Source organism: Dama dama, chromosome 21 (genome assembly GCF_033118175.1).
Source record: "Dama dama isolate Ldn47 chromosome 21, ASM3311817v1, whole genome shotgun sequence".
NCBI classification, from domain to species: domain Eukaryota; kingdom Metazoa; phylum Chordata; class Mammalia; order Artiodactyla; family Cervidae; genus Dama; species Dama dama.
Window position 1 is genome coordinate 66,980,676 of NC_083701.1, and position 72,089 is coordinate 67,052,764.

General features: G+C 41.9%; 1 protein-coding gene across 4 annotated transcripts; it reads right to left on the reverse strand.

The window, feature by feature from the left end:
• Positions 1–31,592: 31,592 nt before the first annotated feature.
• Positions 31,593–52,476, reverse strand: PLEKHF2 (pleckstrin homology and FYVE domain containing 2). 4 transcript variants are annotated; one of them, XM_061123732.1, is made up of 3 exons: positions 52,244–52,476; positions 51,453–51,502; positions 31,593–34,165 (listed from the first exon to the last, which is right to left on the reverse strand). In XM_061123732.1, the coding sequence occupies exon 3, from the start codon at positions 34,149–34,151 to the stop codon at positions 33,402–33,404; it is 750 nt and encodes a 249-aa protein (XP_060979715.1). In that variant the 5' UTR covers positions 34,152–34,165; positions 51,453–51,502; positions 52,244–52,476; the 3' UTR covers positions 31,593–33,401. The 4 variants fall into 4 exon arrangements, with proteins under 4 accessions (XP_060979715.1, XP_060979714.1, XP_060979713.1 ...); XM_061123731.1 differs by having other exon boundaries at positions 51,427–51,502; XM_061123730.1 differs by lacking the exon at positions 51,453–51,502 and having other exon boundaries at positions 52,244–52,475.
• Positions 52,477–72,089: the final 19,613 nt, after the last annotated feature.

The following is a 72,089-nucleotide window of genomic DNA, read 5'->3' on the forward strand; positions in this document are numbered from 1 at the left end:
CTCCAGAGACTCAGTGGTCACCCTCACACCAACAGCTCGTGTTTGAGCAGCCTGTGACCTTTTTTTAGGCCATTTCATGATACAAGTCCACAGTTTTGATTAACCAAAATCACTGCAGATGGTGACCGCAGCCATGAAATTACAAGATGTTTACTCCTTGGAAGGAAAGTTATGACCAACCTAGATAGCATATTTAAAAGCAGAGACGTTACTTTGCCAACAAAGGTCCTTCTAGTCAAGGCTATGGTTTTTCCAGTGGTCATGTATGGATGTGAGAGTTGGACTGTGAAGAAAGCTGAGTGCCGGGAGCCAACACACGAGACCCTACCCATAACAAGGCCGTAAGGGAGAAAACCTGACGGGCGAGGCGAATCAGGTTTTCAGGGGTTTGCGAAAAGGCCAGCTCACGAGATCCCACCCATGACAAGGTCACGAGGAGAAAGCCTGACAGGCAAGGCAGATCAGGTTTTCAGGGATTTCGAAAAGCTGCCCCCGGCGCTCACCTTAAAGATGATATCTGTCTTTCTGATGCCTGCCTCAATGGACTACTCCCTAATTTCTGTGACACAGGCAGAAGGCCTTCCCCGATCTCTTCCCAAATAAGAATCAGTTTAGAACTTTAATCAATAAGTTTCCCAGGTGGTGGTATTTTATGAGATTATTCAGGGTGAAAGGAGTGTTTTAATTTAAACTCCTTTGCTGGTAGTTTGTTAGCCAAATGCATTTATGCCCTTGGTACTAATATGCATGATTGCTTATAATATCCTAATCATAAAATAGCATAAAGAACCTGATTATATAAAAGCCCTAATAGACATAGAGCCTTTTTAAGGGGTAAAGGAGTCCTATTAGAAAACATAAGAAAAATTATTCTATAGGTGGTTATTGGGTTGAGATTTGCTTGCTGTGTTTTGCTTGCTGTGTTTTTGCTTTTAATGTGCTAAGGTTGTGTTATAGAAACCATTATTAATATAGTTAAAGATCTAGAGAAATAAGGACTTAGTCCTAGTGTGGTAACAATGAGATAGTTGTTAATTGTCAGCCAGGAGTGCTAGGCAGAAGCTGCCTCACCAAAGTCGCAGAGTCAGTATGGGGTAAACTCCTTAGACAAATGCAACTGACAACTTTTGCAGAAGGATTAATTTTTGTATTAACAAGAATATAATTCTACTCTGTACTATTTCCCTATGAGACTGTTACCTTTCAGTTAAGGTCACCATAAAAACGAAAAATAGGTTTACATTCACCTGACCTGCATAAAATGTCCATAGCCTCAAGGCCAGAAGACCATGTGCTAAGAATTACTATAGAATTAGAAAGCAAAAAACATCCTGCTTTTCCTAAAAAACAAAATGATGTAATACTAATCCTGTGTAATCATGAATAAGCATCTTGTACCTTGAAAACATTCTGAGAAAGGATATAAAACCTGTTGTCAAAAAGTAAAACACAGACTTGGCCCTATCAAGACTAGTCTCACGTGTCTTCTCTCTCTCTCTCGCCGATGCCGTTCATCCTAAGGGTATCCCCTGGATCCTGCCGAGGCTGGACCCTGGCAGCTGAGCACCGAAAATTTTATGCTTTTGAACTGTGGTGTTGGAGAAGACTCTTGAGAGTCCCTTGGCCTGCAAGGAGATCCAACCAGTCCATCCTAAAGGAGATCAGTCCTGGGTGTTCATTGGAAGGACTGATGCTGAAGCTGAAACTCCAATACTTTGACCACCTCATGCAAAGAGCTGACTCATTGGAAAAGACCCTGATGCTGGGAGGGGTTGGGGGCAGGAGGAGAAGGGGACAACAGAGGATGAGATGGCTGGATGGCATCAACGACTCAATGGACATGAGTTTGAGTAAACTCCGGGAGTTGGTGATGGACAGGGAGGCCTGGTGTGCTGCGATTCATGGGGTCGCAAAGAGTCGGACACGACTGAGCGACTGAACTGAACTGAACTGAACCCCTCAGTCTTTATGTATCTCCCCTACCAACCCAGCAAGCCTTTGTTGACTGAATCCCTTGGTGGGAATTCTTGAGAGCCTCCCAGGAGTCTGGGAGGTAGTCAGGGTTACAAATCTAGGCTTCCAGATGGTAGGAAGGGAACTGACATTTGTTAGGGATAGGGTGCTAGATTTAGCAAATAAAAGCATAGGGTTCCCAATTAAATTTGAACTTCAGCTAAACAGCAAGTAAGTTTTTCAGTAAAAGTGTGTCTTATGGGTATTTGGGATACACCTACCCTAAACAAATTCTTGTGTATATCTCAAATTCAGATTTATCCAGCATCCTGTGTTTTGTTGAATAACCCTAGCTAGAGGCCTGGTATACACCAGATGTTGTCTCTACCTTCTCTCATTTGACCTTCATACAGTCCTGGGAAGGAGTGATTAGTAAGGTATATTGACCTCACTGTACAGATAACAAAAAGGATACTTAGGGAGATAACCCGATTTGCTTAATATACCTCAGTCCAGAAAAAGTGGGTGAAGACTAGAGCCTTGAGTCTCTGACCTGCCAGGGCAAGGCTGTTTCCTCTGCCTTACAGTTTAGGAGGCCTGGGGTTGCAGAGCGGAGAAGGGCTTGGGGGATTCCACAGCGTTATGGTCAGAGATGATGGATCCTAGGAGGAGACTTGGTTCTTAGAGCAGAGCCCAGGCACCCGGACCAAGTCCACCAGGGGTCCTGGGGGCAACACCATGCAGGTGGGCAGGGATGTGCCCCACAGCACAGTTCACAATTAGTGCCTTTGCATCCAAGTCTTTTAGGATCATGTGTGGAATGCCTGCATGCTACATGAATAGCAACCCAGTAATAACAATAGTGAAGTCACTCAGTGTATCCGATTCTTTGTAACCTCATGGACTGCAGCATGCCAGGCTCCTCCATCCATGGGATTTTCCAGGCAAGAGTACTGGAGTGGGTTGCCATTTCCTTCTCCAGGGGATCTTCCCAACCCAGGGATTGAACCCGGGTCTCCCACATTGCAGGCAGATGCTTTACCATCTGAGCCGCCAGGGAAGCCTAATAATAACAAGATAGACAACAGTAACTGTAGCAATATGCACCAGGGGCTTCCCTGGAGGCTCAGATGGTAAAGAATCTACCTATAGTGCAGGAGACCTGGGTTTGATCCCTGGGTCAGGAAGATCCCCTGGAGAAGGCAATGGCAACCCACTCCAGCATTCCCGCCTGGAAAATTCCAAGGACAGAGGAGCCCAGCAGGCTACAGTCCATGGGGTCACAAAGAGTCGGACAGGACTGAGAGACTAACACTTTCAATATGTATCAGGCATTGTGATAACTCTTTATATCCGTTACTCCTTTTAATCCTCCCACCACCAAAGAAACAATAATTGTGTTACTATTACTGACAACCACCAACTGTTGCGTGTTACTGCATGCCGGGTCATACAGGGACTTTGTGTTATCACCCCATTTAACACAAATGACAACCCTATAGTTATCCGCATGTCAGATGAGGATCAGAGAAGTTAAGGGCCAAGATCACACACATAGCTGTCAGAATTCAAACCCAAATCTACCTTCTGAAGCCCGTGTACTTTCTCCGCCCCTCTTACCAAGAGAGCTTGTCCGTGTGGAAGGTCCCCAGACAACGCAACGGTAGTAGCAGCCAGCTCTTCCACACTCCTCCTCCACCCAGACAAAGGAATCCATATCAAAACACAGCCTCACTTCCCCTCAGGGTCAATCTGTCCTGGAATGAAAGCTTCAAAACAAAGTCTGGGCCCTATAATGCCTCTGGCTGATCAATTAGCCTTGGGATTGCCTCTGTGATCCCCACAGTTTTTGGGCTCTTCCGTCCATAAGCCAGCCTTAGAGAGTGCCTATTGTGGTCTGGTTTGTACCTTTCTGTTGAGGTCAATTTCACCTCCATGCCCTTTGACCTAATTCAATTAGTGAACTAAACATTATGACTGAGAGACCCATCAGGTTCCTGAGAAAAGAAGCCAAAGGTCAGTCTTCCCAAATTAATTTATGGCTTCATTAATCTCATTTGAAAATCAAACAGGACTTTTTGGTGAAACCTCACAAACCTGGAAAAATAAACGGCCAGGGAAAACCAAGGCTTCCCTGGTGGTTCAGATGGTAAAGAATCCGCCTGCAATGAGGGAGACCTGGGTTTAATCCCTGGGTTGGGAAGATCCCCTGGAGGTGGGAACGGCTACCCACCCTAGTATTCTTGCCTAGGGAATCCCACTGACAGAGAAGCCTGGCAGGCTACAGTCCATGGGGTCCCAAAGAGTCGGACATGACTGCGTGATTTTCACTTTCTTCTCTTAGGGAAAACCAAAAAATTTAAAAGGGGAAAACAGTAATAACTGGGGACTGGTTCATCTTCATTTAGCATTTCTTATTAAAATAGCAAGTATATGCAAGGTATAGGCAAACATTAACAGGGAAGAATTAAGAATCCAGAAACAAACTTTATACAAAGAACCTGACAAGGACACACCTCAAATATAAGGCTAATGGATAGATTATTTTAAAAAGATTCTGAGAAACAATACAATGGGGAAAAGACAGTCTTTTCAACAGATAGTGTTGGAATAACCAGACATCCACATGAAAAAGAAAAAATCTAGACTAAGATCTTACATTCTTCACAATTCAAATAAAAAATGCAAAACTATAAAATTCCTAGAAGATAACAGGAGAAAATCTAGGTGACCTTGGGCACGGCAATGATTTTTTTAGGCACAACACCAAAGGCACAGCTCATGAAATATCTGATGATAAGTTGGACTTCACAAAAATTAAAAATCACACTGTAAAAACGACACTGTCAAGACAGTGAAAAGACAAGCCACAGCCTGGAACAAAATGCTGCAAAAGACATATTTAATGAAGGACTGGGAATCTAAAATACACAAAGAACTCTTAAACCTCAACAATGAGAAAATGAGCAACTTGATTTAAAAATGGGCTAAAGCAAAAAAAAAAAAAAGGGCTAAAGCTCTGAACAGACACTTTATCAAAGAAGACAGAAGATACACAAATGGCAAGTAAGTATATTAAAAGATGCTCAACAACAACAGAAGGATGGGGGGACTTCCCTTGTGGTCCAGGGGCTAAGACTCCATATTCCCAATGCAGGGGGCCCAGATTTGATCCCTGGTCAGGGAACTAGATCTCAGCACAGCCAAATATATATATATATACACATATATGAAAGATGCTCAACACCATATGTCATTAGGGAAATGCAAATGAAAACAGCAATGAGATACCACTATACACCTATCAGAATGACTGAAAACCTTAGAGCACTGACAGCACCAAAGGCTCATGAGGATGTAGGGCAATGAGAACGCTCCTCCCTTTTGATGGGACTACAAATTATTACAGTCCTTTTGGAAGGCAGTTTGATGGTTTCTTACAAAACTAGACATACTCTCACCTTAAGATCCAGCAGTTTCGCTGCTTGGTATTTACCCAGATGAGATAAAAACTTATGTCGCTACAAAAACCTGCACATGGATATTATAGCAGCTTTTTTATAATTGCCAAAACTTGGAAGCAACCAAGATTTTTCTTCAGGAGAATGGATAAATAAACTGGTATATAATGGTCAATACAATGAAATATTATTCAACACTAAAAAAAAAAACCAAGCTACCAAGACCTGACAAAAATATAGAGGAAAGTTAAATGCACATTACTAAGTGAAAGAAGCCAATATGAAAAGGCTAAAAATGGGATGATCCCAACCTCAGTATAGGATTCCAGCCATATGATGACATCTTGGAAAAGGCAAAGCTATGGAGACAATAAAAAGATCAGTGGTTACCAGGGGTTGGGGATGGGGAGGGATGAATAGGTGGAGCACAGAGGATTTTCAGGGCAGTGAAACCACTCTGCAGGATACTATAAAGTTGGACTCATGTCATTATACATTTGTCAAAACCCGTAGAATGTACAACACCAAAAATGAACCCTAATATAAACTATGGACTTTGGATTATAATGTTGTGTCAATGTAGGTTCACCGATTGAAACAAATGTACAACTCTGGTGGGGGATTTTGACAGTGAAGGAGGCTGGGCGTAGGGGGGTGAGAGGGGAAATAAGGGAACTCTGTATTTTCTGCTCAATTTTGCTGTAAATCCAAAACTGCTCTAAAATATAAAGTCAGTTTTGTTTTTTTTTTTTTTAATTTAAGGTTATGGGGAAATGGAAACTTGGAAAAATATTTAGAACATCATGTCATTTCACACTCAAAAAACTTTTAAGTTAAAATGTAAAAAAACTGACACCAAATATAAGAAAATATCGTTACTTCATCTTATACCTGGATAGGGAAAGACTACATAAGCATAACATCAATGAAATAAATTATAAAGAAAATGATCAATTAATTTAACTACTAAGAAGGCTGAGTGCTGAAGAATTGATATTTTTGAACTCTGGTGTCGGAGAAGACTCTTGAGAGTCCCTTGAACTATAAGGAGACCAAGCCAGTCAATCCTAAAGGAAATCAATCCTGAATATTCATTGGAAGGACTGATGCTGAGGCTGAAATTCCAATACTTTGGCCACCTGATACAAAGAACTGACTCACTGGAAAAGACCCTGATGCTGGGAAAGATTGAAGGCAGGAGGAGAAGCGAATGACAGAGGACAAGATGGTTGGATGGCATCACTGACTCAATGGACATGAGTTTGAAGCAAGCTGTGGGAGATGGTGGACAGGGAAGCCTGGTGTGCTGCAGTCCATGGGATTGGAAAGAGTCAGACACAACTGAGCAACTGAACAGCAACAATTAAACAACTTAAAAGTGAAAGAAAGTGAAAGTGTTAGTTGCTCAGTTGTGTCCGACTCTCTGCGACCCCATGGACTGTAGCCTATCAGGCTCCTCTGTCCACGGAATTCTCCAGACAAGAATACTGGAATGGGTTGCCATTGCCTTCTCCAGGGGATCTTCCTGTCTCAGGCATCAAATCCAGGTCTCTTGCATTCCCGACAGATTCTTTAATGTCTGAGCCACCAGGGAAATCCAAACAACTTAAAACTCAAAAATCTTACTATTAACTCAAATTTTTTTAATACTACTATGACAAAATGTTTCTATATCTTTAATAGTTAAAAGTTAAGCAGCAAGACTTCAACAGAAAAATGCATATGATATGACTAAAGAATTTACAGAAGTATCTTCTTTAGTGACTATTAAATCTGTTAAAAAATGAAATTCAAATAAAAATAGCAATGGAACATCATTTACTCCCATTAATTTAGAAAATATTATCCAGAGTAATAATACTCAATATTGATAAGGGTGTGATGAACAAAGCCATTTCTGAGAAATGATTTAACAATATGTATCTACGGCTTTAAAAATGTTCATACCTTTGATCTAGTAATTTCACTCCAAGAAAATAATCTGAAATATGAACAAACACTGTGCACAAAAAAGTTCATCACAGTGCTATTTATAATACTGAAAATTTAGAAAAATGTAAATGCCTAATAGAGGAACCGTTATTATTTTACAATGATTAAAAATATTTGTGAATAGTTTTCCCCAAAGGAAAACAGCTTTATTCATCTGTTATTTTGATGATAAAAACAGTTTGCTTTCATCATAATTCCCAACATTAAAAACGATGAGCAAAAAAATGACAACTATCCCAAATTCTATCATCAACAGGCAATCACTAATAGTCTAACAAATTATCTTACAGACATCTTTCTGGGCATATAATTTTGCAAAATGGAATCACGATATCCATTTTTTTCAAATTGTTTATTCCACTGAGTCTCTAATGGACATTTTTACATAATAATAAATACAGACATATTTTTGGGCCATTAATCTGAATGGCCATATTGTATTCCAGAATGCAACTAATTTCCTACTGGTGGACATTTCCTACATTTTTTGTTATTACAAAAATGTAGGAAATATCACAAGGAGCACACTCATGCAATCACCTTTACACGTATGTCCAATTATCTCCTTAGACACAATCAGAAACCAGCCTCGAAGAATATGCCTGTCCTAATAATAACACATACTGTCAAGCTCCCCTCCAGAAAGTCTAAACCAACTACACCTCCAGCAAGAGTTTCAAAAGCCCATTGCCCCAAAACCTGCTACTGTCCCTCTTTGCAGTTGCCACCAGTGACCACAAACAAGGACTATCTTTATTGCTTTAATTGGTATTCTTTTAATTACGAGTGAGAAAATATATTTATTTCTCATTTGCTTTTAATCTTTTGTGAACTGCTGTTTATGTCCTTTGCTCATTTTTAAAGGCCTTGCCTTGTTAATATTAATTTGTAAATGTCCTTTGTATCTTAGAGATATTAACTTATTGTCATAATTGTTGCAAACATATTTCCTTCATTTGTCATTTGTATTTCAACTTTATTATTCTTAATCTTCAAACTGTTTTATTTAATTGTATGTACCTGAATCTATAAAATGTTCCTCTATCATTTCCCTTTGGTATCTTACCTTCTGCATTTCAGGACAGTAAAGATAGTTACCCATATTTTAGTATTTTATGATTGATTTTTAATCTTTGAATTTTTAGTATTTACAATTTATTTTGGTATAAAAATTGAAGTAGAGATCAAGCTTCATGGTGTTTCTGCTAGGTAGCCATCAGGGGTTTGAAATGCCACCTTTATCACATACAGATAAACACTGTCCAAGTTTGTTAGGGCTGCCATAACAAGCGGCAGACTGAAGGGCGTAAACAACAGAAATTTCTTTTCTTTTTTTTTAAACACCAAAAACATCTTGTATTGGGTGTAGCTGATCAACAATGCTGTAGTTTCAGGTGGACAATGCAGGGACGCAGCCATACATATACCTGTGTGCGTTCTCCCCCAAACCCCCATCCCATTCAGGCTAGCACATAACAAGAAATTCATTTTCTTATAGTTCTAAAGCTAGAAGTCTGAGACCCAAGTGTCAGCAGCGCTGATTTCTTCTGAGTCCTCTCTCCTTGTCTTTAGACAGCAGTCTTCCTGCGTTTTCACTCGGTCTCCCCTCTGTGCACAAGGTCTGTGTCCCAATCTGCTCTTCTTACACTGACACCAATCATATTGGATTAAGGTCAACCTAACAGCCTAATATTAACTCAATGACCTCTTTAAAGACCCTCCAATATCTCAAGTCCATCACATCCTGAGATACTGGGGGTTAGGACTTTTACTTGTGAATGTTGGGGGGACATAATTCAGCCCACAGCACACGCACACTCACTCCGGTCTGCACCATCTTGTTTCATTGAGCTGTCTGCTGCCGCACTGATATTACACACACTTAGTTGCTATAGCTTTGTAATACCTTCTAACCCACTCCAGTTTTCTTGCCTGGAGAATCCCCATGGACAGAATATCCTGGCGGGCTACATTCCACGGCTTCACAGAGTCAGACATGGCTGAGCGACTAAGTCCAGCACAGCACAGCACCTATTAATACTAAGTGGGCAAGTACCTCCTTGTGACTTGCCTTTTTCAGAACTGTCCTGGCTATTTTCATATTGCTCCCCTGCCCCTATCAGTTTCGGAATTCATTTGGAAGCACTTGGGATTTTTTATAGAGATTACATAGGATTTATAGATTGGCTTGAGAATGTGTGTCTTTCCATGCATCCCAACCTTATTTCTCTCAGGAGAGTTTCATACAGATTTTATTCTATTTTGTTTGGGGTTTTGGTTACATGTATTCCTAGATATTTCATTTTCTTGATACTTTTGTAAGTAGAATATCTTTTCCATTACATTTTCTAATTGGTTGATGCTGAAATATAAGAAACCATTAATTATACATATATTTAACTTGTACTTGTAAACTACAGGGAATGCTATTACTTCCAAAAGCTTTTTAATGATTCTCTTGGTAAACAATCATATCATCTTCAAATGAAGACAATTTTGCCTTCTTCTCTCCAATAGACTTGTTTCATTGTCTTGCTCACTATATTGACGTGCACTTTTAAACAAGGAGAAAAGGGTGCCATTTATTTTTCTTTAACTCTAAGAGAACTGTGTCCAATCAAGGGTATTACTATTAATTTCAGATTTTTAAAAATCATGTGAATTTTCATATGACTTTTCAGTATCAAAATGATCAGATAAAGTGCTCATGCAAGACTGATTAACAGATTTCCTAATATTCTTTATCTCTGCATTCCTGAAATGAAATTCACTTGCTCATGCTACATTTCTTCAAGCAGACTGATGGATCTTATAAGCAATATTTTATTATATTTTCCACCAATGTTTATAAATAAGACTGAAATGCAAAATATGTGTGTTCCCCGTGTGCTATCATTTCTATCTAGTACAATTAAAATTTGTGCTATGATTTTTGTTTGGGAAAATGCATATTCATTGTTTGCCTATATGTACAGGGCAGAAAAAAAAGGACATCATAATGGTAACACTGGTTACCTTAAGGGGAAATTATGAAGTTTTTTTCCTTTAATTTTCTATAACAATTGAGCATCATATTTATAACAAGATGTTTTAAATATATGCCACTAAAAAAGAGTGGGTGAAAGTGTATTAGCAGTTATCTCTGGAAGGGGGAATGAAACATGATTTTTATCTTCTCTGTCCTGCTATGAATCTGTCTATCCATCAGTATTTCCCCTTTCTGTACATGCCCTGACCCTGCTGATTAAAAAATACAAATATACACATTTACATTATTACTTTCTTTTTTTAAGAAACTACGATGAACTTAGGACTTCTCAAATTATAGTAAACCAGTGCAAATAGACGTAAACTCTCCTCAGGATAAAATGAATAGGAAATTGTACGGCTATTAAGTAGGGTCTAATCAGAGAAGGCTCTCAGCTGTGACTATCTTATTTTGGTAACTGCAGTCAGGTATGAGCTACGTCTCTGCTTATATGAAAGCAGATGATCTGTCTGGGATCTCAGCAAAACGAGGAAGTTTTGCTCCTTTAGGAAGTTAGCATCTTAGCTTGAGTGGTACAAGAGGGACTTTGAACAGCCTACAGCCTCACAAACCACATCTTCAGTCAAGGCACCAAAGCGCGGATATTGGCATCTCTCTTCCAAATAAGCCTAAGCACTCCACCCACTTTGACTAGTGTTCTTAAACTGTCTTTTAAAAAATGCTGGGGACGTCCCTGGTGGTCCAGCGATTAAGACTGCATTTTCCAACGCAGGGGGTATGGGTCTGATCCCTGGAGAGGAAGCTAAGATTTCCACATGCTCACAGCCAAAAAAAAAAAAACACCCACAAAACATAAATAATACTGTTACAAATTAAATAAAGACTTTTAAAAACATGGTCCACATAAAACACCAATGGAATTTATGAGGGAAGATGCCTCCCTCCGCCCATCCTGTGGCCGCCTCGGACCGTTGCGCCTTCCCAGCCGAGGTCCCGATGCTGCAGGACAGACAGGGCGGCACAGACAAGCAGACAGAACCCCGTCGGCGCTCTGAGTCACGAAGTGGGGGGCAGTGGTTACATAGCAAGAGATAACTAGATGCTTATTCTAGGTTTACTGGAAAACAAGCTATCTTGCAACTGCTCAGGATAAAGGATTCCCCACAGCACTGCGGAACTTCCACAGGAACCATGAGAGCCAGATAAGCCGCGAGGCCACACGCATCCTGCTGAGCAGCCGCACCCCGGGAAGCAGGGATTCAGCTCTGACTCCTTACGTAAGAGCCCAACAATGGGTCCCCGTTAATCATCGGGCTTCTCAGAGATTAGTGGTGAAGGGACAAATCTGGTGAAGGTTTTCAAAAAGTAAAATAAAAGATTTACATCATCCTGCCAAAAATAAAAGATCAGAGTTGTGAGTCTTGGAAAAGTTTCATATTGCCTTCATGCAGTGATCAGGTTATCCCTCGACTGAAGGTAAGAGCAGGGCCTGGACCTGTGAGGGCTCTGGCTTCTGAGGACCCTTCACCAGCCCACCAATGGCTACACTGACTGTTAAAGGAGAAAAATTAATCATTCAATCAACAGCGGAATTCAGTTTCCAAACAATTATCTTGTACGTATGCCCATCTCCAGCTTTCCAAGTGCTTTTGCAAACCTTCCTTCATTTGATCCAAAGAACTGCTTACAACAGAGATGGCAGATACCATCATTCCTAATAAAAACAGCTTCCATTTTATGCGCGACTACTGTGTGCCCAGTACTGGCCTAAGAGCTTCAAAAACCTTGTATCATTTATCCTCACAACAACTCTCTGAGGTTAGAACAATTGGTCTGTGCTTTGTTTTGTGGGTTTGCTTTTTGCTTTGGGGGTTTTATTTATTTATTTATTTATTTTTGGCTGAGCTGGGTCTTCGTTGCCGCCCACGGGCTTTTCCTAGTTGCGGAGGTCAGGGGCTTCTCGGCGTGGCGGCTTCTCGCTGCAGCGCACAGACTCCAGGCGTGCAGTCTCAGTGGTCGTGGAGCAGGGGTTCAGTTGCCCTGCGGTGTGTGGAATCTTCCTAGATTCCTAGGGTTCCAACCCATGTCCCCTGCATTGGCAAGCCAGATTCTTAACCACAGGACCACCAGGGAAGTCCCAGGAACAGCTGTTATCCCCAGTTTACAGCTAAGAGAACAAAGGACTTGAAGAAGTAAAGAAAATGCAAATTCAGTTAAACACGTACATCCCCAATTTCTAAAGGAAGGAATTGAGGCCTTAGCAAAGTTGAGTGACTCTGCAAGTTCACAAGGTTCGTAACCATACAAACTGAGTCTTAACCGCAGGTCCACCTGATTCCAAAGACCACGATCTTAATCTTTTGGCTGTCCGCCCTCCCGGGATCACCGGTAAGTTACCATGGGGACAGGAAGGCTCCGGTCAGCAGTCAGTCAACGTGGCAGAAGGAGCCTCACCATTCCTGTGTAGACACCATGCCGCTTCCCAGTTAGAACCTTCACTGCTGATTCTGAGACTTTTGGGGAGAGTTTTTACATTTTTTCCTGTGAAAAGTTTCCCTTGGGAAAAAGATGCTCTCGCCTTCCTCCACCGAAACAGTCTGATTCTAAGGGACCCGATGCTGCTTCCTCTGTGAGGCTGCCTGACTTCGTGAGTGGACTTAAGAACATGCTCCCCAGAGGCCAAACCAGCAGTGCAAAGTGCCAGGGGTGCTGGCATGTGGCTGAGAGAACCCATGGGAGCAACCCAGGCCATGCTGTGGCCGGTAAGCCCCTAAACAAGGCTGCCCCGGGGGGAGCCGTGCCCTGGCCTCACCCCCCAAACGAGGAGGCTTTGCTTGCCATCCTTCCAGCTGGCTGGTGGGGGCCGGCTGCCTGAGTCACACGGAAGGGGCTCAGTGGCCTGGGCTTACCACGTTCCCCCCTCCCCACACAGATGTGTCCAGAAACGCCTCCACCTACAGCTTGCAAGGAACCCTGGGCCACCTGTTCTGGAAGGCCTCCCAAAGCCGGAGTCAGCATTTATTTCTTCCTCAGGCTCAAGCAGATGACGGAGGTCAGTGGTGCCAACATGGAACACGCTAAGTTGGAATGAAAGACAGCAAGCAGCTCAGCGGGGACAGATCTCGTGATTATGGCAACTCAAGGATAAAACGAGCCCCACCCCCAGCGGCCCGCCGCTCCCGCTCCGGCTGTGACCCCCGAGCAAAGGGAGGTGGGCCGGAGCCCCTGGAAGAGCGTGTGCACCCTTGCTTGGCCAGGCTTTGGGACCAGGGACCTGAGATGAGACTTCACCACTCTGTTGTGGCAGGTGGATCTGTATCTGAAGGATTTTGATTGTCCCTTTTTCTCCCCAGGGAGGAACTGAGGTTAGACGGACCTTAGAGGGGCCACCTGGGCACCCAGAGCAGAAAGACACGACAGAAAGACAGCCCCAAGTCTTTCTGGTATTTCATCTCCTCCTCTGAGGGCTAAGTCAGTATATTTGTTTCAGCAACAGGCCTAAAGTTACGTTTGGGTAAATAAAGTAGGACTAAGCTACTGCAGGGGGAAAAAAATATCTCAAGCTTTTCTAGAACAAAAAAGAAGTTTGAATTTGCTTCTGGCAGTAAACCTACAGAAGAGAAACTCTCCACACTGAGTCCTCCCACCCAAGTGTGACGGTGGGGCCATGGACGGTTAAGATCCCAAAACAGATCCATTCAACCTTGGCTATGTTAACTTAACCAGGGGAGCTGTTAATAAATTCTGATATCCAAGCTCACCGGACTACTAAACCTCAATCTCAGGAGTAAGGCCTCAGCTTTGGTTATTTTTACAGAAGCCTCTCTTCCCCATCCCCACCCCTTGTGTGCAGCCAGGGTTAAGAACTGCTGGCCTGAAGGCTAAGAAGAGAGAGGCCTCAGCAACCCAGAGTGCCTGCAGCAGCCACTATGATGTTCAGACACAAAATACGACAGCAGCATCCCCAGGCTACAGACCCCAACTTATGAAATCATGCCCAGGGGTATGGTTAGTTTCATGTTGCTTTCCTCTCCATCCACCCCTGTAGGCTACTCCAAGAGTGCACAAGCAGCGCTGGCAGATGTCTGTTGCTTTTGGAAACAAACATCTGCATGTCTCTTTATGGGCAGTGTTACTGTCCATCAAGGTCCTTAGCTCCTGGCTGAGGAAATGGCATGCATGCATGCTCAGTCACTCAGTTGACTCTGATTCTTTGTAATCCCATGGACTGTAGCCCACCAGGCTCCTTTGTCCATGGGATTCTCCAGGCAAGAATACTGGAGTGGGTTGCCATGCCCTCCTCCAGGGGATCTTCCCTATCCAGGGATCGAACCTACGTCTCTTGCGTCTGCTACACTGGCAAGTGGGTTCCTTACCACTGCGCCACCGGGGAAGCCCCAAGTGAGGGGCAGATGACCCAAACTAAGACGATCCAGCCCTCTCTCCCCAAAATCTGACTCTTGGGTGGGGTAACAAAGGAGTAGAAAATGGTTGGAGCTGAGTTGTGCTGATATCGGCCTGGGAATAACTAAGAGTCCTGGTGCTGTCTTGCTGCTTAAGACCCAGACCTTTGTTTCTTCAAGTCTGTGAGCTGCCCCCAGAATCTAACAAATGCCTTTTTGCTTTAATTAGCCAGAACTGGCTTCTGTTGCTCACAATCAAAGAACTCTGATTGACAACTTCATCGATCAGAGCAGGTGAGGCTATGCTCTGATAAAGCTCCACGCCATCCCAGTCCACGGGGGCCCTGCTGGGTCATCCCCTCCCTGGTGCCCAGGCTGATGGGGAGCCATCCCTGGAATACTGCCAGTCACGGTGGCAGAGTTTCCCTCAGAGGATCTCACACTGTCTATTAGACACTGGCCTTGGGTGACGTATGCCAGGGCTCACGGCTCATTGGCCAGAACCAACCAGACTTCCCAGGGCTCCACCCAACAACTAAGACCACAGTGCAAACAGCACTAACGGTCTTTAGCTCCATTAATCCAACAGCTCAAATATACTGAAGACAATCTGCCAAATTATTGTTTTGGTATGTTTTTCAGGGCTAACTTGGAGAAAAAGAAAAAAGTGCAAGTGAAGTAGTTCGGTCGTGTCCGACTCTTTGCGACCTCAGGGACTGTAGCCCACTAGGCTCCTCCATCCATGGGATTTTCCAGGCAAGTGTACTGGAGTGGGTTGCCATTTCCTTCTCCAGGGGATATTCCCAACCCTGGGATCGAACCCCAGTATCCCTCATTGTAGGCAGACGCTTTACGGTCTGAGTCACCAGGGAAGCACAATTCAAAACAATGTTTCCATGAGAAAGTAGGTGCCATGTTCTAAATAGTTGACTTGTAAAAGAAGATGGATTCTTGCCTGGGAAATCCCATGGGCAGAAGAGCCTGGCAGACTACGGTCTATGGAGTCCCAAAAGAGTCAAACTCGCCTTAGCCACTAAACAACAACAACAAAAGGTGGAACACAATCTGCTGACAAGTTTGGCTTCCTGCTTCTCAGGTTGCTCAGTGCTAAAGCGGGAGACTTGGGTTCCATCCCTGGGTCAGGAAGATACCCTGGAAAAGGAAACGGCAACCCACTCTGGTATTCTTGCCTGGGAAATCCTGTGGACAGAGGAGCCTGGCAGGCAACAGTCCATGGGGTCGCAAAGAGTCGAACAGGACTCAGCGACTAGGCACAGCACAGCACAGCATTAAACAGCAGTGGCTACAATACTTAGATAATTATTTAAGAAACAAGACCCCAGACTTAATGATAGGCCGACTGGATTACGCAACCACAGCCATGACAAACAGGGCCGGCTAGCGCATTTGTGGGGCCCACTTGCGGGTCCCCTTGTTCAAAGAGCAAGAAAAAGTGTCATTAAATGTACTAAAATATAAAGCTTTTTCCTTTCTTCCCTGGATGTTTTATTTGCTAGTTCATGTTCTCAGAAAAGATAAGGTAAAATTTTAAAGTATCAGCATGAATTTTACTGTTTATAGTGTGCAAAGCCAGTTTTAAATGCAAACACAGGCTACTTGGACAAAACTCCTATTTCAGAGTTGGTGCTGGCATAGGTCTTTAGTTCTTGACAGAACCGTGTTAATGCTACAGGTCACTGACTCAACTCACCTTAATTTTCCTTCTTTAATACAGAGCAGAGTGCCAGCCCCGCCACCCTCATCTGACTGACAAGTAAGGAGCAGAGGAGTGGCGGGCTCTGTCTCCATTTCCTTCCACGGCGTCGTTGTCAGAGCAAGCAGTCGGCTCACCAGGAGAGGAACAGGACTGAGAGAGCATAACCAGCGTGTTCCTCGCTCTCTTCCTGCTTTCCAAGCAAGTTCTGGTGCAGACGGCTTCTCAGGCTGCAGGAGCCTCTGCGGACCCCGGCAGAGATGCGACGCGCTCAGCCCGCTGCGGCTCGCATCTCCCCGAGCGCGCACGCGTGGCACGCCAAGCCCCGTGGTCCACAGGCGCCCAGGACCCTGCGGAAACGAGCGACGGGCACCCGCAGTGCACGCTCCGTGCTCCTTTCATTTACAAAGCAGACGTTCAAAAAAAAAATTATTGGCGATTTTGAGAACGGTGACGGCAGAGCGTTAAAGCAGAGGCCCCTTCTGAGCACAGATCCCTGCGATGGCGCAGAGCAGGCCCAGGGATCCTGCCTGTGACACCACTGCCTTCAGCCTTCGCTCTACCAGGAAACCAGCGGGGCCAGTGTTCAGCGATTCTGAGCCAGTGTCCTAAGAGCTATGAAGAGGGCTTGAACGGTAGGGCCTGCCACTCTTCCTTTCAGGCCACAGATGTTTACCGAATAGCTATTATGTGCCAGGCACTGTTTTAGGTGATGGAGATAAGACAGTAAACATAAAAGAAAAGCCCTGACCTCAAGAAGCTGACTTCCGGCGGGAGAGACAAAAAACAAAATGTGTAAACAAAATCAAATAGTGTGTTGGATGGTAGCTAAGGGCTAAGAGGGTGTGGATACTTAACATTTTACAGCCGTTTACCGCGGTAGTGAAGGACAGAGAAAATATTACAGGAGAAAGCTGATGGGGGATTGGCAGGTGCTGGCAGTCAGAGACAGGAAAGGTTTTCTGAAGAGGGGCTGGGTTCTGCTCATGCAGATCCCCACCCCCAACCCCCCACCCGCTCCACCCAGCCTTGGGCAGGGCATCTCCACAGGGAGCTTCCTGACACTTGCAGCCAAGCTGGTCTAGTCTGTGCAAGTGTGAAATGAGGTTCATTAAAAGATTGTTACCCTGAATGCAACAGTTGGACAGAGGATGAGCTCTTACAGCTTCAAGAAAGTTCAGAAGCCCACATTTAAATCAGCTTTTCAGTCAAAGCTTTCACATTTATGGTTAAATGAACCGGTTGATTAGGCACCATGCTGCTGCTGCTAAGTCACTTCAGTCGTGTCCGACTCTCTGTGACCCCATAGACAGCAGCCCACCAGGCTCCGCCATCCCTGGGATTCTCCAGGCAAGAACACTGGAGTGGGTTGCCATTTCCTTCTCCGATGCATGAAAGTGAAAAGTGAAAGGGAAGTCGCTCAGTCCTGTCCGACTCTTAGCAACCCCATGGACTGCAGCCTACCAGGCTCCTCCATCCATGGGATTTTCCAGGCAAGAGTACTGGAGTGGGGTGCCATTGCCTTCTCCGGATTAGGCGCCATAACTTAGGCGAAAAGTGGAGGGGATTCCCCACCCCCTTCCTGTAAATCAGATGTCCAATTTGCCTAAGTGAAAGCGGAGTATATTCGCCCAGGGTTTTACTCTGCCAGGTGAACCCAGACCAACACCAGGCCTTCCAGAACACTGTACTTGTCAGCCTATCTTTTTTAACATCTCCAGAAATCATTCAGTTTCCTCTCCAAGAGAATTGCTTCCTAACTTCTGATCACTTTTAAAATGAATTTGTAATGCATTTCTTGACAACTATAATATTTGACAATAGACATTAAGAGGGCTTCACTGATAGCTCAGTTGGTAGAGTCTGCAATGTAGGAGACCCCGGTTCGATTCCTGGGTTAGGAAGATCCACTGGAGAAGGGATAGGCTGCCCACTCCAGTATTCTGGCCTGGAGAATTCCATGGACAGTCCATGGGGGTCACAAAGAGTCGGACACAACTGAGTGACTTTCACTTCAGACATTAAGATGGAAAGGTTTAGGAAAAAATGAAGATATTCTCTTTATCCCTCGCTTGTATGATGTTTGTCTCCCTCTCTTAGTAAATCAACAGACAAAGATAATCAGGAGGCTCTCGGGACCTTGTTCTTGAGTCATTTTCACATCCCAGGTTCAAATTCCACTTCTATTAATTTTTAAGATGTCCATTGGTTTGGGGAGAAGAAATTATATTATCACTTCTATAACTAAAACATGGTGACCTTGCAAGAAAAAGTCAGCCTCAAATATGCTAACCGTCTAGACACAGGGCCACGTGTCCCCTTTTTAATTTGGGCAGAGTTTATTGTGAAAGTTAATGTCTAGCCAGATCTTCCTGCCTGGTTTTCCAAGCATGTCCACACAGGCTGGCAAGGGGAGCGGAGTGGGTAGCCTGTTGAGGGAACAGTACCTAGAGGCCAGGATGCTCCCAGCCCGGCCTGATTTGCTTTGTACTCTCAGGCAGGATGAAGAGGGCTGGTGGGGATGCCCTTACCCATTTACCACTCCCACGCAGAACTCAGTCTGAATGGCCTCTGGTGTTATTATACGTTGGCAGATTCTGCCCACGTCCCCTCGGCGTTACACACTGGCATCTCTGAAGCTGGCTTTGTCTCCCACCCATTGTTGGGTTTGGGCTGCGTTTCTGCATTTCAAGGCCCTTAAAGAACCTCACGAAGTAGAAGAGAAAAGAAAGGGGGCAGTCAGACAGGATACACTGGTTGTACTATTCTTACCATCCATCCAATTCCAAGAAGCTCCTGCATCTTGAATAGATAATAAAAGATTGGTGTGCAGCTGGGCCCCATTGACCCACTATCCTTCCCTTACATGCGGGATAATGGAGGCTTTAGGATGCATCACAGAACACAGAAATGACTACCTTAAGAAACAATCTATACTTACAAGTATCCTAATTAAAAAAATAAAAGGCTAATGTGAGTCCATCAGCTGTAACAAAGATGCCACGTTGGAGCTGGATGTTGAAGGTGGAAGAGAATGTGTATGGCGGGGAGAAGGGGGCATATAGGAACTCACTGTACTTTCTCTCAAATGTTTCTCTGAACCTAAAACACTCCAAAACATAAAATCCACTAAAGACTAAAAGCCATGAAAAGATCTATTTATTTAAAATAGTTTTCTTAGCCAAACCTTATTCACATATACTGTGGGAATGAAACAAAGTGAAATTTAAATGAACGATAAAAATATTCTATAACATGCAGATATTTGCATGTTATTTAAAATACAAGTAGTAAATTAAAACACTGATCATCTCGTGCTTAACTGTTCATTAAACATCTGCTGAACAATGAACTTCTTAAAAACAACTCTGTCCGAAAAGTGCTATTATTATCTGTTCTTCACACAAGAGGAAACAGGCTGAAGCAGGTTAAGAAAATTGTGTCCAGTCACACAGCCAATAAATCAGCAGCTGGGAAATTAGCATCCACTGAAGAGAGGAAAAAATAAAGGAGAGGGCATTCACCCAATATTCTTTTGCCTAAAAAGACACAAATTAAGCACATTAAAAAAATTTAATTGAAAAAAAAAGAACCTTATCCTTATGTCTAAAAGATAAGCTATAATTAATAAGTTTGGAGGAGCGGAGAGATAAGGCAAAAAAGAGAGATATAGAAAATGGATACCGTTTTCAGGGGTTGTTGTTCAGTTGCTCAGTAGTGTCTGACTCTTTGCAACCCCATGGACTGCAGCACGCCAGGCTTCCCTGTCCATCACCAACTCCTGGAACTTGCTCAAATTCATGTTGATCAAGTCAGTGATGACATCCAACCATTTCATCCTCTGTTGTCCCCTTCTCCTCCTGCCTTCAATCTTTCCCAGCCTCAGGGTCTTTTCTAATTCAGGGGAGAGAGAGTTAAAAGAATTCTGCTGGGGTGGAGGGGGGCGGTGGTGCGGAGGGTGGCGGGGGGAGGGAAGCTAAGTTTGGAGACAAAAAGTGAAGAGGGGAAAGGGAGAACGTGAGAGAAGAGAGGAAGAAATATATTAAAGAGTGGGACAATTTATGTGACTGTCATATTGGAATGTATTGGTTTCAACAAAATGATAGTCTATGGTGGCATCACATGGGCAAATATGCTTTTAAACGAGTCAGAGTCAATTGTATGATTCAGTAAGAGGCCTTTAAACAGTTTTCCATCTTTGCTGAGTGTAGATGCTACCGCCTCTCTAGGACCTGAGGCAGCTGTGCCTTATTCCTCAGGCTCAGACCCCCGGGGCCTCTCGTGGGGGAACATCTCAGGATTCACTGTCTGAAATACGTGTTTGGGGTACACCATGGCCCCCTGAGTGCAACCCAGTGGCTTCCTCTAGGGCTTAAAGGAACAAACAGCCAATGCTGGGGGAAACTCAAGCCTGTTTGTCTTGACTGAGAGCCTATGAGCCAGTCTCTTCCTAAAGGATTTTCAGAAGACTTAACTTTGCTGGACGTTTGCCTCATGTGCTAGTGATAGGAAATAACCCCATGCACAGACACACCCAAGGGGCCGCTCTCTACACCCCGCCCACCTGCACCCAAACCCCAGAACCATCCAGATGGGGGAGGTGAGCTGTTAGGTGAGGCCACTCCCCAGAATCAACAATGAGTCCTCCTCCTGCACTCTGTCCTCTTCATTAAAACACTCACTGAATGAATGACGCATCTTCAGGTCAGCGTTTTTTAACCCAAACTTACACTGGTGCCTGAACGATTGATCCTGACTGGCAAACGGCTACCACGAAACTAGGCAGCTGAGTTCTCCTCGGGCCTCAGGCTCACTGCTCTAGGCGACCTTGGGCAAGTCCCCACCGGGGCCCGGATTCCTCAAACTTGACAGAGTAAGTCAGATGACCTGACCCTTCCAGCCACAAACTTCCATTATCCTGCTCACCTGCCACCTCACAGCAGGGGCAAAACTGGAGTTTAAAAGAATCAGTCTTGAATTCTGACCAACACATGAGCCCACCCAAGACTGACCAGTTCACACTTACACGTTGGAACACACATTTCCATGAGCCTTTATCTCACATACCATATGCAAGCTAAGGAAGTCGTATCTCACAAACAGAGAACGAGATAAACAGTCTTTATCACTGCATGGGACTCCCAGGGAACATCCAAGGACAAGCTGATGATAAGGAGGTAGAATAATCCGTCCTTTACCTCCAATATGACTGAACTGCTCAATTTCTATAGACTCTCTGTTATTATTTTAAAAAGGGCAAAAAAAAATTTTAAGTGATGAGTTCATATTTAATTGTTGAGCACTCACAAAGAAACCCAGGGGATATTGAGAATGTTTAAACATCCAAATGGTGGACCACTCTGAAACTGTCACATCTAATAACCATCTTGTAATGCATCAATCTCTGTCACACTTCAGAGCCTCAAATCTTACCTTGCGTGCTAAGTCCTACCTTGGGTCCATACTTTCTTCCTTTTCTCTTGTCTGCCCTTGTGTTTCTGAATTACTTATTCCCAGGGTTTTTAATTAAAGAAGCCCAGTTATGAATAAATTTATTAATTAATAATATCAGTGTCTCCTTTGAGGACTGTCAGGTGGTGAAGCCACAGCAACACCAATGATGTGCATATATTCAGTGTCTAAGTGAGTTCAGGGTCTTAGATTCAATTGTTAATACAAGAGATTTATCACAGTTGATCAGTTCAGTCAGTTCAGTCACTCAGTCGTGTCCAACTCTTTGCGACCCCATGGACTGCAGCACGCTAGGCCTCCCTGTCCATCACCAACTCCCAGAGTTTACTCAAACTCATGTCCATTGAGTCGGTGATGCCATCCAGCCATCTCATCCTCTGTCGTCCCCTTCTCCGCCTGCCCCCGATCCCTCCCAGCATCAGGGTCTTTTCCAATGAGTCAGCTCTTCACATCAGGTGGCCAAAGTATCGGAGTTTCAGCTTCAACATCAGTCCTACCAATGAACACCCAGGACTGATCTCCTTTAGGATGGACTGGTTGGATCTCCTTGCAGTCCAAGGGGCTTTCAAGAGTCTTCTCCAACACCACAGTTCAAAAGCATCAATTCTTCTGTGCTCAGCTTTCTTTACAGTCCAACTCTCACATCCATACATGACTACTGGATCTCTTAGACACACAGTAACCTCCAAAGAGCTCTGAGTTTCCTTGTCCTTGATCACCTCCTACGCCTGCTCCCTTCTCTCCATAACCTTTCTCCACGAGCCCTCTGGAACTTCATTCCATGATAAAGTCTCTCTTGCCCACAACCAGGTCACAGTGGGTCTCCCCTTCACCTCTTCAGGCTAAACCAGTCGCAGCTCATCACTGCAAGGCCACCACTCCTCCCCTGTCACCTTCCCAAGGAGATGCCATTCATCCAGACTGGACCCAAGAGCGGGAGGAAAACCACACTGTTGGCTCCCAGTGACAGCTTACCCATTCCTGCTGATGCGAAATGAGCCTCTATACTGTCCTCTGTCAGTGTCAGATGCCAACCCCATCATTCTTCGTCCTCATTCAAGGAGCCTTTGGCACCTTGCTCCATCTTCCTGTCCACCCCTAGTCCTGCCATTGTCCTGAGTAGCTTCAATCTTAGTTCTTTTCACTCCAGCCGTCATCATCACATCTGAATTTTCTGTCAGTGAGACCTTCTGTATCGTGACTCCTCTGCTTTCTCCTTCTCTATCAACGCCCGCCTGGTTTTACTTCCTCCCTGTCAAATCCCTCCCTTTCTGGGTTTCCCTAGCAAACCCAGACTCCACGACACATCACATCAGTCACTGTCTTACAGATATCCTCACTCTCCTCTCTTGGCTTCAGGAACACTCTTGATTTCCCACCCTTAAATCCCCTTTTCAATATGTCTTTTTCCTTTCCCTTAAGTGTCAGTGTTCTTGAATGCCTATTGGATTCTTCCCACTCTCCCCTGTTAATTTCATGTACACTGCTTGTCTGTTTCTGGCAATTAATTTTTTTGTCTAAGATTCCAAGTCATTTGCTTTGCAGTTTCTTTTCACAAGGAGACTACACAAAATTGGCCTGTATGCAGATCAAGAAGCAAGTTAGAACCAGACATGGAACAACAGACTGGTTCCAAATTAGGAAGGGAGTACATCAAGGCTGTATATTGTCACCCTGCTTATTTAACTTATATGCAGAACACAGCATGAGAAATGTCCGGCTGGATGAAACACAAGCTGGAATCAAGATTTCTGGGAGAAATATCAATAACCTCAGATATGCAGATGACACCATCTTTATGACAGAAAGTGAAGAGGAACTAAGAAGCCTCTTGAGGAAGGGGAAAGAGGAGAGTGAAAAAGCTGGCTTAAAATTCAACATTCAAAAAATGAAGATCATGGCACCTGGTCTCATCACTTCTTGGCAAATAGATGGGAAAATAGTGACAGACTTTATTTTCTTGGGCTCCAAAATCACTGCTGATGGTCACATGAAATTAAGACACCTGATCCTTGAAAGAAAAGCTATGACAAACCTAGAAAGCGAATTAAAAAGCAGAGACATTACTTTGCTGACAAAGGTCTGTCTAGTCAAAGCAATGGCTTTTCCAGTAATCCAGAGATTATTCCATGCTTGTGCCAAACATTTTAAAATATTATACAGTTTCTTTTATTGAAATATATTATATCCAGATTTTGTTTATGAAGTTTACTTGTAAGGAAATCCTATTGAGTCAGTTCTCAACTTTCTTTTTTGCCATTAGAAACAAGAGTAATACCAAGTTTTAAAAATCCTATTTTTCAAACTCAGATCATCACAATATTTTGTGAAAAATTGATAAGATCTTGAATTTTTCTTCAGCCACACAGCCTTCAATGGAATGCTGACTAAAACTCTAATACCTGGAAAAAGATGGTATTTTTTACCATACATCCCTATACGTGCATGCTCAGTAACTCATTCATGTCCGACTCTTTGGGACCCCATGGACTGTAACCCACCAGACCCCTTTGTCCATGGAATTCTCCAGCAAGAATACTAGAGTGGGTTGCCATTTCCTACTCCAGGGGATCTTCCCAACCCAGGGGTCAAAACCCAAATCTCTTCCATCTCCTGCATTGGCAGGCAGATTATTTACCACTGCACCACCTGGTAATCCCCAATACATCCCTATAATATGCTGTATTTTGAAGTTACCAATAGATCACAGTCTTGGCCTCTGCAGATCTAAATTCAGCCATAGACTTCAATAAAGAGACAGCTCTTGGCCTCTCATTTCATAGGAAAATACAGCAATATGTCCTCTAAATTTAAATACATATTCAAATTGTTCCCAAAGAAAAGTTACTAGGAAAGTTTTTCCTGCTGAGAGGCAGTGGAAGTCCATCGGAAGTCTGCCTGAAGCTTAGTATTTATCCTTAGACTAGTTTGAGAAAGGATTTGAGTAACCTAAGCGATTAGCAAAGAGGTCATAATGAGTAGGGGCTTCCCAGGTGGCTCAGTGGTAAAGAATCTGCCTGCAATGCAGGAGTCTTAGAAGACTCAGGTTCGATCCCCTGGAGAAGGAAATGGCAACACACTCCAGTATTCTTGCCTGGAAAATTCCATGGACAGAGGAGCCTGGTGGGCTACAGTATGGGGTGGCAACAAATCGGGCCATGACTTAGCGACTAAACAACAGCAGCAAAGATGAGTAGAAAAGTTCTTCACCTTTTCCAGAGCAGATTCTACTTCCAAAGCTCACTTGCAAAAGGAAAAACTTATGTGACTTTCTTTTGCAGAAATGTGGAAACCAAGAAAGGCTCTTGCTCAGCAAAGGCAGGGCACAGACGGTGAAGGGGCACAGACTCCTTTCCCAGGGCAGCCCCACATGGGCTCGTCCTGGCGCTGGAGCACAAGCCGGGCCACCCCCCACCCCGCCGGCCGGCACACCCTCAGAGCCGGCCGGATGGGCTGGAGCAGGCGGCCTGGGGTTCCCAGGCACACTCAGGATACACTTACCTTTCTCCCAGAAGAGGATGCTCCAGGGGAGACATACCACACTCAGTTGAACAGGCAGTTGTGTTGAGCGCTTACTATTATCAGGCACGATGTGAGACACTGGGGATAAAAGGCTGAGCAAGGCCGCCTTCTGCCCCAGCCAGTCCCAAACGAGCCCAAGAAACAGGCAATTGAGTCACAATTGAGCTGGGTTTCCTCCAAACCTCCAGAGCCAGGAAGCAAATCCCAATCTTTCCTTCCAAAGCTCGCTGTTCTAAGAACTGGCAAAGGCTTGGAAAGAGCTGCATTCTTTAGATACATAACGTCCTAATTAGTGGCTATCCTCCAAGGCCAAACAAAGCAGCCTGGGAGCAGACTTCAAAGCCACTCATCTGATGACAGACTAGGACACAGAATGACTTGAAATGAGAATAAGTCCTGGCTGAGCTACATTTTGCTAGCATTCCAATTATCACCGCTGCTGGCATGCCCAATTTATTCTCTCAGAAGAGCTTTCTTCTCTTTGTCATCCCACAGCGAGATAAACCATTCTTCCGTAGACCCCAAAGTGAAATATTAACAAAATCAATAATTAAAAGATGCGTGGAAATTTGACCCTGAAAAATATCATTCTGCTTGAATTCAGGAAGAGAGCTTTTAAAAGCTAGAAACCTATGAAACTGAGTCATTATATCCCAAAATATGCTTTACTATACCAAGTTAAAAGTAAACTGGTCTTAAAAAAATCCAGGTATTCTAAAAATATAATCTCTTTTAAACTCATTGTCCTTGCCCCGGCAGTTTGCTCTGCTTTTCTATTTCTTGATGACGTATTATTCTGTATAATTATTTTCATTTAATTAGCGACATTACCTTTATACATGTGACTCATGTAATTTTCTGAAATTATATCATGGTTTACCATCCTGGCCCACATATAAATACAGAATTGTGTATAATAGTAGCCACTTATTTTTTATATCAAAGAAATACATTTTCAAATAATTTCTTGAGAACTGTGTGCTTCAAACCCATTCCTCTGGTTCCTTTCACTAAAGCTCTCTTAAAATCCAGTATATTCCATTCATAGATTCCTCATTGAAATTGAGGTCTTAGGTCTCCTCCCTCAAGCATGTTCTAGATTCAGGGTCACAGAACTGTTAAAACAAGTTGATTTATGATTTATTTATAAGTTAAACTAAAGCCCTGAACATTTGTTGTTCAGTCAGTCCTGTCTGACTCCTTGCAACCCCATAGACTGCAGCACACCGGGCTTCCCCGCCCTTCACCGTCTATCGGAGCTTGCTCAAACTCATGTCCACTGAGTCGGTGATGCCATCCAACCATCTCATCCTCTGTCGTCCCCTTCTCCCGCCTTCAATCTTTTCCAGCATCAGGGTCTTTTTTAATTTTAATGAGTCAGCTCTTCGCATCAGGTGGCCAAAGTATTGGAACTTCAGCTTCAACCCTGAACATAACTTTACAGTTTTCCAGTCTTCATTAAATAAAAACGGGAAACCACGTGGGTTATCTTGGGCAACATACAAATGTCAGCTGACTTGGTTTAAAGCCAGAGTTTGTAAATCCCCCGGGGTCTTAGCAAGATGGCAGGAGGACAAGCCAAGGGCTGGACTGCTTCTTGGCTCCACACCTCCCTTCAGGCAGAGCAGCAGTTCTTATCTGTACATGCCATCGGGTGAGTTTGTTTCAGATATCCCCCTGCTCGCTTGCTTGCTTTCTTTCACCACCAACCTGCCTTTCTTCTTTTTCTAGGAGGTGTATCATGTGCATAGGTCCTTCCCTTCTCCTTCTGAGCATTTGGTCCTAAGCCACTGGGTGGACCACAGGAAGGGAAGGGTCTGTACAGAGGAGCCTGGTGGGGGTTGAGGGTCAGAGCCAGAGAGGAGAGTGCGTTGGGGAGGGTGGTGATGGGGTGAGGAGGATAGGCGGCCTGGTGCAGTGAGTCAAGGCCCAGAGCGGGCAAGATGTCCACATGCAGGGAGTTGGGAGCCTGGCATGGGTGGTTCAGTTGGAGCTGGAGTTCCTAACCCAAGCACAGTGAGGAGGAAGGGCGTTCACACAGGGGTGAGGCTTTGGGCCTGGTGTCAAAGCAGGATGAGGAGGGCGTTCAGTCGGTAGTGGGAGCGGCCCAGGGAGGAAGTCGGAGACCACGCGGAGTAAAGTGTCTTCGTGTGTGGATGGCTCAGAATGAGATGGCTAGGCAGGGTGAGGAGGGCATCCTCACAGGTCCCCTGAAAAAAAGCAGGTCACCAAAGACCACATAAAGTATGACTTGATTTGTGAAATGTCCACGTAAGGCAAATCTATACACAGAAAAGTAGATTAGTGGTTGTCTGGGGCTGGGGAGATTGGGGAGTAAAAGGGGAGTGATCACTAATGTGTGCAGGGCAACTTTGAAGTGATAAAAATGTTCTGGAAACGGTGGTGATGGTTTTAAGATTATAACAAAAACCAATGAACTGTGAAACTTCAGCTTAATTTTTTAATTGTATGCTTTAAATGGACGAACTCTATGCTAAGTGAATTATATCTCAATAAAGCTAAAATTAAAGCACATTATTTCCTCAAAACATTAAGCTGACTGGAGTGAAATCTGATTAAAGCGATACTGACTACAGTACTCCTTTTTTGACAAACTATTAGCTAATACCATCAAAGCTTTACAGCAATCATTTCAACTAATGTGAATAATCAAATATAACAATGGTTTGGATGGCAAAGACAACACAGTATTAGCAATGTCCTCAACTAACTTCCACTACCTTTTCTATTACTATTCAATTAAAAGGATAACATTATCAAGCCAAGCAATTCTGTTGCCAATTTGTTTTTGCCAAACACTACATTTACAGTGGATGCAAAGAGCAATACTGTTGGTTAAAAGGCTTAAAAATTCTACTTTCAAAAAAAAAAAAAAAAAATTCTACTTTCTAGGGTTGAAATTTGGTATATTTAGTATATTGTTGCAAAAAAATTTTCTCTTACTTCAGATGCCAAAGTAATTAAGAAATTTTGTATTTTTAAGAGAATGCCATTAAAAATAACCATTATAGAAATGACCCTTAAGTTTAAAATATAACAGATACTTAATATTGTTGTTCAGTCACTAAGTCATGTCAGACTCTTTGCAGCCTCGTGGACTGCAGCACACCAGGGTTCTCTGTCCTTCACATTTTTTGGAGTTTGCTCAAACTCATGCCCATTGAGTCGGTGATGCCATCCAACCATCTCATCCTCTGTCGCCCCTTCTCCTGCCTTCAATCTTTCCCAGCATGAGGGTCTTTTCCAATGAGCTGGTTCTTTGCATCAGGTGGCCAAAGTACTGGAGTTTCAGCTTCAACATCAGTCCTTCCAATGAATAGTCAGGGTTGATTTCCTTTAGGATTGACTGGTTTGATCTCCTCGCAGTCCAAGGGACTACCAAGAGTCTTCTCCAGTATCACAGTTCAAAAGCATCAATTCTTGGGCACTCAGCCTTCTTTATGGTCCAACTCATATCCATACATGACTACTGGAAAAACCATAGATTTGACTATATGCACCTTTGTTAGTAAAGTGATGTTACTGCTTTTTAATATGCTGCTTAGGTTTGTCATAGTTTTTCTTCCAAGGAGCAAGTATCTTTTAATTTCATGACTGCAGTCACCATCTGCAGTGATTTTGGAGCCCCAGAAAATAAAATCTGTCACTGTTTCCATTGATTCCCCATCTATTGCCAGGAAGTGATGGGACCGGATGCCGTGATCTTCATTTTTTGAATGCGAGTTTCAAGTCAGACTTTTCACTCTCCTTTTTCATCCTAATCAAGAAGCTCTTTAGTTCCTCTTCACTTTCTGCTATTAAGAGTGGTGACATCTGCTTATCTGAGGTTATTTCTCCTGACAATCTTGATTCTACCTTGAGCTTCATCCAGCCCAGCATTTCACATGATGTACTCTGCATATAAGTTAAATAAGCAGAGTGACAATATAGTCTTGACATACTCCTTTCCCAATTTTGAACCAGTCCATTGCTCATGTCCAGTTCTAATTGTTGCTTCTTGACCTGCATACAGATTTCTCAGGAGGCAGGCAAGGTGGTCTGGTATTCCCATCTCTTTAAGAATTTTCCACAATTGGTTGTGACCCACACAGTCAAAGGCTTCCAGCGTAGTCAATGAAGCAGAAGTAGACATTTTTCTGGAATTCCCTTGCTTTTCCTATGATCCAAAGGATGTTGGCAATTTGATCCCTGGTTCTACTGCCTTTTCTAAATCCAGCTTGTACATCTGGAAGTTCTAGTTTCCCGTACTGCTTAAGCCTAGCTTGAAGGATTTTGAGCATTACCTGGCTAGCATGTGAAATGAGTACAATTGTTTGGCACTGCCCTTCCTTGGACCGGAATGAAAACAACTTTTCCAGTCCAGTGGCCACTGCTGAGTTTTTCAAATTTGCTGGCATGTTGCGTGTAGCACTTTAACAGTGTCACCTGTTAGGATGTGAAATAGCTCAGTTGGAATTCCATCACCTCCACTAGCTTTGTTCGTATAATGCTTCTTAAGGCCCACTTGATTTCATACTCCAGGATGTTTGGCTCTAGGTGAGTGACCACACCTTCGTGGTTACCCAGGTCATTAAGACCTTTTTTGTGTAGTTTTGTGCTCTCTAGGCACCTCTTCTTAATCTCTTCTGCTTCTATTAGATCCTTGCTGGTTTTGTCTTTCATTGTGCCCATCTTTGCATGAAATGTTCCCTTGATATCTCCAGTTCTCTTGAAGAGATATCTAGTCTTTCCCATTCTATTATTTTTCCTCTATTTCTTTGCATTGTTCACTTAAGACCTTCTTATCTCTCCTTGCTATTTTCTGGAATTCTGCATTCAGTTGGGTGTTACCTTTCTCATCTCTCCTTTCCTCAGCCTTTTTTTTTTTTTTTTTTTTTGGGAAATGGTTTTGGCCACTGCCTCCTGTACAATGTTACGAACTTTCATCCAGAGTGCTTCAGGCACTCTACCAGATCTAATCCCTTGAATCTATTCATCACCTCCACTGTATAATCATAAAGGATTTGATTTAGCTCATATCTCAGTGGTATTCATTTAACATTTAATAAATGTTGAATGAATCTAAAGTAATTTAACTTTTAAATAAAAACTTTAAAGTCACTATCAATAAACACAATTTCATGTATTTTCATCCTAGTCTTTACTATTCAATTTTATTTATCTTCAACAATGTACAGCAATCAAGTGGATTTGTAGATAACTAATACTTTACTGTATAATGCAGAAACATATATTTGAGAACAAATTAGCATATCCAAGAGAAAGAAGATTACAGCCCACTACTGGAATCTTTCAGGAATCATAATGGTATAGTTAAAACTACCCATTTAAGAATTTCAGCATAAAAGACATATATAAACATTTGACTTTGTACAAAACTGGCCATTTTACGTACTTGACCCAAAGGTATGAACTCCTGTATTAAGGTGTATTCAATTTAACATTTATCTTTGGCATCTATGGGATTTTGTTTCCTTTATGCCAGTAGTTATCAATTTCATTAATGTACTGGGGATCCAGTACAGTCCAAGTAACTTTCATTAGAGTACAGGATGAGAAATTGGGACCAAAATGATTCCAGGTTTATAAGTAAAATTTTTAAGTTCCAAAAAAAAAAAAAAAATCACAGAAAAAAACCTGGAAGAAAACAGTCTGGATTCTATTGGCAGGTAAATTCCATGAAAAGGAGGCAATTTCTGCTCACTGCTTTACTCCTAGTGCCTAGAATAATGCCTGATACACAGAACAGCAGTCCCCAAGCTTTTCGGCACCAGGGATGGAGTGGGGTTGTGGAAGACAATTTTTCCACAGATCAGGGTACAGGGTGGGTGTGGGGACATGGTTTCTGTATGATTCAAAAGTATTACACCGACTGTGCACTTTATTTCTATTGTTATTACATCATCTGCACCTTAGATCATCAGGTATTAGATCCCGGAGGTTGGAGACCCCTGACATAGAAGACACTCACAGCTCTTGAAATGAGGTAAAACATGCATAACATCTCCATTAACCTTAGCAAGGGATAAAAAAACTTCAAGTTACAACATGCACAGAACAGAAGATAAAGTTGTAAAATACTTTTTATTGTAAAAACAGAATCAATAGAGGTTGACAACATAAATGTTATCTCAGAACATTTCCCCTTGGTTCTTGGATTTCCTAGGTTCCTATGTACCACCAAGTCTCCATTAGCACATGTCAGGTTTTATGGTTCTTTTCAGATATGTTTATTGATTATGTGTAAATATTGCTTAGAAACAAAAGTCCATATGATATTAAAACAAACACAATACCTGCTGTGCCTTCCTTTCACATTTCCTACAGGGAGACCTATCTCAGGTGCTTTCACAATTTAAAAGTTAAGTTAGTGCCTTAACCAAACCAAAGAATCCTCTGTCACAAATTATTAAATCAAACCTCTCATGACATTTCCCATACATCCAGATTTAAAGATTTTAAAACAAAATGAATTTAGAATTTAAAACAAACTTCAGGATGATTTTTCATATTTGAAAGACTATTTGCAGCATACAAATGGAGAGAGTAGTGCAAAACACATCAAGTTTTATATGATAAATATACTTTCAACCTAATGGCTGCCTCAAAAGCAAAGAGTGAAAAATTATCCCTTCTCAAAAGCAATCTAGATGGACTCAATAAAGTTCACAATTTAGAAAGATCAACTGCTACTCTATTTCCATAGATTGCAAAATGATTTCAGAAACATATTAAAACATACCATTGTTTTACAAAAATAGAAATATTATTTGGGACTTTACAAAATTTTATAAAATATAACACTATATTTGTAAATTCGAGATAGTTTCACACTGAAATAGAAAATACTTCCACAGATATGAAGTCTATCAAACTTAACTGGTCTGTACTGACCATCCTCCTACATTATTTCTTCCAAATCTTTAACTATTATCTGTGCTCTAGCGTGAGATTTTTTTAAAGAGATTGTTTATATTTCAAGAAATTGTATAAGATTTTTCATTTTTGAAATAATGTTAAAGCAGATGAATTTATACCTAAAAATGTGTCAGTGGAAATAATGCAATGACCATTTGCCCTTGGTAAATTTCAAACCAAACTCCTAAGAATGGCAATTATAATTTGGTACCTATAGAAAGTAAAAATATAATAACAATAGTATTTTATGAAAAAATATTCATACAGAATGAAGGACCTCAAAATTTAGTTACTTGTAGGTGTCAAATGAGAAGCATTTCCTAATTACACCCATCTATAACATTCATTTTATCACCTCAGAAAGCACCAGTGTACTTTTAAAACAAAACTAAAAAGTGAGAAGGTAGGGGCTTATTTCATGCAACAGTGCTATTATGATAAGGCACCACCTGGTATATGAAAAAGTCAAAGTATTTCCAAAACATGTATTTCTGTTACTGGTATCTTAACCTTTAGATAGGATGGTTAGAAAAAAGCTAATAACATAATTCACTAACCACATCTTACTCCTTTCTCCATCATTCTTTGCTTTTAGTTTTTCCATATAACACAACATATAATAAACAACAATGCAGCACATGATATGTTAAACATCTCTTCCCAACCATCCAAGAAAGTAGTCTAGAATTAAAACAAGAAACCAAACATTTGTCTGATATATTTGCAATAGCCTATCCCTGTAGAACAGGGAGCTGGGGGAGGTAAGGAGAGGTTGCGGGGGGAGGGGGATGATAACAGGACCTATTTTCTATAGAGTATACTGAGGCACATAGGTTGAAAATTTCTCACGCAAATTCATGGCAAGAGCAAAATGGAGAGAAAGCTCATAATTTTACATTCCCCCAGAGCTGATTTCTCAGACAGTCACACCCGATTAAATATTTCAAAATATGCCCTTAGTCACTGCTATCATCATCATCATCATCATCAGATACGTCATTTAAAGGCGGCTTCAGTGACTGACTGTAAGAGTCTGATCTAGCAGGCTGGCACGTGGCCATGTCCCCAGTAGAAAGCAGGTCATAGCAGAAGTCACAAATCCGCACAGGCTTAGAGGACTGGCTGGGAAGAAGAAATCTCTTTTCAGAGCAGGGCCCACAGACAACAAAACCACATTTGCGGCAATGGTGACGACGATTAACAGGTGTGAATTTTGCTTTCTGACAACGCATACATACAGTTGCCTCAGAGTCAGGAACCCAGACGGCAGCATGTTCATTACTGGGTGTCTTCCCACTTTTGGAGAGTAAATCAGTGACACATTTATTTATATGATTCATCCATTCTGACTTCTCAGTGGCAGTGGCAGCATAAACTGCAAATGATTTCGTTGGTGTCTTGATCAGCCATCCATTCCTCAAGTCTCCCTCATCTTTGATGGAATCAATTGTGACATTTTCCAGGGGAATAATATGTTGTTTGTTATATTTTTTCTTTTGGATGACAATATTGCCATATACAAGAATATCATTAAATAAGAAAAACTGCCTTGCTTTGGGCTTTTTCCTGCACAACTTAGTCAATACGCCTTCGCCAATAAGAACACGTCCAGGTATAGTTAAGGGTTGGCCAGCTGCTCCAAAACAGTTTTCTACTATATTTATACGTCTAGTATTTGCTTCACTATTTGCCAAGCGATCCACCATCTTTTGCTAATAGCCTTAAAAGAGAGAGAGAGAGAAACTAAATTAGCACATACAAATTATAAATTCATGTAAGTTTTTTAAAATGATACCATCTAAATTTAATCTAACAAATCATACTTTTACCCCAAAGCAAAGTTCTCCAATTGTTTCTAAAATAATCACTAAGCACACCAAAAGAGCTAACATCTCTCGATTTTTATAATCATCAAAAACACTATTCACCACCTCAACATACGTACCAAACTAGTTAAGGTATTTATGAAAGAATAAACTTCCTACAGACATAAAACAACAATTAGGAAATTAATATAAGTCATAAAATTTAATCTCAGAGGTATTAAATAAGAGGGTCAAATATTATATTAATATAAACTAAGAAAAATGACTAATTTTTCCAGTAAGCTCTTACCACTGAGCTATAGCTTAAGTTCTCTCACCTGATTACCAGAATGGTTTCCCAACACATCTCACTGCCTGCGGTCTTGCCCCTTAAATCAATCTTCAGGCAATAATTTCACAAAAGCAAATCTGATCATGCCATTACTCAAAATTACTCCCCTTAACCTATAAAATGCAGAATCTTTAGGATGGCATAAAGCCCTTCATTATCTGGTTCTTGCTTATCTTCCCAGACTCATCCTAAGTCACTCTTTACCTCAAATCCTATGTTCTAAGAAAACCCTATCACTGGCAGTCACTTCAACTACACAGATCATCTCTCATGCTGCTGCATCCTTTACTATTCACTTCCCTGGTAGCTCAGACGGTAAAGCATCTGCCTACAATGCAGGAGACCTGGGTTTGATCCCTGGGTCGGGAAGATCCCCTGGAGAAGGAAATGGCAACCCACTCCAGTATTCTTGCCTGGAAAATCCCATGGATGGAGGATCCTGGTAGGCTACAGTCCGTGGGGTCGCAAAGAGTCGGACACAACTGAGCGACTTCACTTCACTTCACCCCCAGCTAACTCTTCAGTTCAGTTCAGTCACTGAGTCATGTCCGACTCTGCGACCCTATGAATCACAGCACGCCAGGCCTCCCTGTCCATCACTAACTCCCGGAGTTTACTCAAATTCATGCCCATCGAGTCGGTGATGCCATCCAGCCATCTCATCCTCTGTCATCCCCTTATCCTCCTGCCCCCAATCCCTCCCAGCATCAGGGTCTTTTCCAGCGAGTCAACTCTTTGCATGAGATGGTCAAAGTATTGGAGTTTCAGCTTCAGCATCAGTCCTTCCAATGAACACCCAGAACTGATCTCCTTTAGGATGGACTGGTTGGATCTCCTTCAAGTCCAAGGGACTTTCAAGAGTCTTCTCCAACACCACAGTCCAAAAGCATCAATTCTTCGGCACTCAGCTTTCTTCACAGCGTATCCTTCAAAACTCAGTTTAGGTTATCATGCCTACTCCAGGAAGCCTTCCTTAAACTCAGTTAGACTAAACACCTTCCTCTGTGCTCTTCATATTCTCTGTATCTTCTGGACTTACTCTTGTGGAAGGACTGAAATTTGTCTTCTCCATAGGCTGCAATGGAAACTAAAAGGCACAAACCATCTGATATCTACCTTTGAAACTCACGTCTTCTGGCACAGCAAAAGTGCTTAAAAATGTTGACAAGAACATCTTAGCAATATGCAAAACCCACATTAATCTAATTTTAAATGAGCATAGATTTAAGCACTAGATCTAATTTTCCCCCCAATTTTGGGTCCTTATAAAGCCTTCTTGCCTTCCACAAGGGTGGACTCTGCCCTGAAAGTTATTCCCAAGAATTAATGACAATGCATGGCTCCAAACTGTGATGGCCTCTCTTTCTAATTAGGGCAAATCTGCCAGCCAGTTAAAAGTCTACTGTCCTACACACAAGTGCATCACAGAAGAGGAAATAAAAAACAGTAAACATACAAAGAGGCTCAATTCCATTTATAATTAAATAAGCAAATAAAACATTAGGATATTTTTTCATTCAGCAGATTAACGAAATTTTTTAAATTTCTTAGGAAGTAATACTATTAAGGATATAGAGAAACAGTTACCCTCATACACTACAGAAAATATGTGTACCTGTAGATCCAGGTGCTTAAAAGAAAACTGACTTAAGTGCATAAAGATATGTACAGCGATTTTCAATACAGCACTGTAACAGGAAAAAAAAAAGGAAAAGCTCCAAATGTTTAAAAAAAGGAATTGGCTGAACAAATATGCTAAATATCTGTTAAGAATGTGACAGATCTAAATACAGTGATATGGGAAAATGTTCAAGATATTCAGGTGGGGAAAGTTGAACATAATGATCTCATTTTTGTTTCAAATATATACCAAATTTCATCAAATCTAAGATCCTGTTGATTTTTAATATAACAGTCTCATTTTATGTGCTATTGAGAATGAAAAATGTTGCCAATTAAATCATGGTACACTTTTGATTATAAGACATCCCAATTTTAAAGACACAAAATATAGTAAAACCTGTTCATGTTTACAGTCAATGAAATATGATATAAGTGCATAATCACAGACACTAGTTAAATGTATAAAATTAGAAAACTATATATTATAATATCCACAATGGTTATTTAGCTCTGGCAAGTACAATTATGGATAATTTTTCATATTTACATTATAGTCAAACACTCAACGTGTTTGTTAGGCACTGACTTAGGTACAGGAAAAAAAAAATCTAAATAACACAGGCAAGGTCCCCACTCTTCAAAGCTTACCTCCTAGTTGGGGAGGAGGTAAACAGGAAAAGAAAAAACAAAAATCAAGAAAATCTGTGCAGTGGTTTTCACACTTATTTTACTATTTTAACTGTCTCAAACTCCTGTGAAATAACTAGAGAAGTTTTTCTCTCCCAAAGAAGCATCTAGTAATATTAGCTGAAATGTGAGCTGAAGGAGAATCTAAGGCATGAAGAGATTCAGGGAAACAGTCTGGAATAACTACTCACTGGGAGCTCAAGCAAGAGCTGAGCACTGCACATGCATTACTATACTTCCTACCCAGATCAACTTTATGATACAAGATGCACTATTAGCTCCATTTTACAGATGAGCAAACGGACATAAAGGAGTTAAGTACCATGCTCATAGCTGTCACAGAACTGGGGCTCAAAGCTGATTCCTCCGTGCTGTAGCCAATATATTACGGCACACTAACTATTCCTTAAGGCTCCACTGACTCTACAAGAACTAAGAAAGCTACTGCTAGCCTCTGGACTCTCACAGTAAACCCTAAATATACTGAGGATAGAAGAATACTAATTTGAGAAAGGAGAGGTCATCATTATTTATTTGGCCAGTCTTCTGATTTTGCAATGTATGAAGCCTGAATCTCTGTTCATAAATCTTTCTCCCTGTTTAAGAATTATGCAACAAAAGTACAGTTTAGGGCATTAACTGTTACTTGGCTAGAACAAATAGCTTTCAAAGTTTGACAGTGACACTGATATGAAATGTATTTCATATTGCAGTGTTACAAACATATATAATTCAACTATGTATCGTGTATTCTGCTGCTGCTGCTAAGTCGCTTCAGTCCTGTCTGACTCTGTGCAACCCCATAGACGGCAGCCCACCAGGCTCCCCTGTCCCTGGGATTCTCCAGGCAATATGGAGTGGGTTGCTATTTCCTTCTCCAATGCGTGAAAGTGAAGTTGCTCAGTCATGTCTGACTCTGCGACCCCATGGACTGCAGCCCCCCAGACTCCTCCGTCCATGGGATTTTCCAGGCAAGAGTACTGGAATGGGTTGCCATTGCCTTCTCCAAATGTATTCTAGCACCTTCATTTATTTTAATGACAGCTGTAGCCCATTTGATTGACTTCGGTAATGGACTGTGACCTATTAATACATTTGAAAAACAATGAGCACAAAGAACTTAAGACCTTTGGCCTCCCTTCCCTTATCCCTGTCAGTCCTGAAATATTTTCTGACAAGAAAAGGGGAAGCACTGAGCTTGAAAACCCAAGAATATACATACAAAGAAGAGAAGGTTGGCTGGGCGCCACAGGGAGGGACTAAGGATGGGAGACTAGCAAACGGGAAATCAAAATACTACCTTTCGCTGGATAACTGCTAGATACCCCAAGGCAGGTTCTCAATAAACTGGATTTATAAGGCACTAGCCTTTGGCCTAGGCCGAAATAGGACCTCTACCTTCTCCCAGAGTCCAAATTCAAGTCTACCACCTGAGGTGCCCCAAATAGTAAGAACTCTCAAAGAGTTTTGTGAGAGTATCAGAATACAAGGATACTGAAGCTAGCCAAAGAGAGAGCCCCTTGCATGTCTGCAGGAAAAGAAGACAACTATTAATATAAAATGTGGCCCAACTGAACTTTTGTCTACTTTTCTTAGGCAGGAATACCAGTGAATATAGTAAGAGCTGGGAAGAATAAATCTTCTGGCACAGAAGACTTCTTTAGGATAGATTCCAAGAAGTAAAATTACTGGGTCAAAAGGCACCAATGTTCAAAGCACAGGCTACCTTTTACAGAATTTCCATTCTGAAAGGCAATACCAATTTACCAAGTTGCACGATGACCCAACCCATCTTGTCTCACACAGAACATTTTCCTTTAAAAATTTCAGCAGGGTAGATATTTTTAAATGTAGATTTTTTTTATTCATTTCTCTTACTTCTATTTATTATGTTTATCCATTCAAAAACTGTTTACTGAATATTTTCTAAATGCCAGATATTATCCTTTTCCTCTCAGAGCTCACAGTCTAGTGGAGAAGAAAGACAGTAAGTAAGTAAATGAACAGGTGATTCTAAAAGGTCAAATGCAATGAAGGAAATCAGCAATGTGCCAAGATATAGGGAAAAAACTCATTTATTGAATAATTCAAAGACTTCACTGAGGTGGTGCTACACACTGGGTCTTAAAGGATGAGGAGTCAGCTTTACAAAGGAACTAATACTATGAACAAAGGTCCTACAACAGGAAAGAAGAGTACTTTCAATTTAATTGAATGTTTTATTTTATAGCAACCTAGTGAGACTGGCCATTTTCTAATATGTTTACTAATCTGTATTCCTATGTTCATATATTTAGATTATTAACCTGTATATTATACATAAAGGCTATTAACCCATTTATCTCAGTGCTTTTCCTAGTATATTATTCTGCAATTTTGTTTATGGTGTTTGACATAGAGGGAGTTTTTCTTAAGTAGTTATACTTACATATATTTTCCTTTGTGACTTTCCCATGACTCCTAAACTTTTCTTATCCAGATATCAGATGTTCCTATTTAGTATTCTGTTTTATGACATGAATTTTACATTTAATGCTTTTATACACCTGAAATTTATTCTGGCATAGGTAAGAAACCCTTTTTTCTTTAAAATATTCACATTCTAAAGATGCTAACTGCTCCAGAATCACCAAATACTGTGTGACCTCCGGTTTCCACACTTATAAATGAAAATAATAATAGTTGCATCAGGAGAGGATTAAAGGAGATAATGCATAAATAATGTTCAAAGCAAGTAGTCAACATGTGGTAGCTATTATTTATTGCTATTAATAATCCAATCTACTGATTTATGATATTCTATCATATTAAATTTTTATACAGTATTATAACACTACTTCTGGGCTGTCTGGTCTAATCCTTTACTCTGTTTTTAATTCTTTTGTCAGTAACATGCACCTGGTAAAACTAGCCTAGAGTATTTCCCATTACTTGACATTTTACATGTTTTAGCTAATCTCCTCTGATTATTCGTCCAGATGACATCTACTCAGAACAGTGGTTCCCAACTTAGCTGCCTGAAACCACAGGGGAGCTCTAACCTATAGAATACTAGAAAGAATAGTCATCTCAATGTACCATCTGGGTCCAAAATAGTCTTTTTATTTATTTTTAATATATTGTCATTTTACAACTAACTTACAGCAATACAAATAAAGGGATAGTAAAAAAAATTACTTTAAGAACAATCTTTATAAAAATTTAAACACAGCAAATTTCTTATTACATGTTTCTGTTATTGAATGCATACAGAAGCAAAACAATCTGTATGTTTGCAAAGGATAAAAGATGTATCCTTTAAATGCAACTAACTGCTCATAAGTTATCAAGCATGAATCTACAACATTTCCATTTGCTTTTAGGAGTATTGTTTACTAATTAATTCTGAGTCTGAGAAATCATCAAGAAAATCATCAGTTGAAGACTTGCAGTCTGAGATTTCACTAATAATGCTTTATCATCATTATTAAGTCTAAGTGTAGCCTTTTCTTTCCACTTATCTTCTGACTTGTCTAATCACTCTGAAATGTATGGTTTTGTCCTTTTATTGTCATTATGTGGAAAATATAAAATGAAAAAATCTATATTCGCAAATATGTTAAATGAAAGCTTAAAATAAACAGAAAAGACCAAGAAGGATATCTCCAAACTGCTCTTGTATCTTTTTGAAAAATGATGCAATACTTTGGTTAATGTAATAAAAAAACTGAAAAATGGTGCAATGGTGGTGATATATTTTATCACTGTATCATCCTTCTAGGCAATTACTTCTATGTTCTTTTTTTTTGGGGGGGGGGGTGTTAATAATTCCTAATAGTAAAATGCTTCATGTTATAGGGAAAATAAGATCACTAAAATCCTGTACTGTATCTTAGATTTATACATGTCTAATAAGCCTATATGGTAATCACAAGCTATGTTATTTAGTAAGTAAAATTTCCTTTTTGTTTTGGAAATCTCTAAGAAATAATAAAACATATAAATATCAATCATTACAAATAATTAGAACTGATTAAAACAGAAATTCAAAAACCAAAATTGAAACCAATAGACTGATGATAAATATAAAAGGTTAAGAATCATGGTTATCTAGATCTCTCCCCAAGATGTTCTGATTTTATTAGTCTGAGGTATGTGGGGTATGGCCTACACTGATATCCTTTAAAATTCCCCAGGTAATTCTACTGTGCAGCTAAGGTTTAGAGCCATGTTAAATTACAATAAATAAATGAAAAAAAAAAAAATAAACAGACCAAATCCACTGAAATTTTGATGAATTCATATTACAGTCATAAATTAACTTGTCATAGTCAGACGTTAATTTATAATTTAAAATGTTCCTAACAGGTTGATACTATCTCTTCCCAAGATTTTAAATCTTGAGTTAATGGGCCCAGAAATTCTGTAGGTTTCCTATCACAGGATTATTATGTTACTTACATAGATTCCCAGGGACTTCATACTTTTGTTGCTATTTTGAATCTAATCTCTTTTCCACACTGTATTTTCTAATTCATTATAAGAAAAGTACTAATATTTCTGTTAGTTTCTTCCCACATCCAGCCACTTCGGGGAACTCTCCATTCTAACCCCTCCAGTACCCTGGCCTGAGAATCCCATGGACGGAGGAGCCGGGCGGGCTGCAGTCCGGGTCGCACAGAGGACGCGACTGAGCACAGCACAGCACACGCTCTAACAGTTCTCCACGTGACCTCCTCTGTCTTCTCTTCCAGCAAATGGTGTCTGGCAGCCTTAATTCCTAGTTTAAAACAGGAAAAGCATACCGAAAACAAAACAAAGAAATCCTCTTAACCTTTATACAGTCAGCTTTATAAACCAATTTTTAAAAATTAAGCCATCCAAAGTTTCAAAAAAAGTTTTCTTGTAGACAAGAACCATATTTGAATTGTCCAAGTTCCACTCTAGTCTTTTGCTAACCTTGTTTCTAAAGTTAATACGTTCCTCAGTGGAGTGTCTACCACCTGTTAAAAATGAAATACTAGATGAGGCAAAAACTCTCTTAAAAAGAATACTGGTTACAACTGAAAAGCGAGTCCAACTGTCACAGAATACTATGGCCCAGTTCTTCTTACAGAAAACCAATACCTCTTATCTCATCCTTGTGGGTGAGTTTAAAACAAAAAATCATCTAATTAATTTCTTACTTGAATCCAAGACATCTGGTATCAGTGAGAATGAGTATTCATTCAACTGTGCACTGTACCAGAAAAAACAATAAACTATGAACCAAAAGACCTGGATTCTAATCTCAGCTCAGGCACTAAATAAGAAATTTCATACAAACTACCTAACCGCTCTATACCCACCCACACCAGCCACCACCTTGAATAAAATAATCTGCAAAGCCCTTTCTGTCTTTAAAATAATGAACTCTGCTAACAGATAACACTTCTGGTTTACTGCAAGGCTTCGTTGTTTCTGTTTTTTGTTTTTAGTCGCTACGTCATGCCCAACTCTTTTGCGACCCTATGAACTGTAGCCCACCAGGCTCTCTGTCCAAAGGATTTCCCAAGCAAGAATACTGGAGTGGGTTGCCATTTCCTTCCCCAGGAGATCTTCCCAACCCAGGGATTGAACCCACAACTCCTGCACTGGCAGGCAGATTCTTTACCACTGAGCCACCAGGGAAGCCCACTACAAGCCTTACTTGCCTACAAATTATTTTCAATCAAATTTTTGACTGTGTCTTAACATCAATCAACATTTTTAAATCTGTGTTACTGCTGAATTCAGACTACAGCAAATGTAGAAGGAAAAGAAGACACAAACAGGAAAGCAGGGAGCAAAAAGATATTTTCAAAAAGCAGCAACTATCAGAGGTAGATCCTCCTTGGGCAAATGTCTAAGTGTTACAGCAGACTATCCCTCTCCTAATACACCTAAGTCTAATGAACAATTATTCTAAACACCTAAGAAAAGGGCAAAAGGTTTTACTTTCGAAAGTTATATAACTTAGTAAGTATAATAATAATCAGGGAATTCTAGGTAAGACGATCAATAAAATACTAGGATAATAAAGCAAGAAACAGTTGAACATGTTTCAAATTAAATTTGGCATTTTAGTAAAATGTACTTATTCCATCAATAAGAAAAGACAAAGTTTTTCCCTCTCCTTTCCAGTAGGACACCATTTTTTTTTTAATGCATGTTTTTCCATTATACTTTGCTACCTTCAGAAATAAATATTCCATTCATGCGGACTTTACCATGCATTTGGGGAAAGCCACTGAAGACACAAGAAACTTAAAATATATGGTAATAAGTACTAAATATGCTCAAAATAATTATTCAAACACTAACAAGAAGTGAAAAGTAAAGCTATGACTAATTTAGCATCTCAGTAAGGGCAGTTTCAAATAGGTTAGGCATGATAGAAAAACTCACTATGGTATATAAAGAACAACTAAGCCACAGTTGAAGATTTTCTAAAATTAATTTAGAAAACCAGAAGGGTCACATTATGAATTTTTTTAAAAAAAGGTCTTTAGAGAGGGGAAGAATACGACCTCAAGCAAAAACAAGTCTTCAACTTGCATTTAAACCACATCACAGAAGACAACATTAATATTCTTTAACTACAGCTATGATCAGGTAACTCTCTATTCAACAACCAAAGGTTCCCTGGTCAACTAAATCAAATCCAAAATCCTTAATCTAGTATGTAAAGCCCTTAAGTCAAGCCCCAGCCTGCCTATCTTTTCAGTTTTGCCTCTTTCTGTAAGTTCTCTTATAATCAAACCAGACTACCAGTTATTCCCAGGATATGCTCTGGGCTTCCTCCCCTCCACCTGCTACTCTGAAATCTATTCAGTCAATTCAGTAACCTCACTGCCACGTGGTGTTTCACCTGTACCATTTTATGGCACTTACAATTCTATTAAATTTTATAAAAATGTCTATGTCTGCTTAATTTCAACAGATTTGGAGGTTCCTGAAAAAAAAGAACATCATTTCCTACAACTTTGTATTCCCAACAGCGCCTACAAAATTGCTTGCATATACATACCAGCAATGTGCACTGAGCAGTTAAAAGTGGCAGCAACTTCTCAATCTTGGGTTTTATAAAAATCAAAGACATCATTTTTGACATTCATAGTACTAATTTTCACACAAAACAGGAACCACACCCCACACATCAAATGCTTCACTAGGCCCACAGATTTTAAATTTACAGCAAAAGTTCCGGTCTATTTAACTATGGTATCTAATTATGAATTCTAAGTGTTGAGCGTTGAGCATAGCAGATCCTGTTTTTAAAGTCTCAATCTCATGATAATATATAAAAATGATTTCTTCTCTTGCCAAAAAGCACAGCTGTTTAGTTAGCAAATAAAAAATGATGATGTATGCGTATTTTCATCAACAAATTTCACATTAAAAAACTGCATCATGTCAGAAAGTATTTGTACAGGGGCAGCTGTACAGTGCTGACAGCTGTTAAATCATTGTATAATATTTGAAAAATAAAGCTGGTACCCATTATAGCCCTAATAGTAGTTACAATCTCATTACATTCAAGACTTTATGCTTTGTGTTAAAGGGAAAAAAAGAATGAACCAGACACTGGGAATTAAGACGTGTTTCCAAAAAGTTTTAATAAAAAGCACAATGAAATAAATACTATAATTTTAAAAAAGTGGTAAGGAAGAATGTAGCAGTTGAACACTTGAAACAGGCTGTGAAAAAAAAGTTGAACTTCAAAAGACAAAAAAATGATACAGCATAAAGCCCTACAAGTAAAAATGTGTTGTAAAAAAGTTACATGTACTCCACTACCTTGCTTTTAAAATCTGAAGAACTGTAAGGACTCCTAATTTTTAAAATAAAGTGTTTCCCCCGCTCCCCCGGAAAAAAAAAAAATTACATGTACAGCTGCAGAAGACGCAGTATAGGAGTTATTCAGCAGAAAAAGTTATTTAGTGGGAAAATAGTGGAGAAAAACAAGTGAGAGATCTTGTTGATTCCTGAGGGTTCTTTTCAAAGCTTCAGGAATAAGTGGCCTGATTTGATCTGGATTCTTCTAAGATAACTGTGGAAACAATGAAAAGACTTCAGAAGGGAGAGACTGAAAGCAGGACCCAGTTGAAAAATTACAAAAGGGGAAAGTTGAGGCGAGTCTGAAGTTTGCAACAAGAAAAGGAAAAACTGGTAAGGTTCAGGACTGCCATAACTAATTAGATGTGGAAGAGTAAAACTGAAATTAAATCCCTGGGTTCTTAGTGTAAGCAATATGGAAGCTAGTAAAATCAGTAATTTTCAATGAATTTCAAGTAAAAAAACATTTAGTGATCACTTTGTACAAAGGTAGAGGTACTCAAAACTCCCAATTTTTGTGAAGAAAGACAGTCACCAAGCTTACATACACAGATATATGTAATTCATTGTTACACATTAGGGTATGTTTCCAAAGGAAAGAGGATGATGGGAGAAACTGATAAGGAAGGAAACAAAATAACAAAGTGTTTGGTAGCATACAATGTGCTATGAACTGAGGAATATGATTACCTCAAATCTGTGCACTCAAAGTCTAAAGGAGCAGAGGAAAAACCAAAACATAAAATTTTTTTAATTAAAAAAATAAAAAGAGTGATGAAACCTCAGGCCAAAGATTATGGTTGGCTTTGATGGTATAGTAACTTTGATCAGGGGGAATATTTAGAAACTCTTAAATGACTAGAAATTCAAGCTAGGCCTTAGAGTAAAAGTCAAACTATTTAGGGGAAAGGGAGAGAGAAAGATGATGATGGTGTTCAAATAAAATAAGGAAATAACTGAGCCCAGGCTGGAAGAAGCAGGGTCTGGGGAAAGTATAGCAGTAAAGTAGAAATCTGGCAAGATAGTGAAGAGCCAAAATACAAAGGAAAAGTAAGCATCAGACTGACTAACTTAGGCTTTACTATACAAGCAATGGGAAGACTACGGTTTTTAACTAGGAAAATATTAATAAATACGCAGAGGCAGAATACAGGATGAGACGACCAAAGAAGCAATACTGAAGGGAAAAAAAGAAAAAAGCAGGGGTATATTACAACATTCTCTAAATGAGAGGTAACAAGTCTAAGCCACAAATTTGACACCAGAAATAAAAAGGGGAAGATAGAAGTAAGAGAGATTACTGAGGTAAGGCAGAAAGGATTTAGCAACCAAGTGAATGTGTTTGAAACTGAATGTAAGATAACTTGTTTTACAGCATTTAATGTTTAAGCATAAGCCATTGGGCAGGTCAGATGCTAGCTTTGTTCCAGGAGGGAGAAGAAATCATTCTGGGATATACTTATCTTGAAGTACCTTCAGGGTATCCATCATACAAACATCTATCAGACAACAGAAACACCAAGAAAAGCAGGAACCTCCAGGACATAGAGAGATGTGAAGAGATGACTGTTGTTGCTGTGACTGAGAGGAGAGGGCAGAGGACCAACCTTTGGGGAACGCCTAATTTAAAAAGCAGGAGAAGAAGCAAGAGAAGGAGACAAGAGAGCACAAAGCACCTTTTCAACATGCTTTCACACGTCCCCCAAGTCTCAGAGACTAAATCAGCTTGTGCCAAAAGGCCACAATATGCACTAAACGTGGTGGGAAAAAAATCAAGGACTAAAAGTAAGATATAGTAATATTTCAGAGAGCAGAGTTCTTTGATTCTGGAATTTTTAACCACAGAAGTTTATCCTGAAAAATAAAACTCTTGGGAGTGGTAGTAGGGGGCTGTAAAACAAATTCTTCCCTGTGGCATCAACTCTAATAGCGATAAACAGAACCTAAATTTCTAGCCCTAGAAAGGAATGGCTAAATATAACATTTAAAAAGCCAAATATCAGGACTTGCCTGGCGGTCCAGTGGCTAAGAATCCAAACTAAGATATCTCATGCCGTGGAGCAACAAAGCCTGGGCACTGTAACTACTGCGCCTGCACCGCCACAGCGAAGCTCCCTGCATGCCGCAGCTGAGACCTGATGCAGCCAAACAAATTTTTTTAAAAAGCCAAATATCATAAAAGAAAACATTTTACTACATAAACATATTAAACTTCAACACTGGTGGGAGGGGAATTAAAGTTAAAGAAAAACTGTTGTACAATGTGGCAAAGGATCACATTTTTAATATATAAAGGGCTCCCATAAATCATGAGATAAAAGGAAAATATTTCCCCTCAAAATGGGTAAGATACAAATGGCAATTTCCAAAGGAACAAATGAAGTGAAAGTGAAAAGTGAAAGTCACTTAGTCATGTCCAACTCTTTGGGACCCCATGGGCTATACAGAACATGGAATTCTCCAGGCCAGAATACTGGAGTGGGTAGTCTTTCCCTTTTCCAGGGGATCGTCCCAACTTGGACTGAACCCAGGTCTCCCGCATTGCAGGTAGATTCTTTACCATCTGAGCTATCAGGGAACAAATGAAAACAACCAGTAAATGGAAAAAAACATTGGCTCTAAGTGCAAATCAATGAAATAAAAATTTAAATGATGTATTATTCACCTAAGATGTGGAGAAAATGAGCATGCATAGCCTTCAGAGTATATACTGGAAGAGCTTTTCAAAATGCCATTTCTGGCAATGTAAGCACTTTAAAAAGTTTCTACAATTCTACCTCCAAGAATAAATGCAAAAAATAATTAGACCAGTGTACAAAATTGTTTACATGAAGACGTTCACTGTAGCTTTGTCTATAATGCTGAAAACTCAGAAACAACCTAAACATTCAACAAAAAAAATTATGGCATATCCATACAATGGATTTTTAAATAGCTCTTCAGAGAACACAGATTAATATTTAACATGGAAAATTGCTAAATAAGGCAGTTTATGAAATAAAAGCTTCTAAACAGCACATACAATATAAATCTTTTTCTTTAAAGTCTGGAAAAACACCCACCAAAAATTCAGTACTGGTTATCTCTAAGTATTGATACTAGGGTGAAATATTTTGACACTGCCTAATTATTTTATATTGAACATATTCTCATAAACAAAGAAATCGGTTTTAAATTAAAATATAAAGAATATTTAGAAAAATATAATGATGAACACAAAATTATAATTAGGGGCTTCCCTGGTCGCTCAGTAGGTAAAGAATCCACCTGCCAGTGCAGAAGAAGAAAACAAGTTTTTTTTTCCTTCAACTACTGTTTAAACAAAACAAGTATAAAGAATTAAATGGAAATGTAAAGAAAAAGAAAGATGAAAGAGTTGATGCAAAGAAGAAAACAGAAAATTCACATCACAAAATCCATAGAAGGAAGCAAGGTCATCTGTTAAGGAGTCAAGTGTTTCATGACTGGGTTTAGCAACCTGAGTTAGGAGTGAAAAGGCAGTAAAGAAAAGTCAACTTTGGGATGAAAAAGATCAGAAATGAACACAGGCAGCTGGAAAACAAATATTTAACAGCCATGATAGATGTGCTTTTTTTCGGGGGTGCTGCTGCTGCTGCTGCTAAATCACTTCAGTCGTGTCTGACTCTGTGCAACCCCATAGACGGCAGCCCACCAGGCTCCTCCGTGCCTGGGATTCTCCAGGCCAAGAACACTGGAGTGGGTTATGGCAACCTACTCGAGTACTCTTGCCTGGAGAATCCCAGGGATGGAGGAGCCTGGTAGGCTACAGTCCATGGGGTCTCGAAAAGTCGGGCATAACTGAGCGACTTCACTTTCGGGGGTGCTAGGCAGGGAGAAAAGAAAAAGTAAAAGGTGTTATTTACAAGTTGAGAATTGACCAGTAACATAAGGTCAAGGAGAGAAGGACTATGTGGTACTAGTGGGTTCATAGTATATGAACTACAGAATTCAAGATTGGCAAAAGGGAAGAAAACTAACAGCCTGGGAAGGATTGCAGGTGACCAGAAGGACAAAAAGTTGGTTCACTGGATAGGATGGAAAATACAAAGACAGACCCTTGAATGACAATCTCTGGTCACAGTTTAAGACCTGAGGTCTAAATGATGACAAGGTTAAAGAACACAGTCATTCATGCAGGTCATTAATGTAAAGTGGAGATTAAGGTCACTGAACTTGGTGAACTGTAGATCTGAATGTGGTCTTTCTGGCCTGAAATAAAGGTAACTATTACTTTAATCTTTGTGCACTTCACTTTCCTCCAAATTCATTCTTTCTAACCTGACAGGAATTTGGCTGGTACTTAACCTCTCTCTGCACTTTATTCAACCACAAAATGAAGAGAATAAGGAGATGAGAGACTGAATTAAATGAATGGTTCTCAACCCTGACTGCACATTAAAACAAAGAGACAAACAAAAAAACTGGCAAAGCTACCTATACTTTGATTCCAAAGCCAGTGATTGTGATTAATTGTTGAAGGGTGGGGTTCAGGAATCAAGTATTTTTTAAGAAGTTACTCAGGGAACTCTAATGAGCAGCCAAAGTTGAGAACTGAACCACGTATTTCTAAAGGTTCCTTCCCTTTTAAAACTTTGCTCACTGCCACTGTGCTCATTTGCTGATTAACCTATTGAACATCCTGCACCAAGCACTTCACAAACATCTTAGTAAACACTGGGAGGCAAATGTTTCTGTGTCAGTTTACAAATAAGTTCAGTGAAGGTTAAAGAAATGAAGTGACCTGTTCAAGATTCAAGAGTCACAAGCTAGAATGGAGCCCAGCTAGAATTGAGGTTTGATTTGATTTTGCTCCAATCCATCCTACATGTAACTTGCTTTCTCTAGCACTCACAGCAATTACTTGAATGCCTTCTGTTCTCTTCCCAGGACCCCCTCTCCTCCCACCCCCAAGCAAAGCACAAAGTTTGTGATTTACAAGTTGACTGGAGAGAAAATTATGGGAACAAGGAATTAACCCCAAATTTTACAGTAATTTCATTACAGAATTACAGACCACCACCTAGGGAGGGTTTGCAATTTAAAACAGCACTATGAGAGTGTATTACGGAGTGCATTTTATTCACTTAAGCCAACATACACCTTGTTATTAAACACACAGCTGGTGTACAAAGCTGGTTTTCAAAAATAAATTTATCAACAGAAATGCAATTTTTATGTTTTCCAATAAGCAAGATGTTCTGAAACAAAATTCTAAGACAATTCTAGCAAAACAGTAAGTGACAAGAGAAATGAAGAGTGTTCTATCAAATAACTTAAATGTATAAACATGATCTTCAAATTTTTAAGGCATTAACTATTTCTATCCAGTGCAAACATTAAACACAGTTGCACTTTAAAAGTATGATTACTATCTTTTTTGCTGACCCACTGCTGCTGCTTCTTTGTTGATTATACTTCAGTACATTATCTACTTGGAAATTTCATAAACATTCAGGTTCTGTACCCCTAGTCCAAATTTAGTTGAGTTACAAAGATAAAATCTCAAAAAGAAAAAAAAAGGCAATTAGAAAAGGTCTAACTACTTTCACTCTTGGAAAGTGCAATTTAACAAGAAATTCATGAAGTATATTTATAAAAGTGTATGTGTATTCATCCATTCAAACCTTTCATGAGCATCATGTTCTCAGCACCCTGAGGAGGAAGAGGCAAGTCAGAGCTCATGTAACGCTTGCTGTTGAGGAAGTGCCATGGCAGAAAAATGTAATATTTACTGGAATTCATCTGGACAGATAAGTGATTTATTCTTGGGGAGAAAAGGGGGTGGGATAAGGAGAACTGTGCAAATAAGCTTTAAAGAGCACAGGTTGTGTATTTTTAAGAGAAAAAATTTCAGTATATAAAACCTTGGAAATGAGGGAAATTCCTAGGAAACACACACACACTCACTAAGGAACTCAATTAAAATCAGAAAGAGCAGGTAGGACAGAGAAAACAAAGTGGGCAGAAACTGCTCCACGGGAATGAGTTAAGTATCCTGCAAAGGTATACGATAAGAAAAATGAGAAGGCTTCAGTCATAAGACCTCAGTTAAACACCAACTTGTCCGCTAGATTTGTGACATTAGTTAAATCACCGCAATTTTAGGTAACTTTTCATCCAGAAAAACACATATGTATAATGGCAATCACCTGACAATGAAAAAAAACAAAACAAAAACTAAGAATATTAGCAATCAAACCTGAGCAGAAGTTATATTTTTACCTACAGATTAAGAAGAGAAATTCTCCAAGACACTTTGAAGGATTTATCTTCTTTGTGATTAAGAGTGCTCTCAGTACAATTAATAAATTTGGAAGCCCAGATGCCTCTATTAAAACTAGTAATTGACATCCATTTACTTGGGTGATTCAAGCTGAATCTTTTTTGCTGCCTTGGTCAAGGCACCAGTTTTATTTTTTGAGGCGATTACATGTGCTTTCCACATAAGTAACTTAATACCATCCAACGCTTAATTCACCTCCAACGCTGCGAGGACCGAAGAGATTAAAAACAGAAGCCTTCGTTAATACTGAATTAACCCGAGGACCCCATGAGCTACCAGAGTACAGAAAAATGTAAATACTCAGAACACGGGAGGCATGCACCCTTAAGGAACCAAACGAGGGGGAAAACTTTACAATGTCAAGATCACTTCACCTTATTCTTAAGGGAACAACACATGCCTTTTGGTGATCGGTCTTGGCTTTCTTCGCTGAAGTTCTTCAGTAACGCACTAAAAAAACAACAAACCTTGAGTCTATGAATTACAGAGACGGGCTTGGTTATCTGTAACCTTCATACTACCCGTTCTTTTCACCGCACACTCGCAAGTTACTATTACAACTTAGTAAGAGCGCACAGTGGGTATTCAAGCCGCACGAACAGCAAGCTCTCGGCATCAAACACAAGTTTTAAAGAAAAACTTTGGCATACGACTTTAAAAGACTCCAAGTAAGTAAGGCGTCAGAGCCAGCCCTTCTATCAGGGCAAATTGTGCGGTGCCTTTTTTTTTTTGCCTCAAATCACACAAAAAGACACTGTTCAAGTTACAAGTTCCCTGATGCCCAGACCCTGCAAACTTTCTGGACAGAAAGGCGCTGGCACCCCAAGACGCCAGTGGCCACGACGGACACCCAAGTCTTCACGCCCTCACAACTTCTCGCCGGACCTCGGGGTCCCCCTCCCCGCGGGCCGGACGAGCACCCGCGCGGCCCTCCCTGCGGCCCGCGAGCCCTCCGGCGGACGGCCGCGGCCCCCTCAGGGCGCGGGGAGCCGCCCGGGAGCGCCCCGTTTCTCACAGACCCCAACATGGCGTCGACCGCCGCCGCTGCCGCCGCCGCCGCCCGAAACGACGACACCTCCCCGCGCCGCCGACGGCCCGGGGACCGCGGGGGGGAAGCGCCCGGAAAGTTTCGCTTCTCTTCTCCCGGCCCGCCGGGGGGCCGCCCGACGACCAAGCCCGGGCTTCACCTACCCAGCCGGGCGCGGACGGCCGCAGCGGCGAAGGTCCGACTTCTCCTCGTCCCGGGCGCCGCGCACGGACCCTCCTTGCTTCCCCGCCCCAGCTTCGCAGGGTGTGCTGCCAGCGGCCCCGCGCAGCCGGCGCGATCCGGACGCCGCGGGCGGGCGTTGCAGACGCTCGCAGGTGACCCTCCCGCCCCTCCAGTAGAAGCCCACAACGGCCGCCGGGGCTGGCCTCTCCCCTGCGCGCCCGCGCAGAAGCGCGCCGCCACCCACACGCCGGGCGCGGGCGCGGGCGCGAGCACACCCCCAGCGCTCGCTCCCCGCCCTTTCTGGCCTGCTCCCTCGCCCCGCCCGGGCAGTCCCGCGCGCCGGGCCCGAGGGGGCGGGGCCAGCGCGGAGGCTACACCCGCCTGGGCGGCTGGGGCTCGGGATTGGCTCCTCTGCTCGGAGTCGAGGGCGCGCGCCCTGACGCGGATTGGCTGCACGTGAGACGTCTTTTACCTGGGCTGCGGGGTGCAGCCGAGCCCTCGGAAAGGACGGTTCACCTCCTCGTGAACTGCTTAACGACGCTATAAAAATGGAAGGATGGCTAGGCCCCTTTCCCGTCACCCCGAACGGGCCTTTGCGGGGAATTCAGGAACTTTCCGCAACCGGGAAATGAAAGCTTTGGATTTAGCTGCCCAAGGCATCCGGGTAGACATCTGTTTGCTACATCCCCGAAGCGCGGCCGTTCCTGCCCCCTCACGTGTTCCATCCACTTGCTCGCCCTGAAAATCCTACCGCTTGAAACACATACCCCACATATTCCGCACAGCCTTTTAAGTGATGCCCTTATTCCCTGACTTAGAATTCTGGTCTTTCCCAAAATTTTCTGTGACACCACAAACGTGCTTCACACTCTTGGGAAACAGTGATGATGGGTATACAGTATATAAGGTCGAACGTGCCCTTCATTTATACCACAACTAAGTGCGCTGGTGGGTCCGTGGAGATGTAAAAGATGCCTAAGGTACACAAGAACTGGGGGCCTGGTGGCGGGGGGGTTGGGGGGGGGGGGTGGGGGGGAGACTGCTTATTCACTTCAAACAAGAAGTGAATAGGCAGAAATTAGATTTGAGTAAATTTTATCTTTCCCGTTGATCAAGATTTTGAAAAAATACCTTTTTCTTTTATATTTTTCTTTTTTTTATTGTTTTCTTCATTTTTTTTTTTTCTTTTCTTTTAAATAGTAACTTTTTTTTTTTTTAACCTTTGATTGTTGTTGAATCGGAGCCATCAGAACCCACACACATAAAAGAGCACCTACCTAGGGAACATAAAGCAGGTCTTGGTTCCAACCAGCTTTCTTTTGGTCTGGGATCTGCCCTCTCCAGATCTTCCACGTCCCCTCCTCTTCTGTTTGAATATATCAGAAACAATTTTTTTTTTAAAGAATTGGTGACTAGAACAAAACTGGAAAGGATGAGTTTTTTAAATAGGAAAACAGGAAATCACCATCACAGAAACCTTTACAAGTGTTAGTCTGTAAACAAGTACTAATATTCCTAGAACTCTCATCTCAACCATCACCATACCCCAAATTCATTTAACCTCATTCCCCCTCTGCATACAGAACAGCCTCTGTCAGTGGAAAGAAGGATGGACTTACCTCCAAAATCCCTTTAAATTTTGAGGTTAGGAATCGCTATGTTTGATCAGTTGTCTAAGGTCTAGTCTAAAGTGATAGGAAACATTTTTGATCACTCACCTATTAGTAAAAATGTTTGCCCTCTCTCACCTCCCATTATACTTATTTAGCTTACCATAAATATGGGGACTTTCCTTCTGGCTAAGTGGTAGACTCTGCCTGTCAATACAGGAGACATGGGTTCAATCTCTGAGTCAGAAAGATTCCCGGGAGAAGGAAATGGCAACCCACTCCAGTATTCTTGCCTGGGAAATTCCATGGACAGGGAAGTCTGGTGGGCTACAGTCCATGGGGTTGCAAAAGTCACATGACTTTGTGAGTAAACAACAACAAAAGGCATGGACTTAGCAGCCAAAAGGACTAATCAAAGTTTGGCTTTGCCACCAGCTACACAGTATCAAAAGGCAAAAAGATACGACACAGGAAGATGAGCCCCCCAAATTGGTATGTGCCCAATATGCTACTGGGGAAGAGCAGAGAAATAGCTCCAGAAAGAATGAAGGGGCTGGGCCAAAGCAGAAATGACGCTCAGATGTGAATTCGTATGGTGGTGAAAGTAAGGTCCAATGTTGTAAAGAACACTATGGCATAGGAACCTGGAATGTTAGGTCCGTGAATCAAGGTAAGTTGGATGTGGTCAAGCAGGAGATGGCAAGAGTGAACATCAATATTTTAGGAATCAGTGAATTAAAATAGATGGGAATGAGCAGATTTAATTCAGATGAGCATTATATCTACTGCTGTGGGCAGGAATCCCTTAGAAGAAATGGAATAGCCCTCATAATTAACAAAAAGAGTCCAAAATGCAGTACGTCAAGAAGCAACAGTTAGAACCAGATATGGAATGAACTGGTTCCAACTTGGGAAAGGAGTGTGTCAAGGCTGTTATTGTCACCCTGCTTATTTAACTTATATGCATAGTACATCATGTGAAATGCCAAGCTGGATGACTCACAAGTTGAAATCAAGATTGCCAGGAGAAATACCAACAACTTCAGGTATGCAGATGTCACCATTCCAATGGCAGAAAGCAAAGAGGAACTAAAGAGCTTCTTGATGAGGGTGAAAGAGGAGAGTGGAAAAGCTAGTTTGAAATTCAACATTCAAAAAACCAAGATTATGGCATCCAGTCCCATCACTTAACAGCAAATAGGAAAAAAATGGAAACAGTGACAGCTTTTATTCTCTTGGGATCCAAAATCACTGCAGACAGTGACTGAAGCTTAATGAAATTAAGACCCTTGCTCTTTGGAAGAAAAGCTATGACAAACCTAGACAGCATATTAAAAAGCTGAGACATCACTTTACTGACAAAGTTCCATCTAGTCAAAGCAATGGTTTTTCCAGTAGTCATGTATGGATGTGAGAGTTGTACCATAAAGAAAGCTGAGAACCGAAGAATTGATGCTTTCAAACTGTGGTGCTGGAGAACTCTTGAGAGTCCCTTGGACTGCAAGGAGATCCAACCAGTCCATCTTAAAGGAAATCAGTCCTGAATATTCATTGGAAGGACTGATGCTGAAGCTCCAATACTTTGGCCACTTGATTCAAAGAGCCAACTCATTGGAGAAGATCCTGATGCTGGGAAAGATTGAGGGCAGAAGGAGAAGGGGACGGCAGAGGATGAGATGTTTGGACGGTTATCACCGACTCAATGGACATGAGTTTGAGCAAGCTCTGGGAGATGGGAGACAGGGAAGCCTGGCATGCTGCAGTCCATGGGGTTGCAGAGTCAGACACGAACAGCGACTGAATAATAATCTGTGTCCTTGGCCACACCCAAATTTTGCCTTAGTTTCTCATTTGTAACATTAGGATATTTAAATTATCTACCTCACAGCATCATTATGAAGATAAAATGAGTTAATATTTGTAAAGCATAGTGCCTAGTACATGGGAAGGGCTATAAATGTAAAATATATATAATTAATTATGTATAAAATAATATATATAATATATGCACACATGGGGGGCTTCTCTGGTGGCTCAGACAGTAAAGAATTTGCCTGCAATGCAGGAGACCTGAGTTCAGTCCCTGGGTCAAGAAGATTCCCTGGAGAAGGGAATGACTACCGACTCCAGTTTTCTTGCCTGGAGAATTCCATGGAGGAGCCTGGCGGGCTACAGTCCATGGGGTCGAAAGGAGTCAGACACGACTGAGCAAGTAACACTTTAGCCAACTGTAGTTATTTAAATTAAAATGTTTGTTCCTGGGGGGATTTCCCTGGTGATACAGTGAATAAGAATCTGCTTTCCAATGCAGGGGACACAGGTTTGATCCCTGATCTGGGAAGATTTCCCGTGCCTTGAAGTAACTCAAACCCATGCATGGCAACTACCAAGCCCACCCTCTAGAGCCCTGGAGCTGCAACTACTGAAGCCCATGCCCCTGGAGTCTGTGCTCTGCAAAAAGAAAAGCCACTGCAATGAGAAGTCCTGGCACCGGATCCAACAGTAGCCCCCGCTCACAATAGCTAAAGAAAGCCCAAGTGCAGCAACGGAAGAGCCCGGCGAACCAAAAAGAAATAAAAAAATTTAGCTCCTGGGACTTCCCTGGCAGTCCAGTGGTTACGACTCCTCCTTCCAATGCAGGAAGCTTGGGTTCAATCCCTGATTGGGGAACTAAGATTTGCATGCTGCACAACTTGGCCAATAAATAAATAAGTAAATAAGATCACTTCGTTAAAAAAAAAAAATTAGTTCCTCCATCATATCAGCACATTTCAAGTGCTTAAAGGTCATATAACTACTGAACAGTGTACATATATTTCTATCATTGCAGAGACTTCTATTGAATAACACTGACAAAGCTGAAAAAAGCAAGCGACTCAGGCAGTATGATCAACTCTTGACTTGAACTTGTAACTGTTGTACCCTGTTCAAATCGAGTGATAAGATCTCTCTCTGAGCCTCACATCTCTATAAAATGAAAATAAAAATAGGAACTACCTCATGGATTGCCACACAAAGAAAATGAGGTAAGGTGTTAAAGTCTTTGGCAGAGTGCCTAAGAGGAACTTGGAAATGTTAGTAAAATTTGAGTTTAACCCAATTCTACAAGCCTGAAGGGCAAAGATATTATCCTTGACTCTAGCAGGTAAGCTTTTCAAGGATATGTATTTTGGAAAAGACAAGAGTTTGGGTAACTTTTAGTTGAAAACAGAACATTCAGAGGAAGATGACAAATACCTGTATTTTAATTACTACTGGATTTCTTTCTTTTTTTTTTTTTGGTGAAGAATCCACCTGCAGTGCAGGAGACCTGGGTTTGATCCCTGGGTTGGGAAGATCCCCTGGAGAAGGGAATGGCTACTGACTCCAGTTTTCTTGCCTGGAGAATTCCATGGACTGTATAGTCCGTGGGGTTGCAGAGAGTCGGACACGACTGAGTGACTTTCACTTTCACTTCTTTTTCTTTTTTACCTTTTTAAAGTTTTTTGGCTGCATTGGGTCTTCACTGCTGTGAAGGCTTTTCTCTAGCTGCGGCGAGCAGGGGCTACTCCTCACTGCGGTGCACAGGCTTCTCACCGCGGTGGCTTCTCTTGTTGTGGAGCACGGGCTCTAGGCACACGGGCTTCAGTAGTTGCAGTGTGTAGACTCAACAGTTGTGGCACACAGGCCTAGTTTCTCCGCAGCATGTGGGATCCTCCCAGACGAGGGATTAAACCCATGTCCCCTGCACTGGCAGGTGGATTCTTTCCCACTGAGCCGCCAGGGAAGCCCACTACTGGATTTCTTTGTTCCTGGTCTTCTCCCAGTGGTACCCATTTCAGTAATGGCACTGCCACCCACAAACCTGATGAGTCATCACTACACCATCCCCTTTCCCATCTTCTCTAACCAATCCTTTTGCCTCCAAAATGTTGTAGGATCTGCTTCCAAAACACTTTATCTGATCTCTTCCCCTCTCTTTGTGTCCCCTCTACACCAAGACCATACAGGCCGTATCAACCCCCAGCCAGGCGGCCATGTACATGGTGCAGGTTGTAGTAGTAGAACAGCCTTATGGAAGAGTCCCTTTCCCTCTGAGGCAGTGTAAATTTAATATTCATCACCAGTATCCTCTGGCAGGTGTCAGTAAAGTGTCTTGTTCTAATAAAAGTATTTTATAGCAATTTTTCAACAAGATGGAAATGTCTTGAGGAGTAGATGCCTCTTCTAATTTGCCCAAAGGTGCCATATAGGGTATAACATTTCTCTTTCACGTAGAACAAAATGCCAGCTCATCACCAGGTCCTACAAGGCCTAGCACAACCCAGCCTCTCTACTAGTCTGTCCGTCTTAAAATGATGCCCCACTCCACCAAATTCCAGTGATGTTGACCGTCTGTTGTTTTGAAAATAGAGCTTGTTCTGTGGTGTCCACCGCCTCGGCCATTTCTCTACCTAGACAGTCCCAAGTCCACCCCACCCTGCCCTTCACATAGCTGTGGCCCCCCGTTTTCTGTCAGGCCTCTGAGCCCTGAGAGAGTACCCTGTGTGTTTCCGTTCTCAGTACTCGGAGGTCTGTCTGAAAACTGTAAGCTCCTAAAGGCAGGGAGCTCACTGTCTTGTTCTCCTTCTGTCCCCAGGTCCTAACAGGACGGGAGGTCAGCGGTTGTTCATTTTAGTACTGTTGCCACCCCTTTCTACACTTTGCTCTGCTGATGGGGAACAAACCTAGAACTCTTTTTTCCCTGAGGACTTTTCCCTGAATGGTTCCAGGTTGAATTCTGCCATTGGAGACACATATGTGAGATCTGAAAGGCAGAAGAAAAGGAGAAATCATTTCTGTCCAGCATAGCTTCAGGCAGCTCAGATAACAAGGGACTGTTTTCCTAGACTCGTGGAAAAATATGAGACAAACCTGAAAAAAATGGCCATTCTATTTTCTAAAGCTGGGGGAGGGGGCCGAATTCTAAAAAAGGGCAGTAGAAATGTTCCAGATTAAAAGAGGCAAAAGAGACATCACAACTAAATGCAATACGGTCAGCCCTCTATATCTGTAGATGCCAAATCTGAGGATACAGGGGTCTGACTATTATGCCATTTTATACAAGCGACTTGAGCACCTGTGGATTTGGGGATCTGCACACAGCATGGTGGGGGAGGGAGGGCCTCCTGGAACCAATGCCCCCTGCGGATAAGGAGATATGACTGTATCTGACCATGTGCTGGGTCCTGAACTGATACTGAAAGGGGAGAATGCTACAGAGGATATCATTGGGTAAACTGACAAAATTGGAATGTGAACAGAAAACTAGGTAAAAAGTGTTGTATCAGAGTTAAATTCATTGTTCTGGCTAAGAATAATAACCAGAGAATATCCCTACTTTTAGGATATACACACTGAAATATTTAGGGGTAAAGGACTATGATGTGTACGACACCTGCAAATAACTCAGAAAAAAAATGAATACAATATATGTAACTTAAATGTTAATGACTTCCCCTGGTGGCTCAGGCGGTAAGAGCATCTCCGGCAAAGCGGGAGACCCAGGTTCGATCCCTGGGTGGGGAAGATCCTCTGGAGAAGGAAATGGCAACCCACTCCAGTATTCTTGCCTGGGAAATCCCATGGACAGAGAAGCCTGGCAGGCTACAGTCCATGGGGTTGCAAAAAGTTGAACACAACTGAGCAACTTCACAAATGTTAAATATAAAAGAGAGACGTCACCTAAGTAAGTGATGGAGTAAAATATTAGCAGGTGAATTTGTGTAGAGTATATGAATATATAGGTACTATTTCTATTCTTTCAAAATGTAAATTTGAAGTTATTCACCCAAAAAACAATAGTTAAAATATCTATATGATGAAGCATTAAATAAACTAAACTGATTAATGCAAGACAAACTAGAATAATTGTCTTAAATATCCAGTCTCAAAATAGGCCCGGACTGACAGTTACAATTAAAAAACAATATATTTTATACTTTTTTTTCTGTTAGTAATTCACCAGTGAACAAAAAGTGAATTTACTTTCCTTGAAGAAATTAATGCTGCTTGGCTATGGGAAAATAACCTATCATACACAAAGTGACTTACAGTGTAAAATACTTAAATTTTTTAATAAAAAAGCCTTATAAAATACTTAGCTATCTTTGGCAGGGTTATGCATAATTCCTTTCCTTCTTCTCTGTAATTTACCAATCCTCTATAATAAGTACATATTGTTTTATTTTTGTAAAAATCACCCAAGGCATAGTCATGGGTAAGTATTTCAATGAAGTATGAATCATATTCAAATGCTCATACACAAAAAGACACAATGTCTGCTTTCTTTGATAGAAAATTCCTAAATGATTTACATATTACCTTCTGTGCCAGTGGTGGGAAATTATGTAACAAATGCCTTATTTCTCAACATTAACATCTGTAAATGGCAAATAAAACAACTTCAACATGCAGTTATCAAGTAAGCTTACCATATATAGAACTAGCTCAAAATAAGTATAGAACCTGCAAAGTTGGAACAAAAAATTCATCCGAAACTTTAAATCCATATATTATCAAGGGAATCTACTTTAAAGAGCAATATATTTTTTCTAGAATACTTGTATAAATAGGTGGTTCATAGTTTACATGAACATAGTTTACAATAAATTTATATGAAGAGAAAAAATTTAAGCATGATTCATTAAAAATTCATTTTCAAATAAAAATTAAAACTTTTACAGTTTGGAGCCAGATAGACCTGGGTTCAGATTCTGATACTGCAACATATTAACTAAATAACCTTGTGTAAATGGCTTAACTCAATTTTCTTATTAGTAAAATTTATAAAATCGGAACAATAATCCCTGCTCCCTAGGACTATAAAGATTAGGGGTAACGTGAGTAAAGCACTTAGCAAATAACAGGTGCTCAGTACACAGTGGATGTGGTGTTAATAGTTGTAATAGTAAATGTTTTCCTTTTTTTTTTTTTTTGGACCTTACCACGTGGCTTGTCGGATTTTAGTTCCCCAACCAGGGATGGAACCCAGGCCCTTGGCAGTGAGAGCACCAAGGACAACAAGGGAATTTCCATGTTGTTGTTATTGAAATTATTAATAAAATCAAAATTTTACATGAAAAGGCAGGAAATAGTATATTAAACCTTGACATGCCTGATTCACGGATCCCTGGCCAAGACATGCAAAGAGACCTCCTCCATATTTGTGCCTCACTGTACACTTAAAACTGAGAACAAACAACGACAGTTCACAAGCAGCATACATCTTATGTGACAAGTGGTCATCCAGCTGCAGCCACAAGACTGTGCTTCTCACCTGGACCCCTCTGACTCTGGAGTCGCCCCCAACACTCTTCTGCAGTCTCTACTTCGGCTCATGCCACTCACAGGTCTCTTTACTTCTTAGCTAAAGCCCAGCCACCAGGCCTGGTAGGCGCCAGGACAGGCAGGACAGATGGAACAGGTTCTAGAAGAGAGGCAAGGTGGCTGGACCCAGAGAAAAGGTCCAAACTCCTTGCAGCACAGTTGCCTTGCTTCACTGCAACTGGGCCTCAGCACACATAATCAGTGCCCGTTTTGTTATGACTCATGCATAAGGAAGTCCACATCTGGAAGTGAAACTGAGTGCCAAGGCAGCCAAGAAACAGGGAACAGAGGCAAGAGATGTAGACACACAGCCAGGGACTGCAGGACTTGGTGCAGAGGACTGTTTCTGGGGTCAAAACTCCTAAAGGCTGGAAAGGATGTTTTGATGTGGAAAACACTGCAGAGGTTTTTGGTGGTAGTGCAAAGTTATGAATGGCCTCATCCCATCACGCAGTACCTTCTTCTCACTTCCTCCAAGTGCTGAACTTTTTTCCACTTACTTTTCCTCCAAAGCATCTCCAGCATTTCTTCTTATTTTCTCCCAGCCTCTACTTTTCTGTAGGAGGACCCTGATACACAGTCTCCTTTCCCAGAAATGGAGTACTGTGTCTATGTATGTGTGTGTGCTTAATCACTACAGTCGTGTCCAACTCTTTGTTACCCCATGGACTGTAGCTTGCCAGGCTCCTCTGTCCAAGGGATTCTCCAGGCAAGAACACTGGAGTGGATTGCTATGCCCTCCTCCAAGGGATCTCCCCAACCCAGGGAAATGGAACCCACGTCTCTTAAGTCTCCTGCATGGGCAGGCAGGTTCTTTACCACTAGCGCCACCTGTGTCTATGTATAAGATAGTGCTAAGACGTGTCCAACTTTCAATCCCATGAACTGTAGCCTGCCAGGCTCCTCTGTCCGTGGGATTCTCCAGGCAAGAATACTGAGCTGCGTTGCCATTTCCTTCTCCAGGGGAACTTCCCTACCAGGAAATGAACCCAGGTCTCCCACATTGCAGGCAGATGCTTTACCAACTGAGCTATGTGGGAAGTCACGTCTAAGTATAGAAATACAAATATGTACATCATCACGGATTTGAAGACCAAAATAATCCACAAACATCTTCCACTTGAGGAAATGGTTCAGATGGGAAGTGAATTAGCCTTGTTTATTTAAATGGCATAAGGTATGTAGGGAAGACAAACAAGGACCATGTACATTCTAGCAAGGGGAGAAAATACAGATAATAAACATGATAATTGCAGACAGTGATAGAATGTAATAAAAGAAATACACATGCGAAGTACCATGACATCACCCAGGACTATTTAGGGTGTCATTGTTGCTGTTAAGTCACTAAGATGTGTCTGACTCTTTTGCAACCCCATGAACTGTAGCCCACCAGGCTCCTCTGTCCATGGGAATTCAAAGGCAGGAATGTTAGAATGGGTTACCATTTCCTCCTCCAAGGGATCTTCCCAACCTAGGGATAGAACCCACGTCTCCTCCATTGGCAGACAGATTCTTCACTGCTGAGCCACCAGGGAAACCCAATGGGGGATACTTTACCTCTCAATATTCATCAACCCCACCACCATTACTCTTTCTTGCAAAGGAAAACTGATAGCTTCTCAATATTATGTAAGTCACTGTGCAAATGCATCTTCAAGACAAGTTCCTTAGACGACAGTCACCACCAACTCCTCCCACCATCACATACTCTCAACCAGATTACTGCCCCTAAACTAATCTTCTATAAAAATTTTGGAGCCATCACAGAGTTTTTAATGGAAAATAATTGGCTATTTTAGATAGGATGATTCATTCAGCCTCGCTAGGGAGATGACAATGCATTGAAGGCTGAGAAAGAAGCAGCTCTTGAAAGAGCTAGAAAAAAGATCAGTGTGGCAAATGCATATGTGTGCTCAGTCATGTCTGGCTTTCTGCAACCCCAAGGATGGTAGCCTGCCAGGCTCCTCTGTGAATGGGATTTCCCAGGCAAGAATCCTGGAGCGGGTTGCCATTTCCTCCTCCAGGGGATCTTCCCAACCCAGGGATAGAACCTGTCTCTGGAGTCTCCTGCATTGGCAGACAGGTTCTTTACCATTAGCGCCACCTGGGAAGCCCAGTATAGCTCAGGAAGAAGCAGATGTATCAAGCATAATGAGGTAGCCAAAGGTCGTAAGAGTTCTTACTTGAACGAGAAGGGCTTGAACTGAAGGGTGATAAGCGGGAGAGTGTGTTGTTGTTGTTTAGTGGCTAAGTCATGTCTGACTTTTTTGGTACCCCATGGACTGTAGCTATATATTACAATGTGAGGAAGACACTATTTGTTTATATGGCATGATAGCTATATAAAAATTGGGACAGAAAACAATAAGGAAATTTATGAAAGGTTAATTGTTGTTCTACTTTAATCCTTCTAATATTTTATGCAATTCCTATTCTTTTAATCAGCTTTATTGTTGTTGTTTAGTCACTAAGTCATGTACGACTCTTTGCAACCCCATGGACTGCAGCACACCAGGCTCCCCTGTCCTTCACTATGTCCCAGAGTTTGTTCAAACTCATGTCCATTGAGTCAGTGATGCCATCCAGCCGTGTCATTCTCTGCCATCCTCTTCTTCTCCTGCCCTCAATCTTTCCCAGCAGGGTCTTCTCCAAAAAGTCGGCTCTTCATATCAAGTGGACAGTTTTGGAGCTTCAGCTTCAGCACCAGTCCTTCCAATGAATATTCAGGGTTGATTTCCTTTAGGACTGAACTGGTTTGATCTTCTTGCCATCGAAGGGACTCTCAAGAGTCTTTTTCAGCACCACAGTTTGACAGCATCAATTGTTCAGCACTCAGCCTTCTTTATGGTCTAACTCTCACATCTGTACTTGACTACTGGAAAAACCATAGCTTTGACTATATGCACCTTTGTCAGCAAAGTGGTGTCTCTGCTTTTTTTAAAAAAAATTTATTTATTTTTATTTATTTGGCTGCAATGGGTTTTCTTTGCAGCATGTGATATCTAGTTCCCTGGCCAGGGATCAAACCCAGGTCCTCTGCCTGGGAGTTTGGCGTCTTACCCACTGGACCACCAGGGAAGTCCCAGTATCTCTGCTTTTAAATACATTGTCTAGGTTCATCATAGCTTTCCTTCTAAGGAGCAAGTGTCTTTTAATTTCATTGCTACAGTCAACATCCACAGTGATTTTGGAGCCCAGGAAAATAAAATCTGCCAGTTTCCATTTTTTTCCCATGTATTTGCCATGAAGTGATGGGACTGGGTGCTATGATCTTGGTTTTCTTAATGTTGAGTTTCAAACTACCTTTTGCACTCTCCAGAAAAACATCTATTTCTGCTTTATTGACTATGCCAAAGTCTTTGACTGTGTGGATCACAACAAACTGGAAAATTCTTAAAGAGATGGGAATAACAGACCACCTGACCTGCCTCTTGAGAAATCTATATGCAGGTCAAGAAGCAACAGTTAGAACTGGACATGGAACAACAGACTGGTTGCAAATCGGGAAAGGAGTACATCAAGGCTATATATTATCACCCTGCTTATTTAACTTATATGCAGAGTACATCATGAGAAACGCTGGGCTAGAAGAAGCACAAGCTGGAATCAAGGTTGCCGGGAGAAATATCAATAACCTCAGATATGCAGACAACACCACCCTTATGGCAGAAAGCGAAGAAGAACCAAAGAGGTTCTTGATGAAAGTGAAAGAGGAGAGTGAAAAAGTTGGCTTAAAACTCAACATTCAGAAAACTAAGATCATGGCATCTGATCCCATCACTTCATGGCGAATAGATGGGGAAACAGTAGAAACACGTGACAGAATTTATTTTGGGGGGCTCCAGAATCACTCCAGATAGTGACTGCAGTCCTGAAATTAAAAGACGCTTGCTCCTTGGAAGGAAAGTTATGACCAACCTAGACAGGATATTAAAAAGCAGAGACATTACTTTGCCAACAAAGGTCCATCTAGTCAAGGCTATGGTTTTTCCAGTGGTCATGTATGGATGTGACAGTTGGACTATAAAGAAGGCTGAGAACCGAAGAATTGATGCTTTTGAACTGTGGTGTTGAAGAAGACTTTTGAGAGTCCCTTGGACTGCAAGGAGATCCACCCAGTCCATCCTAAAGGAAATCAGTCCTGAATATTCACTGGAAGGACTGATGCTAAAGCTGAAACTCCAGTACTTTGGCTAACTGATGCAGAGAGCCGACTCTTTGGAAAAGACCCTGATATTGGGAAAGACTGAGGGCAAAAGAAGGGGGCAACAGAGGATGAAATGGTTGGATGGTATCACCAACTCAATGGACATGTGTTTAAGCAAACGCTGGGAGATAGTGAAGGACAGGGAAGCCTGGCATGCTACAGTCCATGGAGTCGCCAAGAGTCAGACAAGACTTAGCTACTGAACAACAACAAAGCAATGAAGCCCAGGAATTTTATTTGATAATTGAAAAAAGTGATGTACTTTCTCCTGGGGACATGAACAATGAATCACGTAACCTCAGGACTTTTGGTATCTATTGTAGGACCATGAAGAAGTCTCCCTAGGATGCAGCTACATAGTAGAAACCAGACAGAGAGAGGAAAAGAAATGAGACCTTGATACTGACAAGTCTTATCTGCAGCCAGAACCATCTCTGGCCTCTTTAGATGAATTAATGAATTCCCTTCATTGTTTAGGTCAGTGAAGCTGGGTTTTCTGTTGCTGTCAACCAAAAGACTCCAATTTAATAATACCAACACTATGACCCAGTCACCTTCAGTGAAAAATACACACATTTTTTACTTCAAAATATAGTTAAACTGAACTCAAAATGTATAGAGCATCAGTCAGTTCAGTTCAGTTCAGTCACTCAGTCGTGTCCGACTCTTTGCAATCCCATGAATCGCAGCACGCCAGGCCTCCCTGTCCATCACCAACTCCCGGAGTTTATTCAAACTCATGTCCATTGAGTCGGTGATGCCATCCAGCCATCTCATCCTCTGTCGTCCCCTTCTCCTCCTGCCCCAAATTCCTCCCAGCATCAGGGTCTTTTCCAATGAGTCAACTCTTTGCATGAGGTGGCCAAAGTACTGGAGTTTCAGCTTCAGCATCAGTCCTTCCAATGAACACCCAGGACTGATCTCCTTTAGGATGGACTGGTTGGATCTCCTTGCAGTCCAAGGGACTCTCAAGAGTCTTCTCCAACACCACAGTTGAAAAGCATCAATTTTTCGGCGCTCAATCACCATAAAAAGAACAACCCAGCTGGCAGTTGAGGAAAATCACCATCTGCAGCATCTAGAAAACATTTTTACAATTGAGAACACCCCAGATTTCCAGCTGCTGAGGAGTGTCATTCCTCAAGTGTTGACTGGTTGACATCTGCTTGGACAAACGACCATGGGCAGCTCTCTGAGCTCCAAGCTTTTCTCAAAACTATCTGCTGAGCAATCGGGTTGGACGCCACTGAGAAGAAACCTTGGTGTCTTGTGAAAACCTCATCCAAGGCCTGACCACCCCTGAATGGAGAGCAGGCAAACAGAAAAACTCCTGTGCAGTCAGAGGCTTCTAACTTCCTGCCCTGTGGTTTGAACGGGGAAGTCTGAGTATGTGCTATGCAGCTCCAAACAGTGTGACTGAGTCAACCTAGAGGCTTCAAGGTAAGAGAAAAAGGGGAAATGGAGGAACATTTTAAAATCCAGGGAGCCGTATTCTCCCTTTCATTCATATTTCTAACTCTCCTGTCCTCTTACCACATTTGAGCAACTGGAGAAGCCTCCAAGATAGGATGATGTAACAACAAAAAAATTGTCAAGGGAGAACTTCCAGAGATTATGGAGTGAATGAAACACGTGGTTTGTGGTCTTCTCTGTCATACAAACCCATCTTCTCTTGGGTCACCATATTTTTCCTTTTTCCTCTCTCCTTCTTGGTGTTGACAAATACTATGGCATTAAAAGAAGAACTTTTTAGACTTCTGTGGCAATGACGGATAAAGCAGATCCATTAAATGCAAAAAAGAATTTTTAAAGACTTAGCAGTTTGCAAGATGGGCACATGATTTGATAGGTCCTTCAAATGCAAGACTATCTTGATATATACACTTTCGCTTATTGCAAATCTCAGAAGGGCATTTATATTAACTTTTGGGTAATTTCAGATATAAGTTGAAGCCCTAGTGTCAAGGTTAGTTTTATAAATCTCCACGAACTATCAAAGAAAGACATATCCGCTTTTTTTGTTGTTATTGCTATTTTGATCTCACAGCAAGAAAAGAATGTAGGAGAAGGTAAGGGCATAATCCTCACCTGTATACACGGAATGAAAGAAGGCGATTCTAGAAGGGTGGAGGAAAATATACACAGAAAGTCGGCAAGATGACTCATAAGTACAAGCACTAAAATAGCTCGGCTTTTGTATGTGGTGTGACACGTCCGCCAACAACTAACTAATGTAATAGAATACTGAATCACTTGGGACTAGACTTATTTAACAGCTCCTGTCAAATGCACCTACATATGTAGTACCTGCCGCTGACTTTCAGCAAAAATGGCTATCAGTTGGAGGGGGCGGGAGGGTGGGGGAGCGGCAGGGAGGTCACCCTCTGGTCGATGCCAGGGCAGCAGCTGCCCTTGCTTTAATGAGGTCCCCCTCACTTTGCCTTCCACCTACCCATCTGGCGAGCACGGGGCGTTCAGAGGCGGAGCCCCAGGGGCCCTGCTGAGGCTGAGGGCGGCCTCCCGGACTCTCCTTCCGTCTCTCTCCTGCAGGCCTCCGGCTGCTGCAGGCCCTTTTCTCCTTCCAGCCAGCCCCGCGTGTTTCATCTCTGGCTCCATTTTGCGCCTTCGAGGCTGAGGATCCACATCTGCTTGTTTCACCGGTCTCTGCTCCTTGCTCACAGAAGCACGCGCGTCCTTTCCAAGTCAAGGCTTCATGGGGGACTGGTTCAAGGGAGCAGACAGGGAAAGAACAGCAAGTGTGGGGAAGCCTCAGGGCTCAGGAAAACTTCACAGGGCCCCACCGCTGGAGTCCTGGCTCCCCCGGACATCCCTCGGCCTCCGCACACCCTGATTTCCCGGCACTGACCAGTGCCAGGAGAACAGAGCTCACCTCTCTCTGGTGTGGGGCGGGGGGCAGGTGAGAGCCCCACATTCCTGCCGCCTCTCCCCCAGGGCTGATGCATTCCTGGGCCTGCGGTTCCAATCAGGACCGAATGACGGAATCAACTGGTATCCCCTCTGACATCATTTTCTGAAGTTAAAAATTCACATTTCTGAGGTGTCCTCAGACCAAGGACACATCTTCCTGTGTACTCCCTACTCCATAGGAAAACAACTCTCTGCGGGCCTTCCCTCACACAGCTCACAGTAGAGCAGAGGCAGGCGGCCTGTCTCCAGACCTTACTCTGTCGCTTGCTTGCTCCCTGCGTGGTCTCCGGCACACCATGCAACGCCATTAAGCCTCAGTTTCCTTGCCCATGGAACTGTGGTAAGGTCTCAAAGAGATAGTCCACGTAGCACTGATTTGGGGACACGTTTGGGAAATCCCATGGACGGAGGAGCCTGGTGGGCTACAGTCCATGGGGTCGGGAAGAGTCGGACACAACTGAGCGACTTCATTTTCACTTTTCACTTTCATGCACTGGAGCAGGACATGGCAACCCACTCCAGTGTTCTTGCCTGGAGAATCCCAGGGACGGGAGCCTGATGGGCTGCTGTCTAAGGGGTTGCACAGAGTCGGACACGACTGACGTGACTTAGTAGTAGCAGTAAGAATTAACACCAGCAAGGAGCTCTCCTCGGTGCTCTGTAATGACCTAAACGGGGAGGACATCTTTTAAAAGAGCGGGGCGGGGGAATCTATGTATAGGAACAACTGATTCACTTGGCTGCACAGCGGGAACTAACACAACATTGTAAAGAAATCATACTTCAATAAAAATTAAAAAAAAAAAAAAGAATTAACACCAGGACTCTTGCCAATTAACACCAGGACTCCCACACATAAAGGAATAATGCCTGGCACGGCAGGGGCCTCCTGGACTTTGCTCCATTACTGCAGCTGGTGACTGTTCTGACCGGTTGGCACCTTGGCAACCATCCACCGGTTGGCAACCATGGTTGCCAAACATTTTCAGTCTTCATACTGGTTGTACTGTGAGTACTGAAAGCTTAGTCACCTAGAGAAGTATGTGCTAATGGGTCTTTAAAGTGTGGGCAAGGCGAGACAGGAATCGCAAGCAGAAGGGATGGGAGGGGATAGGAGGGAGCAGATGGTAAGGTGGCTTTTGTCGGCACCGTGATAGGCAAACAGGATCTTAATAGCTTGCAGCCTAATAGAGAAGCTCAGGAAGACTGTTGTATTACCTTCCGTGGCTACCATAATGAATGACCATGCACTGGGCTTAAAAACAAAAGAAATTTATTCTCTTACAGTTTGGGAAGCCAGAAGTCCAAACTGCCTCTGCAAGTCTTGGCAGGGCCATGCTCCCCCTGGAGATTCTAAGAGGGCATCCTTTGTTGCCTCTTCCAACCTCTGGTGGCTGCAACTGTTCATTGGCTTGTGGCAGCATCACACCAATCTCTGCCTTCCTCTTCACATGGCTCTGCTCGATGAGTTTCTATGTCTCAAATCTCCCTTGGCCTTTCTCTTGGAAGGACATCTGTCACTGGAGTTAAACCAGGATGATCTCATTTTGAGAGCCTTAATTATATCTGCAAAGAACTTTTCTGAAGATAAGTTCAAATTCACAGGTTCTGGGGGTGAAGATTTGAACATATCTTTTGGGGGGCCACTATTTTCTACTATCACCCTACTACAATTATACACAAAAGCAGAAGCCTTCGCACATAGATGGCACTTAATAAATACTGTAGCTGATACATATCTTCACTGTGCTTGATAATTTTCAGAAAGCTGTAATTCTATGACATGGAAGAGTGTGAGGTGGGAGCCTTGGTGCCTACCCAGAAATGCTCCCCAGAAGCATTCTGCTGCTCTGCTCTAGCAGGGAATCTGTCTCCTCATCTTTTCCAGCCTCTAGAAGCCACCTGCATTCCTTGGCTCCTGGCCCCACATCAGTCCCTCCTCCACTTACCATCACATCTTTTCTCTCTCACTCTGACCTTCCTGCCTCCCTTTGATAAGGATTCTTACGGTTTATTGAGTCCATCCAGATAGTCCAGGATAACTGTCCTATCACAACATCCTTCATTTAATCTTATCTGCAAAGCTTCTTTTCTGTACATTTGGGTTCCAGGGATTAGAATGTGAACATCTTTGGGGGTTATTATTCTGTTGACCAGAGTTGGGAACTTGGGTTTCATTCTAAGAGCAATAGGACTCAATGGGTTTCAAGGAAGGGATTGAAACCGGCAAAACTAGTCTATGACACAAGCAGAAGAATCATACTAAAGAGCAGAGACAAAAGGACTGGCCATGGCCAGAGGGTTTTAAAGTTTAGAAGCAACTTATACAACACATTTAAACTTATAAGCTAGCTGGTCATGTGTAGGAAAATTGGTTTGGGTCTTTTTCAATCAATCCTTGGAAGTTTTTGTGAAGCCCCAAGTCCCAAGATGCCTTTGGTTATTATTATAGGTGGACAGCTGGACAAGGTGGACCAGATGACTATTTGGGTCAAGATTCTAGGCCCATGAGGAGTAGGCCAGGTGTAGGTGTGCCTGGGGTAATCCTGTTTTAGTAGACACAGTTCCTGCCCAAGTGTTGTCCTATAGAGAAAGATACTGGAACCAACTCAGGAACAAGAAAATGGCCAAACAGCCATAGGAAGGAATGCTGTGAAACTTTCAGAAATCCAGAAATGTGCATCACGTCAATTCCCAGAAATGCTTTATTAACACTAAGTACAAAGGGTACACGGAACTGTTTGTGTGGATTACATGTGTGTTTAAGGAATATGTAAATCACTAAAAATTTTAATAAAGATTTAACTTCTCTCTAAAGTTTGGGAAGTTCATTCCAACACATCTGGGCTTCTGGCAACAGCTTCTTGTCTCTGATCTTGCTCAGAATTGCTCAGAATGCCTTCCAGAAACTCCTTTAGGGTTGGCTCTCCCTGCTCCTCTCTTCCCTGGTTTCTGATCCCATCCCTCCCTGCTTCCACTCTCTTTACAACCTCCATACTTCCTTATTTAGATGATCTGTTAGAATAAAGCTCCTGAGCCCACTGGCTGGTCCAGGAGTCCTGGCTCGCCCTTTACAGATACAGGTGAGCAGGCTCCCTGCCCGTGTCACTCAAAGTCAGACCAGCCAGGCAAGTCCAGCAGGTTTCATCTCCAAGTAGGGGATCAGAGAGACGAGATAATAATTCCTTTCCAGAAACACATTGCCTGGAAAAGTTACAAGTTATTTACCAACTAGTACAAGAAAAATTGTGCTCAGTGAGAAATTTTTCATAGCAACACAAATCGTAGAGCTGACACTGAATATTGGGATCCAGAAAGGATGTTATCTGATTACACCTTGATGAGGAAAATAAAACACACATGAAGAAGCCCAAAATGTCCTTCAGGAGACAGGACAACAATATGGTTGTGATGTACAGTTGTCCATTACCTCAAACCATATAGCCTGGCATTGGGGAGCAGGGAAGAATAGCATAAAGATTCAAAAACACAAACATCCTGAACTCAGATTTCCAAGCTCATCCTCCAGCTCTGTCACTGATGCTTTTGAACAAGGGATTTAACCACTCTTTGTCTTAGTTTCTATACCTGCTCAGTCTGGATAATAATAGTACTTTACTTTATTGGGTTGCTTTGAAGATTAAATGAGTAAATATATAAAAGCACTCACAACAGTGCCTGGAATGTAGCAAGCACTCAATGTGTATTAGCCATTACCTATCTGGCTCCTCA

Coding starts and splice junctions, on each gene's coding strand:
- PLEKHF2 (XM_061123732.1), bottom strand. CDS start 34,151: ATGGTGGATCGCTTGGCAAATAGTGAAGCAAATACTAGACGTATAAAT.